Raw genomic sequence first — 72,089 nt, forward strand, 5'->3', positions numbered from 1 at the left:
TATCGGCAACTGGCAGGAGCCATATGGTTGTCGCTTTATTGTATGAAATGCAATCGCCATGTAATTGCTTTACTTTATCACTAAGCGGTAGCGATAGTCATGGAAGCAGTAGTTGGTGAGACGACAACAATGCTATGATGGAGATCAAGGTGTCAAGCCGGTGACGATGGTGATCATGACGGTGCTTTGGAGATGGAGATCAAAAGCACAAGATGATGATGGACATATCATATCACTTATATTGATTGCATGTGATGTTTATCCTATATGCATCTTATTTTGCTTAGTACGGCGGTAGCATTATAAGATGACCTCTCACTAAATTTCAAGGTATAAGTGTTCTCCCTGAGTATGCACCATTGCTACAGTTCATCATGTCGAGACACCACGTGATGATCGGGTGTGATAAGCTCTACGTTCACATACAACGGGTGCAAGCCAGTTTTGCACACGCAGAATACTCGGGTTAAACTTGACGAACCTAGCAGATATGGCCTCGGAACACTAAGACCAAAAGATCGAGCATGCATCATATAGTAGATATGATCAACATAGTGATGTTCACCATTGAAAACTACTCCATCTGACACTAGTACAACGAGCTCCTAAACAAACGGTTTAAAACCCCTTTCCGCGACAGCTTCTGGAACCGTCGCCCAGTGAGTGTGGGCGATAGGGGGGTCCTTCCCACACGACCCAGAAACCGTCGGGGATATGCCCTCCTGGCACACACATTCAGCAAAATGAGGTCGTGTGTGACTGACGAACGCTCAAATATGGAAATACGTACAATAGAGCTAAAAAATACAATTATACGGCGAAATTGTTTCCGGTCGCAAGTGCATCCCACACAGTCAGTCCCCGCTAAACGTTTATGTTCGTATGTACATCCCACACAGTCACTCGAAGGAAAAAGTTTCCGTTCACAGGTACATCACACACAAATTTTCCCGTTAAATCGCTTGCGTTATTGAATATATCACATACGGTCCATGGAAGAAACTGTGTGGCAAAGGCTGTCCATCACACACAGTTTTCATGTGGTAAACGTTTGCGCAAGGTGGCCTAATGCAAATAGTTTTCAAGAGAGTCGTGTGTGATTGTTCATTGATCCAACACGGTTTATTCCTAGAAACTGTGTGCGTTGCCTGAGGTCATCGCCCATGGTATTTTTTAACAACCGTTTGCAATAGCAAAACCCAATTAGCAGGCTAATTCGCCACTAGCAGGCTAATTATCTGATTATTCATAATCCATTTATTAATCTAATTGACAGTTCATATTAAGCACACAATATATTACATTTTCATAATCGAAATACATCAGAGTACAACATCATATAGCTTCATCACTCAGCTACCCCATTACACAACTACACCAAGACCAAGTTTCACATGCAACATCTATAACCTTTCGAAATTAGCATCATAGACAATACATAGACAGATGTATATCATCTGGAAAACTACTGAAGTAGAAGGCGAATATTGAGCCTTCATTGATGTTGAAGGTCTTTGTAACTTTAGGCCAGTGCCTGTGGATGATTGACCGTCCATCCTTCGTCCTCTTCAGGAACACTTCAATATTGAACTGTGGGTGTTGTATGAATACCTTCCTCGCCTCCTGACCATACAGGTGGTTTGAGAGGTAATCATCAGTGAACTGCTTTGGAAAGGCCTGAAAACAAGAATGTGCATAAATATCTTCTCTATATTGGAAATGGGTCAAAGGAATAAAAAGGCAAGGTATAATAGTTAGTACCATCCTGTAGTGAACTAATGTCTTCTTCATTGTACAGACATAGAACTTTTTGTTTTTTGTTGCTAATTTCTTTATCTTAGCAATCTTTCTAAGTTTCTTGACTTGACTGATATTTATGGACAACTCATTTCCCCATATGCAAAAAGGGTCGAACAATGGGTCAAAACCACTAACGGTAGGACCTACATGCGCAAGACCAAATTGTTAAGAACCTAAATATTAGAATGGTTCCTGCAATTTCACAACGATGTGCTATTAGACAACGGACCATGCACGTGCTAACCTCGATTGTAAACCTCAGTGCTTCCCATTGTTTCCCTGCAACACATATAAGGTAGTTATTGATCAGGTTAAGTAAGGGTTCGCATGCTATCAGTAAAATATGTTGATGAAAAATAATCACATTGCAGATTCATCAGATTAATTTAAGCCACAGTGAAAACCCATTTATCCAAACCAAGCATGATTAAGAACTAGGAAATATAGCACTTGTATATGTTTCTCATGTATTAAGTGCAGCCAAATTTGATTTATTCCTCACATGCACAACAATACAAAATTCTACCCATGACAATTGGACATCGCATTGCAGAATTGAACTAAGCAGTTAACTAAACAACACAACAAATGAACCAAACATTAACTGAGCACCACATTGCATAATATAACATACTCCTAATAGAAGATCAGACAATTAACCAAACTGTTAACTACAACCAATTGTAGCAATTGTATTTGTTTCTCATGTATTTACTACAGCCAAATTCAATTTATTCCTCACATGGTATACAATAACAGAATGCACCCACAATTTTGTAAAGATAAATTCGATTTATTTTTCACATGGAAGACAATACAAAATTGCATCCTAAAGAATTGAACATCACATTTGCAGATTTGAACCAAACAGTTAACTGAAGACGACAACTAATTAATAAAACAGTTACTAAGTGAGCACCACACTGCACGACATATAGAACATATACACTAGAGTAACAGATTGCATGGTAAAATTAGATAGCACAATTCACTAGAATTTGTGAAGGAAAGGCAGGAGCAACACACGCAATGGGTAAACCGAGCATGCATAACCGGCGTAGCTAGCAAATGGCAAGGTGCTTCTTCAAGATCTGGGGGTCGGCACGAATGGCAGCCATCACGACCTCATCCGCATGTGCCGCTGCGATTTGCTTCTCCGCTGCCAAATGCTCCTTGAGGTCCTGGCTATACTGCATGCACCATGGCTTAGGCGGACGCTTATTTGGTGGAGGGGTCGGTGATTTGGGTGGAAGGTGTCGCGCTCGTGCCGACGATCGGGCCATGTGGGATGTGGAAGGAGGAGGAGGAGGGGGGGTCAGGTGTGGATTACCTGCCCGGATAGGCGAGGCCGAGCAGCGTGAAGGAGGGTCGCCGGCAAGGAGGCGGCGCCGCTGCAAGCAAGGAGTGAAGGTTTCAACTTGGAAAGGAAGGCGGAAAGGGAGGGAAATGTGGCTTTTGGTAAGGGGGGCGGGGAGGTAGATATTTCCGCGGAAGCCGAAAATTTGGGATCGCTTTAGCCAAAAAACTGGCGCGCAAAGTGTCATCAGACACGGTCCCTTATTCAGACACGGTCCGAAGATATTTTGTGTTGCATCTCACATGGTTGGTTATAATAAACTGTGTGGGATCTACTTGATTTTTGGTCTTGATTTGAATTACATAATGTGGTCACATCGGCCATGGACGGTGTTTGAATTGCTAGACCTTTTATCTGCAGTGATCATAAAAGAATTGGAAATATTCAGGGTTCGTTTGGACATTTTTATACATTAACTGAGTTTTCAATGCATTTTATGTGCATAATTCAAATTTGAACTACATGCACATGCTCTAGTGCATATAAATTGGTTGAAAAATCAAATCTATGTCCTTGGGTGCATGCTTAGGTCCCATGCAAGAAATGGGAATGAATTTCAAACACCGGGGCACCGTTGATTGCCGGCAAAACATTGAGATGCCTGGTTTTTAAATTCTAGTAAATCCAAAATTTGTCTGAAATTCATGAAACTTGGCATGCTATCATGGAGCGGCATCAACATGTTGTGGTACAATTTTTGTCCCATATGGGGCAGGTTTGGGTATATGCTTCTCACAAACCGGAGCTTCTCACAACAAGCATGATGGTTTTCGGTAGGGAACGCCCCACCTTTGGGGACGAAACGATATCCATTGTCTCTTATTGCTTTCAAATTTTTTTCTTGTGTCAACATAGAACAACAGGAGTGTTGTGTGAATTTTTATGATTTTTCGGGGTTCGTTTGGACATTTTTATGCATTAACTGAGTTTTCAATGCATTTTATGTGCATAATTCAAATTTGAACAACATGCGCATGCTCTAGTGCATATAAATTGGTTGAAAAATCAAATATGTGTCCTTGGGTGCATGCTTAGGTCCCATGCAAGAAATGGGAATGAATTTCAAACACCGGGGCACCGTTGATTGCGGGCAAAACATTGAGATGCCTGGTTTTTAAATTCTAGTAAATTCAAAACTCGTCTGAAATTCATGAAACTTGGCATGCTATCATGGAGCGGCATCAACATGTCACGGTACACATTTTGTCCCATATGGGGCAGGTTTGGGTATATCCTTCTCACAAACCGGAGCTTCTCACAACAAGCATGATGGTTTTCGGTAGGGAATGTCCCACCTTTGGGGACAAAACGATATCCATTGCCTCTTATTGCTTTCAATTTTTTTTCTCATGTCAACATAGAACAACATGAGTGTTGTGTGAAATTTTGTGATTTTTCGGGGTTCGTTTGGACATTTTTATGCATTAACTGAGTTTTCCATACATTTTATGTGCATAATTCAAATTTGAACTACATGCACATGCTCCAGTGCATATCAATTGGTTGAAAAATCAAATATGTGTCCTTGGGTGCATGCTTAGGTCCCATGCAAGAAATGGGCATGAATTTCAAACACCGGGCACCGTTGATTGCCGGCAAAACATTGAGATGCATGGTTTTTAAATTCTAGTAAATCCAAAACTCATCTGAAATTCATGAAACTTGGCATGCTATCATGGAGCGGCATCAACATGCCGTGGTACAAATTTTGTCCCATATGGGGCAAGTTTGCGTATATGCTTCTCACAACAAGCATGATGGTTTTCGGTAGGGAACGTCCCACCTTTGGGGACGAAATGATATCCATTGCCTCTTATTGCTTACAATTTTTTTTCTCGTGTCAGCATAGAACAATAGGAGTGTTGTGTGATTTTTTTATTTTTCGGGGTTCGTTTGGACATTTTTATGCATTAACTGAGTTTTCAATGCATTTTATGTGCATAATTCAAATTTGAACTACATGCACATGCTCCAGTGCATATAAATTGGTTGAAAAATCAAATATGTGTCCTTGGGTGCATGCTTAGGTCCCATGCAATAAATGGGCATGAATTTCAAACACCGGGGCACCATTGATTGCCAGCAAAACATTGAGATGCCTAGTTTTTAAATTCTAGTAAATCCAAAACTCGTCTGAAATTCATGAAACTTGGCATGCTATCATGGAGCGGCATCAACATGTGGTGCTACAATTTTTGTCCAATATGGGGCTGGTTTGGGTATATGCTTCTCACAAACTGGAGCTTCTCACAACAAGCATGATGGTTTTCGGTAGGGAACGTCCCACCTTTGGGGATGAAACGGTATCCATTGCCTCTACTGCACATGCTCCAGTGCATATAAATTGGTTGAAAAATCAAATTTGTGTCCTTGGGTGCATGCTTAGGTCCCATGCCAGAAATGGGCATGAATTTCAAACACTAGGGCACCGTTGATTGCCGGCAAAACATTGAGATGCCTGGTTTTTAAATTCTAGTGAATCCAAAATTCTGTTAAGCATTCATGTGACGCCACGTGTCTTGGTTTTAATGGCTGTAGGAGGTGCCGTGCGGACAGCTGCTTGACCTTGACTGAACGGGAGGCATGCGAGCGCCGTCCGATGCGCAGGCTGACCGAGAGGCGTGCAAGATGTCCTCGAGTGCGCAGGTTCACCGGGAAACGTGCGAGCGATACACTGCGCAGGCTCACTGGGAAGTGAGCCCTTTGATTTCCATGGCCGCCCGCCCTTCTTGTGTCCTCTCCATTAATGGCGCCCAAGCCGCAGTTTAATTCACTTTTAAATATAAAACACTCATCACAAACGTTTTAGTTAGAAAACCCGTATGCAAACTGACAGCTTCTCCAGGAAGCCAAGAGAAAATGTGTCAAGCGGGATTTCTGCAGCTCTTGATCGGAAACGATTTAGATAGAACACCCGTATGCAAAGTGAGAGCAGCACAGGATTTGTGCATCCCTTAAACGCAAACGGTTGTTCTGAATGACCCGTGTGCAATCGCGTACAAACAATTTGGTAAGATTTGCATCTGTCATATTGGGTATGTTGCCATTTGTCAAACTGGAAAGATTTACACTTGTTGATCTAGTAACGTTGCCATTTGTCAATCCTTGTAACACTGCGATTTGTCAAAATATGCAGCTAGAAATCATTATCACTATGTAATTTTTGCAACTAAAATTCAGTAATTAAGCTAGAAATCATTCCCCAATTGTTGCCAACCATGTACCGAAATAGCTAGTTCAACTATATATACTAGCTAATTTTAAGTACGTTGTATAGTTCGACCACACATCTATAGTCAGATGAACTGAACAAAATAGCCCCTAAATACTACTACATACTACCATGGAGGGGCTTTGTGCTACTTCCGGCAGCCTCTCCTCTGTCGAGCGCGCTCAGTAAGAGGCAGAGGAGGAGGAGGAGCCTACCGACGAGCTGGACAAATACAATACGGTGCCTGCCGCTGCTGCACGTTCAACGACGCTCACCAGCTCAAACGCCCACTGCCGCTCCAGACGATCCCTCTCAAAGCGGTAGGACTGCTCATAGATCTCCTGATTCCTCGCCTCTGCGTCGGCGTGTGCTGTGGCCACGGCTGCGGCAAGGCTCTTTGCGTGCTTGATGAGGCGCTCCTCCTCTTCCCGCAGGAACTCGATGTAGCGCGTAAGGTCGCTGACGCATGTGCAGGCCTCCACCTCCGCCCCCTCCTTCGGGAGGCAGTGGCAGAGCGGGTGATGATCCCGGCAGTCGACGGTGGGCTGGCGGCCACGGCGGTCGATGATGGGGTGGCGGCCACGACCACCACCTCCCGCCTTTGGGCCGCGGTGGCGGAACGGGTGATGGCCACGGTGGCCGGCAGTGGGGTGGCGGCCATGACGGCCACCTCCTGCCTTCGGGCCGTGGCGGCAGAGCGGGAGATGACCCTGGCTTTCGATGATGGTGTGGCGGCAACGGCGGCCGGCAACAGCTGCCAACGGGCAGCGGCGGTGGAGCGTGTGATGGGTGTTCCGCGCACATCCAACATGGACGCCACGCGCACTACACTACATCGGGGACTGCGTCGCCACCGTGGTGTAGCCTCCCAGCTGGAGCTGTCCTCTGATGATGGCGGAGTGGCTGAGCGACGACTACAGACCGGTGCCATTGGCGATTGTGGAAGAAGCAGACGAGATAAACTACAGGGAGGAAGGGGAAAATGCGACGCAAGACTCGCCGGCCGTGAGGGTTTTTATAGCAGGCCGGTAAGCATTGGGATTTTGGGGGATTTCATGGAGTCGGGAGGGAAGCTTGCGTGGGAACCGACGAGTTTCCGTGGGAACGGTCTCACCGACGATTCATTGGCGCCACCGTTTAGCCAAAAGAACGCCCCCGCGCGCTGCGCAAGGTTGCGCTGTAAGCCGTCTGCGGCAGGGGGGTGACAAGACGTGCGAGAGGAGGACAAGAGGACACGTACACATACAGTTGATAAAAAAAAATGTTTGCGGTTTAATTACCTACTATATCCCCGTCCTGGTTTATAAGTAGGATTTATTAACTAATAAAATACGAATGCATGTCGCCATAGATTATATCGTTGGAGTCGTATTTGAACATAGTTTCTAGCTATACAATTTTTGTAACATGTATTAACACTTTTTTGGTTAAATTTAAGGTTATACACCAGCAAGCGTTTGCCCACAACACACACGGCTTATTCCATCACAAACAGCTCTGATGGATCAACTGTCTGCCACGTATCGCACACGCAACTCTGATCTGATTCGTGCTTGATGTCTCCGACATCGCTCGCACTGTTCGTCTTATTTGCCATGTATCATTGTGCCCTCCTCTGCTCACGTCCCTCGGCAAGCTCTGCTCGCCGTTAGGCGCCGCAGCGCGCTCGGTCGCGTCCGTTGGCGCGCTCGGCTTGTGGACAGCTTTTCCTTGCAGCGACCGCGGAGCGCTCTGCTCACGTCCCTCTACGCGCGCTCTGCCAGCGGTTGGGCATGCGCATGATCACGTCAGGAGGCCCATATGCATGTGGTTGCGCCGCGCGCATTGCCACATGATGCATTTACATGCGACACGATGGAGTTACGCGCTGCAAATTAGAACTGCCATCAGGGCCTGCCGATATTCCTGGCCATCCGGCTTCCCCTTTAATTACCGCGGCCATTATAACCTTAGTCTCTTCAACCTTTTGATCGCGCCCCACAACACAACAAGCACACCCACGACGACACATAGAGAGGGGATGTCCGGCGACGCTCCAATGGAGTTCAGCGAGCACAGAGTGGAGACCCACACGAGGGAGACAGATCTCTCGATGGTGTACACCATCAACCCGGCCGTGGTGGATGACTACATCAACAGCGTTGAGCAGTTGCTTGCTGGAGACAAGTACAAGGTGGTCGGCATCGACCTCCAGTACACTGCCGGTCGTCCTGGCATAGATCAGAAGGTTGTCGTCGCCCAATTGTGCGTGCATCATCATGTCCTCATCTACCACTACTGCATGGCCACAGGGCCTTGCGACCGTTTCAACAGGTTTGTCAACAGCACCAACTACAAGTTCGCCACGGTGGATACCAAAGACGATGTAAAAGCGCTCAGTGTTACGGGCTTGGCCTGCAAGAACCTTGTCGAAATCTGTGACCACTACAGGGTCTGGGGCAGCATGAAGCAGGACTCCCTGGTCGAACTCGCCTCAGCCATCATCGACCCCTACTACGAAAAGATGAATCAGGATGCCCAAAGAACAAGTCCCGTATCCTGGCATAAGGCCTAGATGCGGCAACTGGATGAACCTCACCTCAGGTTCGCGGCCAAGAGCGTGTACACATGCTACGAGATGCACAGGCGGATCGTTGACATGAGGAAGTGCCTCGTGACCCAAATCGATGAGCCCGGATCGAGCCACAAGAAGAGCAAGCGTCACAACAAGTAGATGATGATCTGATGATCATTTACGCTAGTTAATCATGCATGTAATATATAGTTTACTTTATTGGTGTGTGTGGAAATGTCATGTGTGTAGTAGCCACCTATGTAATTATGCATGTAATAGTTTACTTTGGTGTGTGCAAATGCCATGGTTGTAGTAGCTACCTATGTAAGTGGATGTTTAATTTGGTTATGCAAGCATGTCCTTATAAGTCTCTGTGTGTGTGTGTGTGTGGGTGGGTGTGTGTATGTGTTGTTGTTGTTGTTGTTCTGTATGCAATCCCATCGCACAACACACATGTCTTATTAGCAACAACCGTCTGTGTTCTTATCGGTCTTCAGACATAATTCTGATTACAGACCTGTTTGCCGCATATCACACACATCTTGTTAAGTTGAGCCGTTTATGTTCTCTTGTGTCAACGCAAACAGTTCATCCGAGTGAACCGCATGCCGTATATCGCACACACCTTTGATCTGGCTGACCATTTCTTTTGTGTTGCCTAATCACAAACAGTTCATCCGAGTGAACCGTATGATGTGTATCGCAGATGCCTCCATCCGGCTGCCCGTTTCTTTTGTTCCTCCTCATCGCAAATAGTTCACTGAACTGAACCGTATGCCCTTCATCACACACGCAACTAAAAATTGAATTGTGTTTGATGCATCCATCATCGCAAACGTTTTACACATTTTTGACGGTTTTCATACAGCACCGTTTGCGATTATGGTATCGCACGCAATTTCTCGAACGGTCTCTGATCGTAGTATCGCGTTAGCAGCATCCTGCAGTAGTGTCACGTGATGATCGGACATGGTTTAGTTGATATGGATCACGTGATCACTTAGATGATTAGAGGGATGTCTATCTAAGTGGGAGTTCTTAAGTAATATGATTAATTGAACTTTAATTTATCATGAACTTAGTACCTGATAGTATTTTGCATGTCTATGTTGTTGTAGATAAATGGTCCGTGTTGTTGTTCCGTTGAATTTTAATGCGTTCCTAGAGAAAGCTGAGTTGAAAGATGATGGTAGCAACTACACGGACTGGGTCCGTAACTTGAGGATTACCCTAATTCCTGCACAGAAGAATTACGTCCTGGAAGCACTGCTAGGTGCCAAACCCACTACAAGAGCAACTCCAGATGTTATAAACACCTGGCAAAGCAAAGCTGATGACTGCTCGATAGTTCAGTGTGCCATGCTTTACGGCTTAGAACCAGGACTTCAACGACGGCGTGCCAACGACGACGAGGTGACGATGCTCGGGATTAGTTCTAGACTTGAATAATTGTTATTTGGTGCCAGCGTTAAGCTTGAACATTATATCTGGATCTTGTTTGATGCGAGACGGCTATTCATTTAAATCAGAGAATAATGGTTGTTCTATTTATATGAGTAATATCTTTTATGGTCATGCATCCATGATGAGTGGTCTATTTTTACTAAATCTTGGTAGTAGTGATACACATATTCATAGTATTGAAGCCAAAATATATAAGATTAATAATGATAGTGCAACTTATTTGTGGCATTGCCGTTTAGGTCATATTGGTGTAAAGCGCGTGAAGAAACTCCAGGCTGATGGGATTTTGGAATCACTTGATTATGAATCACTTGATGTTTGCGAACCATGCCTCATGGGCAAGATGACTAAGACTCTGTTCTCCGGAACAATGGAGCGAGCAACAAACTTGTTGGAAATAATACATACTGATGTATCTGGATCTTGTTTGATGCGAGACGGTTATTCATTTAAATCAGAGAATAATGGTTGTTCTATTTATATGAGTAATATCTTTTATGGTCATGCATCCATGATGAGTGGTCTATTTTTATTTGGTGCCAGCGTTAAGCTTGAACATTATATCTGGATCTTGTTTGATGCGAGACGGTTATTCATTTAAATCAGAGAATAATGGTTGTTCTATTTATATGAGTAATATCTTTTATGGTCATGCATCCATGATGAGTGGTCTATTTTTACTAAATCTTGGTAGTAGTGATACACATGTTCATAGTATTGAAGCCAAAATATATAAGATTAATAATGATAGTGCAACTTATTTGTGGCATTGCCGTTTAGGTCATATTGGTGTAAAGCGCGTGAAGAAACTCCAGGCTGATGGGATTTTGGAATCACTTGATTATGAATCACTTGATGTTTGCGAACCATGCCTCATGGGCAAGATGACTAAGACTCTGTTCTCCGGAACAATGGAGCGAGCAACAAACTTGTTGGAAATAATACATACTGATGTATGTGGTCTGATGAGTGTTGATGCTCGCGGTGGGTATCGTTATTTTCTGACCTTCACGGATGATTTAAGCAGATATGGGTATGTCTACTTGATGAAACATAAGTCTGAAATATTTGAAAAGTTCAAAGAATTTTAGAGTGGAGTGGAAAATCGTCGTAACAAGAAAATAAAGTTTCTATGATCTGATCGTGGAGGAGAATATTTGAGTTACAAGTTTGGTCTTCATTTGAAACAATTCGGAATAGTTTGGCAACTCACGCCACCTGGAACACCACAGCGTAATGGTGTGTCCGAACGTCATAATCGTACTTTATTAGATATGGTGCGATCTATGATGTCTCTTACTGATTTATCGCTGTCATTTTGGGGTTATGCTTTAGAGACGGCTGCATTCACGTTAAATAGGGCACCATCTAAATCCGTTGAGACGACACCTTATGAATTGTGGTTTGGCAAGAAACCCAAGTTGTCATTTCTTAAAGTTTGGGGCTGCGATGCTTATGTGAAAAAGCTTCAACCTGGTAAGCTCGAACCCAAATCGGAGAAATGTGTCTTTATAGGATACCCAAAGGAGACTGTTGGGTACACCTTCTATCACAGATCCGAAGGCAAGATATTCGTTGCTAAGAATGGATCCTTTCTAGAGAAGGAATTTCTCTCGAAAGAAGTGAGTGGGAGGAAAGTAGAACTTGATGAGGTAACTATACCTGCTCTCTTATTGGAAAGTAGTTCATCACAGAAATCAGTTCTAGTGATTCCTACTCCAATTAGCGAGGAAGCTAATGATAATGATCATGAAACTTCTGATCAAGTTACTACTGAACCTCGTAGGTCAACCAGAGTAAGATCCGCACTAGAGTGGTACGGTAATCCTATTCTGGAGGTCATGTTACTTGAACATGACGAACCTATGAACTATGAGGAAGCGATGATGAGCCCAGATTCCGTGAAAATGGCTTGAGGCCATAAAATCTAAGATGGGATCCATGTATGAAAACAAAGTGTGGACTTTGATTGACTTGCCCGATGATCGGCAAGCCATAGAGAATAAATGGATCTTCAAGAAGAAGACTGACGCTGACAGTAATATTATTGTCTACAAAGCTCGACTTGTTGCGAAATGTTTTCGACAAGTTCAAGGAGTTGACTACGATGAGACCTTCTCACCCGTAGTGATGCTTAAGTCTGTCTGAATCATGTTAGCAATTGTCGCATTTTATGATTATGAAATTTGGCAAATGGATGTCAAAACTGCATTCCTTAATGGATATCTCAAAGAAGAGTTGTATATGATGCAACCAGAAGGTTTTATCGATCCAAAAGGTGCTAACAAAGTGTGCAAGCTCCAGCGATCCATTTATGGACTGGTTCAAGCCTCTCGGAGTTGGAATATACGCTTCGATAGTGTGATCAAAGCATATGGTTTTATACAGACTTTTGGAGAAGCCTATATTTACAAGAAAGTGAGTGGGAGCTCTATAGCATTTCTGATATTATATGTAGATGACATATTGTTGATCAGAAATGATACCTTCTAAATAGCATAAAAGGATACTTGAATAAGAATTTTTCAATGAAAGACCTCGGTGAAGCTGCTTATATATTGGGCATCAAGATCTATAGAGATAGATCAAGACGCTTAATTGGACTTTCACAAAGCACATACCTTGATAAAGTTTTGAAGAAGTTCAAAATGGATCAAGCAAAGAAAGGGTTCTTGCCTGTGTTACAAGGTGTGAAGTTGAGTCAGACTCAATGCCCGACCACTGCAGAAGATACAGAGAAAATGAAAGGCATTCCCTATGCTTCAGCCATTGGTTCTATCATGTATGCAATGATGTGTACTAGACCTGATGTGTGCCTTGCTATTAGTTTAGCAGGGAGGTACCAAAGTAATCCAGGAGTGGATCACTGGACAGCGGTCAAGAACATCCTGAAATACCTAAAAAAGACTAAGGATATGTTTCTCGTTTATGGAGGTGACAAAGAGCTCGTCATAAACGGTTACGTCGATGCAAGCTTTGACACTGATCCGGATGACTCTAAGTCACAAACCGGATACGTATTTTTATTGAATGGTGGAGTTGTCAGTTGGTACAATTCCAAGCAGAGCGTCATGGTGGGATCTACGTGTGAAGCGGAGTACATAGCTACTTCGGAAGCAGCAAATGAAGGAGTCTGGATGAAGGAGTTCATAACCGATCTAGGTGTCATACCTAGTGCATCGGGTCCAATGAAAATCTTTTGTGACAATACTGGTGCAATTGCCCTGGCAAAGGAATCCAGATTTCACAAGAGAACCAAGCACATCAAGAGACGCTTCAATTCCATCCGTGATCAAGTCAAGGAGGTAGACATAGAAATTTGCAAGATACATACGGATCTGAATGTTGCGGACCCGTTGACTAAGCCTCTCTCACGAGCAAAACATAATCAGCACCAAGACTCCATGGGTGTTAGAATCATTACCGTGTAATCTAGATTATTGACTCTAGTGCAAGTGGGAGACCGAAGGAAATATGCCCTAGAGGCAATAATAAAGTTGTTATTTATAGTTCCTTATATCATGATAACTGTTTATTATTCATGCTAGAATTGTATTAATCAGAAACTTAGTACATGTGTGAATACATAGACAAACAGAGTGTCACTAGTATGCCTCTACTTGACTAGCTCGTTAATCAAAGATGGTTATGTTTCCTAGCCATAGACATGAGTTGTCATTTGATGAACGGGATCACATCATTAGAGAATGATGTGATTTACTTGACCCATCCGTTAGCTTAGCACTATGATCGTTTAGTTTATTGCTATTGCTTTATTCGTAACTTATACATGTTCCTATGACTATGAGATTATGCAACTCCTGAATACCGGAGGAACACTTAGTGTGCTATCAAACGTCACAACATAACTGGGTGATTATAAAGATGCTCTACTGGTGTCTCAGATGGTGTTTGTTGAGTTGGCATAGATCGAGATTAGGATTTGTCACTCTGATTGTCGGAGAGGTATCTCTAGGCCCTCTCGGTAATGCACATCACTATAAGCCTTGCAAGCATTGTGACTAATGAGTTAGTTACGGGATGATACATTATGGAACGAGTAAATAGACTTGCTGGTAATGAGATTGAACTAGGTATAATGATACCGACGATCGAATCTCGAGCAAGTAACATACCGATGACAAAGGGAACAACGTATGTTGTTATGCGGTTTGACCGATAAAGATCTTCGTAGAATATGTAGGAACCAATATGAGCATCCAGGTTCTGCTATTGGTTATTGACTGGAGATGAGTCTCGGTCATGTCTACATAGTTCTCGAACCCGTAGGGTCTGCACACTCAATGTTCGATGACGATCGGTATTATAAGTTTATGTGTTTTGATGTATCGAAGGTAGTTCGGAGTCCCAGATGAGATCACGGACATGACGAGGAGTCTTGAAATGGACAAGACATAAATATTGATATATTGGATGACTATATTCGGACACCGGAATAGTTCCAAGGGTCACCAGATAAATATCAGAGTGGCGGAAGCGTTATCGGAACCAGCGGGAAAGTTATGGGCCTTATTGGGCCTTAAGGGAGAGAGAGGGAGCAGCCAAGGGCTGGCCGCCCCCCCCCCCATGGGCCTAGTACGAATTGGACTAGGGGGAGGGGCGGCGCCGGCGCCCCCTCCTTCCTTCTCCTTCCCCTCTCCTTCCTTCTTCTCCTAGTAGGACTAGGAAAAGGGGGAATCCAACTCCTACTGGGAGTAGGATTGCCCCCCTTGGGCGCGCCCTATAGGGCTGGCCGGCCTCCCCCTTGCTCCTTTATATACGGGGGCATGGGGGGCACCCTAGAACACACAAGTTGACAATTGTTTTAGCCATGTGCGGTGCCTCCCTCCATAGATTTCCACCTCGGTCATATTGTCATAGTGCTTAGGCGAAGCCCTGCGTCGGTAACTTCATCATCACCGTCAACACGCCGTCGTGCTGGCGAAACTCTCCCTCGGCCTCAGCTGGATCTAGAGTTCGAGGGACGTCACCGAGCTGAACGTGTGCAGATCGTGAAGGTGCCATGCATTCGGTACTTGATCGATTGGATCGCGAAGACGTTCGACTACATCAACCGCGTTAGTTAACGCTTCCGCTTTCGGTCTATGAGGGTACGTAGACACACTCTCCCCTGTCGTTGCTATGCATCTCCTAGATAGATCTTGCGTGATTGTAGGAATTTTTTTGAAATAATGTGTTCCCCAACATACTCTCCTTCAGGTTTGCCAAGAGTGGCGTCATAGCAACTCATGGTTTGAAACCATAAGACTGCTCTCACGCGCCACCTCTTATAGTGGATACCCTCAAACATAGGAGGTCTCATGGAAGCAGCAAAACCACTCGGGGTAAATTGTCTTTAATAAGGTTTTTGGATTGTTGGAAATATGAGCAATTTACCGAATAATTTTACTAACAGAAATACTAGAGAAAGTCTGACTAATATAGCAGAGATAAAGCAAGTCATGCGATCTGACAGAGAGAAGGTAAATAGCATCTTCATATATGAACTGTAGCTAACAATATCTAGAGCAGACAGTAGTGAAAGTTGCATATATGAAGTAGAACCTAACATATCTAGGGCAAACACTAGAACAAGAAACTGTGGCAGGGCCTCTAACAGAACGAGCAAGAACACATACGGGACAACAACAGCAGAAGCACTGGACTTGGGGTCGACATCCTCGCCAGCCATGTCGTTGAGGAGGTTGTCGATGTTGGGGAAGAAGTCGTCGTCGGGGAAGTAGTCGTCGGAGTACGGGGCGTCCGTGACGAAGAAGTCAGTAGTCGCGCAGAGCGCTCCCCAAAAACCTTATCACCCTTCTCCCGTACTAGACTCGAAGAGGTGCTGTTTTGAAGGCCTACTGTCCCGACCTGCAGTGCACGCCGTAAGCCGGGATGGGGAAGAACGTAGTAGCAGCGCGGTGCTCAGGAACTTGGTCGCGAGAGGGAGATGATCTTTCTGATGTGTCTCTCTGGGGAGGAGCGACCTCTCTTATATAGGCACAGGAGAGAGAGGCGAACAGGCTGCGACGGGAGGTGAAGCAACAGAGGAAGACAAAGCGAACAGGCAGCAGGCGAAGAGGTGTGCCGTTCGTATTCAATCTTCACTACAGTAAAAACGTTTCAGCTCCCGTGTGACCGTTTGCATACCCGTCGTGCGTGGCAAAAATTTAGACATCGGCTCATTCCCGCAACCCGCGCCGCGCCATGTCGGGCGGCGGAGGAGGAGCGCGCATGGATGTCCCTTTTATTCTCATACTCATACATGTGGGGAAAGGACCTCCCTTATAAAAAGGTCCAACTTTCTCTAAAATAGTAAGGTGGTGGACTAAACTTTACAAGTGCCCCTTGCCTTGCATGAATGGGCTAAGTGGGCCTCTAGGATTTATTAGGAATTTTTGAAATTATTATTAAGTTGGCCCATAAATAGATAAAATTCCAGCAGTTTCGTTGTTTAATTATTTTACCCGAGAGCCAGAGGAGGAAGGAATCTTGGTCATCGCTGCCGCTCACACTCATAGTGTTATATCCCTCAAACTCCTAGTGAAACCTTTGGAGCCCCTCACTTGAGGGGACTTACCCTTGTCCAGTTGTCCTTCACCTGGAGACTTGCGAACAAGGCATCAAAAAGCAAAAGTGTGTTTGGCCCATGTCAGTGTTGTTTAAGCTGCAGTCAAAGAACATGCTTGAGGATGGTAGCTAGCATGCGCTTCACTGTCTTTCCTCCGACAACACCCTTGTTGCTCCAACCATGCATTAATGTTGCTTATTAGAGGCTCCATTGCAAATGCAAAGAGGTAGTTATAAGGGATCATACAAATGTCTCCTTTCTCTCTGAACTTCATACCTGAATGTCCACACATTTATGTAGAAAAAATAAATAAAGTATCTGATCACCGGTTACTTCTCCTTGGTTTTTGGGAAGTATCTAGAACCTTCCCTGGACCCTTTTTTCTCTCAATACCCTTTTCCTTCGTTTTTCTTTCAGTTTCCTTATTTTTCTTTTTTCCCTTTTCTCATTTTCAAATTCATAAATATTTCTAAAATTTATAAAAAATCAAAACATTTGTTGTAATCTGGTAAGATTTTTGGAAATTCAAACATCTTTCCATACACATTATTTTTTGACATTTGGAACATCTTTTGCAACTCGGATTTTTAAAAAAAATAGTAAACATGTTTCTTTGGAATCCAGAACATTTTTCAAATTCGTAATTATCTTTGCAATTTGTAATATGATTTTAAATCTAAGAATATTTTTTAAGTGGTGAACATTTGTTTCCAAATTCAAAAGATTTTATTGAAATAAAGAATAATTTTCAAAATCACGAGCAATATTTGAGATACAAGAAAATTACCAAAACTCATGAACATTTTCTGAAGTTTGGAAATATTTCTGAATTCATGAACAATTTCTGAAATCCAAGATTATTTTGAAAATATTTTTAACATTTTCCCTTTTTCAATAACTAGGAATAATTTCCAATCCATGACATTTTTTAAAATCCAGAACATTTTTCAGTTTCATGAAAATCTTTTAAAATTCGAAATATTTCTAAAGTCCTAAACATTTATTAAATTTAAAGCATCTGGTTCAAATTGTAAAAAAACCCTCCAAATTATTGTTATTTTTTATTTCTTAAAAAGTAAATAAAAACCAAAAGATAAAACAAAAACAAAAGAGCCGCCTCGCCTCATCCCAGTCAGCCGAAAAGCAGATGTCAGGGATGTTATTTTCTATTTGTTGATTTACTTTTTTTGTTTGGTAACTTAAATTTAAAAAATATCATAGTTACTTTTATTTTCTCATTTTATTTTTAAATTTCCTGAACAATTTTTGACTTTGTAAACATTTTCTCAACTCATAAACATTCATGATATTCATGACATTATTTAATATTGTAAACAAATTTTAAATTCACAAAAACTTTTGTTTAATCAACAATTTCAATTTCGTGAACATGTTTTCAATTTTTGTTTAAAAAATATTGAACCCTTTTTGAATTCAGAAATATTTCCAAAGCCGAGAAAATTCTAAAATCCATATGCTTTTTTGGCATTCATGAACATTTTTTAAAACATTTGGAAAAAATTTCAAATTGATGAACATTTGTTGAAATCCTAGAATATTTTTAAAATTCATTGGTATTTTGAATATTTAGAGTTTTTTATGTTTGGGAATAATTGTCATCTTCATGAGCATTTTTTATCCAGAATGCTTTCTAATTTCATGAAGATCTTTTAAAATCCGGTGCATTTTCTAAATACGTGAATATTTTTTCAATATTAAGCTTTTTTCTAATTTTAAAACATTTTCCCCAATATTTTGTAAACATTGTTTATTCTGTTAAATTTCTGAACACCTAAAAATTAAACAAAAAAAAAGATGCTAACCTCATCCCCATACCGAGCCGGCCGAAAAGCAAGCGCCTGGGATGTTATTTTTTCTTTTACTTTACTTTTAAATTGATTTTTTTTCATAATTCTTTTTTTCCCTTTACTACATTATTCGTGATCAATTTTTGAATTTGTAAATTTTTGTGAACCCATGAACATTTTTTCAATTCATGACATTTTTATATTTTCCAAAAAAAATTAAATTTGCTAACACTTCTTTTTCATGAAAAATTGCAGATCAGCAAACATGTATTCAATTTTATGCATAGTTTTTAAAATTAAGGAACACTTATTTGAATTCACAAACATTTGTGGAAGTTGGGACATTTTTAAAATCCATAAAGGTCTTTCCAAAGTTCATGATTATTTCATTTCTTGATTTGTTTTCTAATCCACATATATTTTGGAATTGAAGAGCATTTTGAAATTCATGAATGCCTTTTAACTTCAGGAACAATTTGTCAAATTCATTCTGTTTTCATTTTCGAATTGGGAAGCGCGAGCGGGCATGGCCAGCCCGTCATTTTCAGTGAAGAGAAGCATCCATGTGACGGAGAGTTCGAAGTGGTTGATAAACACAACACGAATAGCATATACCGACATCCATCCATCGATATCTTCAAAGATATTGCAAACTGAACCTTTGAGAGAACAAATAACAAGTTTCTCAAAAAGAAACAAATCAGAATATAAGGAGACAGTAAAGAGAAGAGGAAATATCTTGCTAACACAGCGTTTCGGTGCCCAGGCTCATCTGCATCCGGTTAGAAAACAATTCGTAACAAATTCAAACAATTCTAAAAAAAACTATACGATAGAAAATTTGATGTGTGAGGCCCGCTCCAAATTTTAAAACATTTGAACACCTGAGCAGCTTTCAACAAAAAAGACAAATCAGGCAAAAACAGTACATGAATAGTAATCTTTTTACAAACCTCCAATTTGTCTTTTTTGTCAAGAGCTGCTCAGAGCCCCAGGGGCCCCACCAACTACCATGGGGGTGGCGCGCCCTGGTGTCTCGTGGGCAGATAGGGACCCCCCTCCGGTGGTTCTTAGTTCCAATATTTTTTATTTATCATGAAATAAATCTTCAAAAAGTTTCGTCCAATTATGAGAACTTTTATTTCATCACAAAAACAACACCATGGTAGTTCTGCTGAAAACAGCGTCGGTTCGGGTTAGTTTCATTCAAATCATGCAAATTAGAATCCAAAACAAAAGCAAAAAGCGTTGGAAAAGTGGATACGATGAAGATGTATCAAAGATCAAGAGAGAGAGAGAAAGAGAGAGAGATCTAGCTACTACTATGGACCCGTAGGTCATGTGGGGAACTACTCATGCATCATCATGGAGGCGACAAGGTTGATATAGAAGCCCTCCGTGATCGACTCCTCCCCCGGCAGAGTGCCGACGGAGGCCTCCATATGGGATCACGGAAGAATAGAGGCTTGCTTCGGCAGAATAATTGTTTCGGGTCTCGCTCTAGTGGTTTCTGAATTTTAGGAAATTTATAGTATTGGAATTAGGTCAATTGGAGTTACGAGGGGCCCACAAGCTCAGGTGGTATGAGCTTGTGTCTCTCTCGTACATCTTTTGGCTTCCCCCCTAGCTTCTAGGGTCTCTCCTAGTTCAGAAAAAACATCGTAAAGTTTGATCGTAGTTGGATTTTGTTTGGTATGGTTTTCTCGTGAAACAATAAAATAGGCAAAAACAGAAACTGACACTGGACACTGAGTTAATAGGTTAGTTTCCCAAAATAATATAAAATTGCATGTAAAGCATACATGATTGATAATATAATAGTATGAAACAATAAAAAATATAGATACGTTGGAGATGTATCAGGCCTCGGCTCGCGGCGGACCGGTGCACATTTGTTAGTGGTGGCGGCGGTCTAGCGCTAGATGTGGTGATGCGGTGGCGCCGAGGAGGTTCGCCGGATGAGCGCGCGATGGCGGTTTGGGCCAGCCAGATCTGGTTCGGGCGATGATGGGCCCGATCTGGGCACGATGTGTGACGAGTGCTGGGTTCTCTGGTGAGCAGCGGAGTCGTCGGTTGTCCTCTGGTCGGGATGGAAGGAGCATCAGTCTCCAGTTCGAAGGAGCAGCAGTCTCCAGTTCTTGTGGTGGGTGCGTCCAGGGCATGGTCTTTGGCGTAGCTGCGCATTTATGCGGACGAAAGTCTCGCTCTTAGCCGGTGATGGCAACACAAGCGTATGCTGCTTCCTTGTTGAAGGCTTCACCGAGGAGTTTTGCACCTATCCCGCTCTTGAGTTATAGTCTCGGGTGAAAGCCGAGATCCGCTTATCGGATCGGCGGTGGCGACGTTTCTTTGATGGAAGCATCGTTTTGGAGATTTGACCTTTTGGCAGGAGCACCTTGTCTGTGGTTGAGCAGTTGACCGGGAGCTTCCGGTGGCAAGATGTTTGCGGTGGTGCATTAGGTTGTGGCCAGTAGTTGGCTAGCGGTGTTGCACGATTGAAGCACTTTGGACAGACAAGTCAGGTTGGTCGTCCTCTCGAGACCGGAGCGGCACATGGCCACTCCTCTATCGGATATCTCTTCTCTCTCAAGTGTCGATGAGGCCGTCAAACATGCTTTGTGGCGGTCATGATCAGTACAACAAAATGGTCCTCTTGGGTGAAGTTTTGGCGAAGCCAAAGTCGTCGGGCCATGAGCGTGGATGGCGATGTATGATGACACCGACCTCCTCGGCAATGTGCCTTTGGGTTTGTGCTGTGTTGGCTCAGCCTTTTGGCGCCTTTGTATGTCTTGTGGTGCTTTATTAGACCTAGTTTAACTAACCGAACAGTTTCAGCCATCGGAATTCTTCTTCTTCAATGGAATCTTAGCAGCTCTTCTTCCAACTTAAAAAAAACGAAATAAAATCACGGGAAAGCAGTTCGAGCTCTGGACGGACAAAACCGTGTCATCAGCCAACAAGAAGATGAACACGGGACGCTTCAGAGGGGACCCTGTGCCTGACATCCTTGCGGTCCTCCACGCCACGGGAGGAACAGAGAAGTAGGGGACGGGCGACGGACGGGCTCGTGAGCTCGTCACAGAGGCGGGCAGGGCGCACAGTGCCTCGTCCCGCCCCATATGGCCCATACACCCCGCGCAACACGACACCGGTCCAGCATCTCGTGTCTGCCTACGTCCAAGTACTCCTCCTAGCACGGGCCACGGGCCAGGCACGCTCTTGGGTCCCTGCGATGCGATGCGATGCGATCGCCGTCCTTCCTTCTTCCCCCCTCTCCTTCCCCTCATCATAACCCCGAATCTCCGCTCCGCGCGGCGCGGGCGTCTCCCTGCTGCTTCCCCTCCCTCGCGTAAAAAATAGAGAGAGGCGACCGAAATCCTAACGGCCTGCCGCCTCATCCCCTCTAGAGTCCAGACTGCAGTCCACGCCGAGATAACCTCCCCGCCGAAGCAAGAGCTCCGCTCCCCTCGCCGCCGGCCCCTCTGGAGATCCGCACGGGCGTGGATTCTTCTTCCGCTGGTGAGGAAAGCGCTGGCACTAGCTTGCTGCTATACAATTCTGCTCCGTTTCTTCCCTTCGCAAACCGAATCTGAATCTTCCTCTCTCTACTAGCAGCTCCCTCCATCATGGTAGTTAGTTGCGGGTTCGTTTCCTGCGTGTGCGCCGCTACTAATCCTGTCCATCACTCATAGGCGATCTCTCAGATGACCTCGCCCACATAGGAAGTAGAGTCTTGGCTATCAATTATATAGAACTAATACTAGTGTCGATACCAGTTTAATCGGTAAAAGGAAACAGAATTTTGGGGCAAGTCTGAATCCCCAACGCCCTCCGTGGCTAATTGTGCCATTGACTCGAAACTTCATAACTGAGATCGCCATTAGCTGGGTAATTAGTTTCAGATGTCACACGGTGCTGCAACCTGTTCTTGGTAATTAATGGCTGGCTTTTCTCAAGCCTGACAGGCAGGCCACGACTTTCCCATGATCTCTGGTAAATGCACCGTCTAGAACTGCAAGCTGGGTCCCTTTTTGCCGCCCTTGTGTGAAATATTCAAGGCTGGAAATTCTCCTTGCCATATGGTAGTACTTTGCTGCCCTGGTCCACACACTCTGGCTTCTTAAAAAGAACCTTGGACGCAGTAAATGTGAATCAACCTACCAATTCTCTGCCTCCTCTTTTATGGTAACGTAACATGTAGCCAAAAGCGGCCACTTCTCATCCATAGACTCTCAGAGTTTCAGTTCCTGTTTCAGTAACGACTTGTGGTCGTCTTGAATAGCCAATCCGTTCTCTTGTTTTCAAGTTTCCCGTTCGTAACCAGCTGACTATGGAGTAGGGACCTGTTCCACCTAGCTTCTGAACTTGGGGAGCATCCCTGCTCTGAAACTGTGAACCATGGGGTGTCAGTTGAACTGCGCGAAGAACATCACTGAAAAATTAGGACGCCCTGAGACTCTGTGTAGTGTCTGATTACTACTGCTTAGACTGTGCATGCATTTTCTCATGTGGAAACGTGGGAGGTTAGCTGTTAGCACACACCCAGTTCTTACAGTGGTGGAACATACTGATTATCCGATCCTGAACAAAACTGGGATTATCCGATCTGCATTTTATTTAGCCTGGATCCATGTGAAATCTTTCTTTTTGGTAGCTGGAACTCAAAACATTTATCATCGTGCATGTGGGAATTCCATTTCTGCATATGGAATTGAATGCTTACTAATTGTATTTTAATTTTCTGCTACAAGTGGTAATATCGTGTAATGTTTGTTATGGTACTGCGAAGATAATTGTTTTTTAACAGCCCATTCTTTTTCAGGCGTTTCACTACATTTAAACACGCAGAATGCCTCGAGGGCGAGGTTCGTCTGTATCAACACATGAGAAGCCTAATGTTGATGCAGCAGTCGATTCTGATAAAGATAACAGCAGGCATAAGAGGAGCGCTTATTTGTTGCTGGGGTTGTTTATACTTTTCCTTCATGGATCCTGGTCTGTTTACCGTATGCAGTTTGCGAGTCTTCCTTTGCCCCTTGGTGCCGAGCAGGCTGGTAAGCGGGGCTTCTCAGAGGCTTCTGCCCTTAAGCATGTGAAGTACTTGACAAGCCTGGGTCCTCATCCAGTTGGTTCAGATGCCCTCGATCTTGCTGTGCAGGTTGTCCTTTCAAGCTTCTTTGCTTTTGCATTTTTAACAGGCTTTTACTTACAATTTCAGTCTCCAGACCAATTATAACATTGCCGTTAATGTTATTATGCATTGATATGTTCGAAACATGGGTGCTCGCTGACACTTTCCAGTTTGGATGGAACTAGCTGTTGGGTGTTGAATGTCGACACTGATTGCAGTGTCCTGTTTAATTAGTAGAGCTCTAGTAGGAAAGAGGCTTTTTAAGTCTGCATTTTATATTGTTGTGTTAGAAAGTATATTTTTTAAGTCATGATAATTAGCTATGTGGTTGGGGGAAGCTGGAGCACTTACTTTTGGGCTATATTTACTGATGAAAATCTGTGTCGTGTGAATGAATAATTCTACTAAGCTCATATTTCTTTATTATTATATAATTAAAAGGGCACGTAGAAACTTCCATGTGTTCAACCCAGGAATAAATTGCGTGGTGGGTCACTGAACATATGCACCGTGCAAGTGGTTCGTTTAGCCGCGATCTGTAGAAAAGGCACATCTAGGTAAGTATGGTGGGTCACTGAACTTATGCACCGTGCAAGTGGTTCGTTTAGCCGCGATCTGTAGAAAAGGCACATCTAGGTAAGTATGGTGGGTCACTGAACTTATGCAGCATGCGAATGCTTCGTTTAACCACGGTACGTAGAAAATGCAAATCTAGGTAAGCATGGTGTGTCACTGAACTTGTACACCGTGAGGGTGGTTCGTTAGCCACAGTGCGCAGAAAATGCACATTCAGAAAAAAAAAACTTGAACACCAGGCCACTTAAGTGCGTTAATGGGGCCATGCCAGGTCGAAGCTAGTGCAGTCAGACACTGCGAATACATTGGATGCCAATTCTTGCCAACATTGTATGAGTATGTGCATAACCCATTTTCTGCTCTTTCTTACCTATACCATAACCAAGATGCAAAAGGCAACACCTTTGTTGACTTCTCTCAGGCTCTCAGCCCTTCCACCTTGCAATCACCAACCTGATCCTGGCTGTTAGTTGCTAATCTCGCCCATGCTTCTACCTGGAAGTCAAGACAAGCTTAGCCGTTACTTTGACCACCAGAAGTGCACACCCACACCAGCCATGGAGGCACTGGGGGTTGAGAAAAAATTGAGGTCTGGGGTTTGGTCATAAGAACTAGAAAGGGGATTTAGTGGAGAATAATTATTACAGTATAAGTTAAAGTGAGGAGGCACTTAATTATTTCTTCCTCTTATCTTTCACTTTTACTGTTTTTCAACCTTTTCTCCCATCTGGATGGGTATGATACAGTCCCAATTTATTGTGTGCTATTGTTGTTTGGAACTTATCATTTTTCTACAGCTATTTTTAGTTGCACTATCCATCTTGACATGTCCATGCAATAGTATGTATATGCAGAAGCAGAGAAAATAAAGAAGACAGCTCATTGGGACGTTGATGTTCAAGTGGAGCTGTTCCACACGGATATTGGTGCAAATCGTCTAGCTGGTGGTCTTTTCAAGGGAAAAACACTCTTGTACTCAGACCTTAAGCACGTGATCCTCAGAATTGTTCCCAAGTATTTACCGGAAGCTGAAGAAAATTTGATTCTGGTCTCTTCTCATATTGACACAGTTTCCACAACGTAAGGCTCTGTCTTCTCCCTTATGAGGAAATTTTGCTTCTGCTTTGCATTATGTAATGTAATCGATATGCTTAATCATCAGCACGTTAATTGGTTACATCAGATACAAAGAGTTTCCACATGCCTTTTGGACACTTAGTGGTTTTATTTTTGTTGAATGTAATATGCAATAATCAACTTGAGTGCCATGTTATTATTCAATTGAGGAAGGGGTGAGTGCAGAGAGTGGATTAAATGAAATGTATGCGATATAAGTGAGGTTAAACAAATATGTGGGCTCAGTCGTGCACGGTTCTTTAACTATAAGCAGGAGATATCGAGATCTAAAATTTGCTAAGGATAGCTTGACAGCACATGAAGGTTGAACGAGAATATAGCTTTTGAGGCTTGTTTTTAAGGAACAATTCTGTGACGATGATTTTTACGAGTAATTTAGCAGGTTTTCAGACTGTTCAAGTGTATATCTAATGTTAATAGGATTTAAATTTATTGACACACTAATGCTTACATATTGCAAATATGTGTACTGTAGCAGACCAACTCTTGTAAAAACTTCCACTTTTTTCCTTCCCCGTTGTTAGTTTTTGAGAAAAAAGAACCTCTAACTTCTATTCTTATTCAGGGAAGGTGCCGGGGATTGCAGTTCATGTGTAGGAGTCATGCTAGAGCTGGCACGGGGAGTGGCTCAGTGGGCGCATGGGTTTAAGAGTGGCGTCCTGTTTCTGTTCAACACAGGGGAAGAAGAGGGTCTTGATGGGGCCCACAGTTTTATAACTCAGGTCACTATTTTCATATGTTACACATAAATCATCTTGTAACTGGTACATAGGTCATTGTCGTTATGCTCCATAATGTAATTTACTAATATTTGTGCAGCACCACTGGAGAAACTCAGTACGTTTTGCTGTTGATTTGGAAGCTATGGGTATCAGTGGGAAATCCACCCTTTTTCAGGTTGGGTTCACGATTTGTTTACAGAAATTATGCTTGCATTTGCAATTGTAACAATCATGTAGCTGTTCTAAATTTTAGTTTGTTGCTAATGCCTAATGATAGTAAATAAGGTTTCTGAACATTTTCAAACCCTGAGTTACTTTGTCGCCGATGCATCAGATTTTTTTTCTTTCTGTTTTTTAATTGCTGTACATTGTTCAATTTGTTACAAAAGAATTGATTTTGAACCTTTTCGTGTACCTTACTATTTTTTTTTTTCATGTACAGGGTACTCACCAATGGGCTTTGGAGAGCTTTGCTGCTGTAGCGAAATACCCATCTGCTCAGATAGCTACACAGGTAACACATTGTGTTTATTTGATTCTCGGTTTTTGCTGTCCTAGAGAGAACATTTTCCTCTTTTCATAGAGGTTCATTTACCCTGTCAGGTGCAGTCTGCATACATTATTGGCCAACTATAGAGGTTTGAATGATTTTCCTGTTCCAATTATTGTTAGGTAAAAAGTAAATTATATTTTGGCCAGAAGCGGGGAACATTGGATCATAGCAAATAACTATAGCAACTTTGTCATGTTTCCAGCAACTCTGAAATCAAGCAGCTCAGAGCAACATGGAGTGAAATGCCCTATTTAATTCACCTTTTTATAAGAAAAATGAGGGACATGGTTGTTTCTCATCCACCTCACACCCACTTGTTGATCCTAGCACAAAACTTATAGAAGAGGTTTCAAGTGATATCCTATTGCTAGAGTGAACGAAGACAGTTCGATGTGTCACTTTACTCAACCAGCATAGTTCAATCTTAGTTGTCTTCGTAGGAGGTTGCAAATATGACATGACGTAAACTTGTAATTGCAGGATGTTTTCCGTTCTGGAGCAATAAAATCTGCTACTGATTTCCAAATATATGAGGAGGTTGCTGGTCTTCCTGGCCTTGATTTTGCATATACAGATACGACATCTGTGTATCACACAAAGGTTTGCTTGATGACTTTATATGTGTATGTATGTACTACTTTTTAGATCACTAAAGTAGTGATCTAAAAAGTCTTATATTTCTTTACAGAGGGAGTATTTGTTATGAACATGATAACTAACATATCTATATCATCTACTCGGTGAAAGAGTCTACTGCTGGTACTGGTTTGAAGAGCTAGAGATTATGGACCTTGAGATTAAGCTATGTTGCTGTCATTCGCTTTTTTGATGCAAAAAGGAATATAACGAGTATACATGTTTCCGAACCAAAAGTAGCTTTTTGATAGATTACAAGGTGGAAACATCACATGTGAACTTCACGTCTTGAGGATCCAGCTGATTGTTCCACAGTTCCTCGTAGAGTATGAATGCAAGCTGTTTAATTCTTAAATGAATCCAGCCATATGTTTCCTAGTGAGATTTGATTACAATAATTTTATTGCCATGATATTGTATTTCTATCTTCCAAACAGAAATTAGAACAAGGTGATAGCTTCCCTAAAAAAAAGAATGAGGTGATAGATTTAGATGTAATGGTATTTGTAACTTTTGTTAATATTGTGAGTGTAGATCGAGGTCAACAGAATATGTGGTGGCAGCTTCAATCTATTTTTTGATGCCAAACATTGTACTAGTTGCTTACTCGATTTCATTGCCGTCTTCTGTGCAGAATGACAAAATGGAGCTCCTGAAACCAGGATCCCTTCAGCATAATGGAGAAAATATGCTTGCCTTCCTACTACATGCTGCTTCATCACCAAAATTTATGAAAGACGCACACCAGGCAAAGCAAGAGAGCACAGAGCAGAAGAAGGCTATTTTTTTCGACATTCTGGTACATCGTATTAAAATATTTTTGTTATCAAACATTATGACTGTACCATGCAATATCTGATTTTTTTTCATTAAGCTAAGCAAGCACATGTATAGATTTTGCTTTTCGTAAGTTCCTGTGGGAAATTTTTGATCTCTATAGGTCTTCATATGCTAATTTTTCAGATAATAAAGGACCGTAAGGATTTGACCAATTTTATAATTCAAAATTATTGCCATGTAAACTCAGGCAACAGTATGGCCAACGAATGATGTGTGAATTCTTTATCATCAGCATTTTTTTTATGAAACAAAGATGTATTCTTTGGAGAAAAATCTTTGTGAATTGTGATGCTTGGGCGAAGTTAAATTTGTCTGGATGGCAAGATATAATGGGGGTATGGGTATAACTGGGGCAAAGAAGAGAAAACAAATGGCTCATATTTTGTCCTAATAGAAATAACACTATATTTTACTCCCTCTGTAAAAACTGAATTTGTTTGCTTAGATGAGTTGTCTATCTTTGTTGAAAATAAATGGCAAGATATAATGGTTGGGAGTACATCATATATTACTTTGAAGTATGACCCAATTCTTAGATGAGTTGTCTATCTTTGATGGCATGGTATGTTCTTTGATTTTGTTTGCTTAGAGCAATGGAGTTTTTGCATGGCACTCCCCATGCCTTACCTCCTTTTAAGTATCATCTGGAGTGCCATTGTTCTGTCACCAGGTCATACCATGATTCAAACTAAACATCAGAATTAGATTTGAAGCTAGGATTATATATTTCTGTGCTCCCGGCACCATATGATTCCTCAAAAAAACTCTAGTGCTTTTGATGATTGGTGTTGTTTGGCTTTGCTGGCATAAATTTAGAGCAATGGATTCCCTCAAAAGTAAACTTAGACCATGATATGTGTTCATATCTGCAAAAAAAAAGTGCACCTGGGAAACAGGCAAGATATTTGTTCGTATCTGGAAAAGAATGCAGATTTAGTTAGTACGATTTCTTATTCAACTGAATTTTCTTTTGTTTCAGCTTATCACTTGTATGTTACTACTTTTGCAGGGCAAGTACATGGTGGTCTATCCACAGCGACTAGCAACCATGTTTCACAACTCAATAATATTTCAGTCACTTCTGATATGGGGAACATCACTGCTTATGGGCGGACGTCCTGGTCTTATGTCCTTTGGAATATCATGTTTGAGCATTATTTTGACGTTGATATTTTCTATCTTCTTACCGGTTGTCGTGGCATTTGCCCTGCCGCATATTTGTCCCTTTCCTGTTCCATTTGTTGGAAATCCATGGTTAGTTATTGGCTTATTTGGTTCACCTGCACTGCTTGGCGCATTCATTGGTCAGCATTTTGGATTTATTCTCCTAAAGAGGCACATTCAAGAAGTGTATTCAAGAACAAAGCCAGGTCTAACTGGTAACACAATGGATTACATTGTTGGCCTGGAAGCTGAGAGGTGGATTTTCAAATCTGGTTTTGTCCAATGGCTTATAGTTTTGATAGTCGGAACCTATTTGAAGGTCGGAGCATCGTATATAGCACTCATCTGGCTTGTTTCGCCTGCTTTTGCATGTAAGTTGGGGTGACTATCTGAGAGTTAATATGTTGATATTCAACTTTGAGTATTAACGGCTGTTGTTTCGTTGCAGATGGTCTTATGGAAGCAACACTAACTCCTGTAAGGTCACCTAAACAGCTTAAGGTCTTTACATTGGTCCTGGCTTTGGCTGTGCCAGTTATGTCATCTGCTGGTTTGTTTATTCGCTTGGTAGATGTGATGGTTGGCAGCATTGTACGTGCTGATAGGTAAATATCTAGAGCCTGCGGCGTCCAAACTTCTTCTTTATTTTCTCATTTGCTATGCCAGTTAGGGCCATGATTAAATTTTATACTTAAATGTTGTTATCAGAGAGTATTGCATCAGCTATTCTAAGCTAACCGAACTAATTTCAACCTTGTGCGCACTTATATATGCAGGAACCCTGGTGGACTACCAGACTGGCTTGGAAATGTAGTAGTTGCTGTTGCCATCGCTATAGTCGTGTCCTTCACGTTTGTGTATCTCCTTTCGTATGTCCATATTTCAGGTAAACCATATCATGCTTGATATATCATCACATTTTGCTTCCGTTACATGACTTGTGAGTTTCTGCTGTCTTGTTCATAATTTTTTTGATATTGCTTTGATTTGGGACATATAGTGTAAGGGGTGTGTTGGAATGGTCATTAAATTTTGGCCCTCAAACATGCATCATGCTTTGTCATTCTGTATTAGAGTAATGCCAAAATGGTGCTAAAATTTACAGGCCACCAAAGGTGATCACCCACACTAAGAAACTACTAAAAGACCAAAATTACCGGGCAGCTTCAAAGCTAAAGTAATCTGAGGAATGACTGTAAGTTTGTGATGATTGTGGTTTTCCCTGGGCAGAAGGCTAGACCCCCCCCCCCCCCCCCCTCCCCTCTCTAACATTGCTGTACTGTACTCAACATCTATCATTGCATCCAATTTCCGGACTTCTCCAATATGTACATACATCTGCCTTCTGTTTTAGACATAACACACCCAAATGAGCTTATATCCGAGATAATGTTTTATGCAGGTGCCAAAAAAACACTTCTTTCTGTGTTGTGTGCATTCTTTGGTCTTGCCCTTGTACTGGTATCAAGCGGCATTGTTCCAGCATTCACAGAGGATATTGCTCGTTCTGTAAATGTAAGCACCGCTATGAAAACTTTGACTGTCGATATTGCTTTAAATATTTAGATTGGGAACTTGAAGACCATGTGCATAAATTGGTCTCGAGAATTACTTTCAAAATACTACAATTTTGATGGTCGTTATACATATATTGAAATAGAAACTAGTGGTCAAAGTTATATTTTGAAGACCGTGTTAATATATGGAACATCACTTTGTCGCTTACGGGAGGGAGTATGAGTTTAACTTTGACAAATGGTATCCTAATATTTTGACTCGGTGTTTAACTGTTTTGACTCATCGGGTGTTGTCGTATGATTTCCATAATTTGTCATCATTTGCTATCTCTGTAACCTGAAAAGGATAATTTTTATGTTTAACAATCCAGTATCCTTTTAAGACAATCTCTTATGCATACCATGAAGGAGAGCCTGTTTCTTCAAAGAAAGAATTGGAAGTAAATGCTTACGCCTTCCGATTGAAATATATTTTTTTGTAGTTCTGTATTAGAATTAAGGAGTGCAAGAAGACTTTTGTGTCCTTCAAACGTTCCCAAACACAATGAATTATCTTGCATTGTCATTAACTGTGTACAGTTGCCTACTTAGAAATGCAATTGTTCGGCAAGGGGATAATAGGTACTTACTCTGTTCCAGTTTGACCAAAAATCATGACACTTATTTTGGAACAAAGGGAGTAGAAATCAAGAAAAAAATTAATTTGTCTCGAAATTTCAGGTATTTCAATTTTCATAGGCATAAAACAACTTATATTAGCAAATAATTTTCTGGGATGTTCTTGAAAATTCGTTTGCCTGCAATTGTCATAATGTTCCCATATTTGTATTAAAAAGCTCATACTAGCAATGAATACTCCTACTTATTAAATGATAACTGATTCACTATTTCCTCAGGTTGTGCATGTTGTTGATACTACAAGAACGAACGATGGAAACACGGAACCATTATCCTATGTTTCCCTGTTCTCGAACATGCCTGGAAAGTTGACACAGGAATTGATGGACCTAAGAGGGGAAGAGTTTTCTTGCGGAAAGAATATGACAACTGATTTTGTGACATTTACCGTGAAGTATGGCTGCAGGAGTTACAAAGGGAGCAGTACTGGATGGAGCAAATCAGAAGTTCCAGTGCTCCATGTTGAAAGCGATTCTGCTACCGATGATGCCCGCAGAACAGTAGTATCAGTTGATACCAAGTCATCTACACGGTGGTCACTCGCAATCAATATGCAAGAAATCGATGACTTCACTGTTCAAGGTGAGTTACAATCGAATAGGTCGACAGATCTAGGTGAAGTAGATTGTTGTTATTTGCCATCTAACTGATCTCTATATGCGTTATTTTACTCAGTGGAGTCAGATAAGTTGGTTCAACTGGGTGGCAAGAGCGAGGTGGACGGATGGCATACAATCCAGTTTGCAGGCGGCAAGAACGCACCAACAAAATTCCAGTTAACCCTTTTCTGGTCAAGTAAAGCGACACAGGCATCTCCAAAGGAAGCTAACGCAGAGGACCCTCCTCTCCTGGTAAAACTAAGAACAGACGTGAACAGGGTCACGCCAATGGTCGAGACGGTTCTCGAGAAGCTTCCACGCTGGTGTGCAGCTTTTGGCAAGTCGACATCTCCTTACACGCTGGCGTTCTTGACCGCTCTTCCTGTCAATATTTAGGCGACGCACGTTGCGTGCCCCAACATTGTAGGGTATTAACAGTTTGACATAGTGTTGATTTACGCTGTATCTAGTTATTCGTATTAGATTCAATTGCATTCGTAGCTTCAGAACGTACACCAAAACTGCTGCATCAGCAGCTTTGAGTTCAACGGGACCCTGACGAAGGGTCAAACTTAGAGGGCGGCCCTATGTCAAAAATGTGTCTGGTGAATGAATGGTCGGTTTGTTTGATGTCGAAAAACTTGAGGTTAGAGTGGTGGTTGCAATAAAGACAGGTGTTGTTTCATGTTATTTATGGAGACAATTGAATGGACATGGCCAGATCTGAGACATTCTGCATTGTCGATTTTCTGATTGGTGTGTATAGTGATAGTTTGGTCCCGTGTCTGAATCGTGGACAAAGTTGGCTGTTCCAGTCCAAACTTGAGGAAAGTGTCGGCTCGATCATGGGACGATGAACATGGATACAGTTGGGTGTTGAGTGTGTTACTTTTTTGGAGTCTCCAATGCCAGTGCCAGCAGTAGACCATCCAGACAGGCACAGTAGGTCCTCACAAGCTATTAGTGCCTCAAGCATGCTTCTCACAGGAGTGCTATACCTGAAGTTGTGAAGAAACAAGAAAGCCAAGAACTAGGGACGAAGTAGTCACTCCGTCCTAAAATATGTGTCTCGATTTTATACTGACTTTAGTATAAAGTTTTACTAAGCAGTAGGCCGCGTGCTCATAGACAAGTCTGAAGACCTTCATCTGGAACACCGAATTAGCAGCACTCCCTCCTATCCAATATTACTCGCCTTAAATTTGTTTAGATAATGCCACGGTGGATGATGCTCCGAGGAAACAACTCAAAGTCCAAAAGGACGAATAATGCAGTAGCAATAGTAGTAGTACTAACAAATTATACATGTCCATAATCCAGAGATTGACCGAAGCGAGCAGACCAACCGTAGAGGGAACCGAGGATACGTTGCCATCATCATTCATCAATCCGATTGATTAATGCGCGCTGCTCCCGGCGCACAAAAGACGGTGAGAGAGGGCGGCAGTGCCCGAGGCCGTTCGTGCGCATGGAGTCTTCCATTCCGCGCCCAACCGAGGGAGGCCTTGACAAACAAGAGCGCACGCTCTCCTCCACCAGCTTCTCCCCGGGAACACCGCACCGAGCCCCGGCACCGGAGCAAGTCCCGCCGGTTTTCCGTGGCCGAAGCTCGTCGTCACGTACGTGCCCGGCCCGGTCAAACCAGCATTTTTTTTCTACAGGAAAGTTTATTAACAGGGCGTGCGTGCAGGCGTCGGGATCGGCGAGGCCGTGCATGCGGTGTCCGTCGATCGACCCCCCTGCATCGATCGCGATGTTTCCATGTCTCCCTGCTGTTGCTGTGCGGGCGCTGAAAGCAAGGCGTGCTACTAGCTAGCTGGCTTTTCTATTTGGCTGGCTAGATTTCATTTTTTTTACTGGCTATAGATGCGTTGCGTTGCGGTGCGTATGGGCTGTGGAGTGGTGCTGGGCTCAAAATCGGCACCCCACGTTATCGTGTTGCGTCCATAGGCTGCATGGTTTAGGATCGCTAGGTATGGGATGCTACGAGGATTGTTGGATGCGCACGCACGTGAGGTGAGGTGAGGGTGGACGCGCTGGAGACAGAGTTGCGTGGAGTAACTTGCCGGAGAGGAGGACTGCTGCTTCCGTCCTGGTTTATTGGTCCGCATAGAATTTTGTACGAGCATCGTTATTGCACTTAATTTAGTTAATATAGTGTATGAGAATCTTCAATAGATGATGTAGATGCAGAAATAATTAACTTTTACATCTCTGAGGTTAAAAACCCCTTCTTCGGCAGATGGTGTAAATGCTTTTTTTAACATTTACGTCTCCCAAAGATGTAAAATACAACACCTCACGGTGTAAATCTGCGTACCAATCGCCTTCATTTCACTTGCGTCCGTCCGCCCGCCCACAATTTTCACCCTGAAACGCGCCGCCGCCCGCCGACCCGCCCGCGTTGGGTGACTTCGTGGGGAGGAGGACAGCACCACTAGTACTGCACTTAATAGTGCATTTATACGCTTATTAATCATGATCATCACAGAACACAAGCACTCTCTTGCGCGTACGGTAGTTCAGGATTCGCGGGAGCACTGGTAATCTTGAAGCTGCACCGCCTGGTTCAGGTTTGGGTCTAGTAGTACTAGTGCTTCAGGTTTGGGTCTAGTGGTGGTGGTTCAGGTTTGGGTTTAGTAGTATGTTCTTCTAAGAGAAAAAAATCGGTTGCTTGCCATATGGCGAACGTACACACCACCGCCTTCTCTTCTCCCAGAGATAAAGACTGTCTGTTTGGTTTGCAGTCTAAGCTTGCCACGTCTAACCTTAGTCGTGCTACAATAGCTTAGGCATGTGTTTGATTTATTGCCACACTTGTGGCTTGTCACACTTTTCTAGCCACTTGATCCATATGTCATAGGCTCAACTTTTTGCCAAATTTTATCATACTTGTGGTGGTCATTTTATGAGCCACACTTTTTGTGACAGTCACATTTTGCCTAAGCTTAGTTGTGGCAAAGTTAGCCATGAACAAAAAAGGTCCGGACGTCACCTTTTTGGCACCTCGCCGGTGAGACGCGGGCGGGAAAAGAGTGAGCCTTGCCCGTGCGACGGTAGAGGCAGAGAGAGAGAGAGCGCGCTACAGGGTCAACGTGGGGGGACAGGCGTCAGATGGCGCCCCACACGAAGCGGCGGAACATTCGCTCGCCCAGTCTGCCCTGCCTGCCTGCCTGCCGCTCCCGCTCTCGTCACCGCCGCATCACCCACCTGCTACACCCTCGTCGGCGGGACGCCAATTAATTAGTGCTCCAGGCGAGGCAGCGAGCCCGGCCCGGCATGGCGCAGTGTGCCACGCCGCCCCCACCGCGCCCTCGCCCTCGCTGACTTCTTGACTCTCTCTCCCGTGCCTGCTGACTTCCCTCCCGTCATGTGGTGCGGCGCGCTAGCTAGCTAGCTGTCCGCGTGCGTGCGTGTGTCGCTCGGCTCAGCCCGACACGCCGGGCCGCGCGCTCCGCGATCGCACCTGCGCACCGCACCGCACCCCACCGACGCCGCTACCTTTCTTTATCTCTCAGTGTCATCTCATCTCTCTGCTCCTGCTCGATCGATATCCTGTGCCTTCATTTTGGATGGAGGGGGTGTGGATGTGAATTATATGATTCGACCGACCGACGTCAATCTGCGAGCATCACCCATCCGCCCCTCGTTTCAAGGGAAAGCAACCGGCCGGCAGCAGACAGGAACGGGTGCACGCACCGGCGCCGGCGCGAGAGAGAGAGAGAGATACTAGAAAGAAACATTACCGTCAGCAGACAGACCGCGGCCAACCGGGGCATACGGCGGGCACCAGCACCGCCAACAAAATCCGTGGTTATTCCAAGTGACAAGGACCCTTCAACCGTGCGGTAGAGCTGCTTTGTTTTCGCTTTGCCATTTGCAGCGGTGGCTTGGACGCATCGCTCACCCACCCACGGTGCCACGACGCAGCAGAGGTGAATCAAAGTTTTCCCCAAGGATTATCTGTGTCGATCACGTACAGAGACTACCGAAGCTTTCACGTCCCGTGCCGGCCTCTGTATGTGGTTTGGAACGGAGAAGCGTACGTACATGGCCTCTCTAGCTCATCGGAACAGGCTGGCTGTTAGCAGTAGTACTATGGTTTGGGTCCCCGTACCATTGACAGGGATTGTTTTGCAATCCCGATGGACAAGCCAAGCAGTTAAGTCCACGATTAATTAGTAGTCCTGGCACGTACTACAAGCCCGACACTTGCGGCAGCAAGCGTGGCAACTTGTTGCGCCGGGTCCTAAACTTGGCTACCAAACCCGCCCCTTGACCCACCATCATGTCCATCCCGAAATGCTCTGCGTACCATCAAACTACACACGGTCTTCTACTCTTCTTAGAGCATCTACAACCGGACCTCTTAAACCCGCCTCATACGTTTAGATGGACCGACCGGTCACCATATTTTGACCCCGGACGGCCCCTCAAACGCCCGGATTGACCGGCACCCCCCATATCCAGCTCAAATATGGGACGGATATGGGGCGTCCGGGCAAGCCCGTCATGTCGGACCCGACAACCTGACCCCATCCTAAATTGCATCAGATCCACCTCCCCACCCCCCGAGCCACTGGATCCATTTGCTCTCTCCTCTTCTCTTCCTCCTCTGCACCGTCCGGCTCGCAGCTCCGCCGCCGCGCCCGGTCCGCAACCGTTCTCAGGCTCCCCGCCGCCAGCTCCGGAAGAGCGCTCCCGTCCTCGCCGCGTGGGACGTTGTCTCCGGCCCGGACGCCACCGTGGTACGTCCGGCAAATCTCCGGCTTCGCCTTGCTATGTTCGAGACATTGACCAACCAGAATTATTGTGATATTATTAGGTAAATGATGGATTCCAATACTTCATCGGACGAGGAGTATGGAACGACGGAGCTTGACCAAATGAATCGACAAATAATTTTTATGTAAATGCTATGTATGCTTGATACCAACAATTGCTATTTACGCGTGACATTGTGTTGCATGAATTTGATAGTCCGAATTTGAGATATGTGGATGCACGAAAGGAAATATGAGGGCCCATCCGAATACGCCCGCGAACGTGACCGGACATGTCCACGGGCATATGAGGGGCCGAATTTGCCATGTCAAATGGTCTTACGAACAGGAGTATGCACATCGTACGGGTAGCAGAGCAGCCCTCTTTCCATCCATTTCCCTCGGCGCCGAGCTCTCTCTCGTCCCAGCTGATTAAACATTTTTGTAATCGGCGACGTCCGGTCGTCCGCCCATGGCTCCTCTGTTCCAGACTCCAACTGTTCCAGACTCCAGCCCACCACCCCGACCAGCCCCGCCCGTCGGCGTCAGATCCAACGTGAACCGCCGGACAGCGGCTCGCCCCCTGCAAAAGCGCCTGTCCGAGTGATGGCGCGCACCTATCGCGCGCGGTGCAACATTCTCTCGCCTTCCCCTGCGACTTGCCCGCCCGACCGACCTCACGCCTCTTCCTCCTCCCCTCCCCTCGCTCCTGCTGTCGTCTTCGTGGCGTGGTGACAGGGACGTGGTCAAGAACACTTGCCGGACAAGCAAGACCGGCCGGGCGAGCGAGCCCGAAGCAATCCACCCCCTTGTCTCTTCCGGCGAGCGGTCGACGTCCAGCCCCCGGCCGAGCACGTATTGTGCCTGTACAGGGTGCAGTCGGCAACCGCCGCTGACGGCAGTGCTGATGGATTTCCAGGTAGGCGACGACGCGCTGATAAGAGCTACGGCGGATGCAAAACACCAAAAAGTTAGGCGCAGGCAAACAGGATCGCGGATGCGTGCACCGGTGGGCGGCTCCGCGCCTCCGTTTTCTGCAGTGCAAACAGAGATACTGCAACATGAGGAGAGGAGAGGAGCAGTATATGCGCACGGAATAATGGGCTGATGGGAGGTCAGGGTCCCGGACGGCCGGCCGGTCACTGGCGCGGTGGCGCACTGTTCTTTTGGTCGATCCGGTTAGATGAAACGTCCATCTCAGATAGGATCGTCTCCCCGCGCCAAAATGGGCAGGCAGTGGAGTTATGTTCGCCACTGCGAGCAGAGGACATGGCAATGGCATGGAGGACCCGGACCTGGAGGAGTTAATGCACTGCCCCATGCATGCCCAGCCCGGAGCAGAGGCCGGAGAGAGATACGTACGCGGCCAGTATGAGACGCCCGGAGGCAAGAGCCGGAGCCAGTGATTCAGAACCGGCAGGGAGGACGAGCAGTAGTAGTAAATGTTCTCGAGGCAACATCGCACAAATTTCATTTAAGCCTGCTGCCTGCATGCATGATGAGCTTGTCCCTCTGGCCAGGCGCCAAAGAGAGCATTCAATTCTCTGACGGGCCCAGCGAAATAATAAAAAGATCCGCGGCAAGTACGTTACATTCGATGATGATCATGAAAGGTGTCCAGAGGGGAGTGGTGCTGCTGCCACATTGATTTGGTTTGCTTTGCAGCTCCTACGGCTACGACGACGAGAAAGAAAATGGAAGGGAAATGAGCTACTAACTCGGGAAGAAACCAACCACAGCTTGCAGTTCAGCTGTACACGCAGGGGGCACTTGGTCCGGCTTATTTGCTCGCTGACGACGACTTGGAATGGCCGGCAGACCTAAGTTATTCGGCTAATGACGATTCTGCGGCTTCATTCTCAGCCCCCGATGTTGTCGCTGCCGGCGTCCGTCAGGATCGTCAGCCTCCGGGCCGACTTCACGAACGCGCTGCAAATTCAACGTTAAGAATTTATTCGTAACGAGTGATCAATGATTTCAAGTGGAGTTGACATTGTGCATGCTGCTCACCTGAAAGGCTCATCGCCGATGTGCTTCACCTCGCCGGCGGCGCTGCGGTAGAGCACGTGGTTCCTCAGTTCAGCGCACTCCATGCCGAACATCTCCGCCATGCGGCCGTACAGCTCCTCGAAGGAGCTCAGCGCCGACAGGTCCAGGTTGCGCCCCACGGCGTCCGACTCCACGAACACCTTGCACTGCCCGGCCTCCAGCCCCAGCAGCTCCGGCGCCGCCTGGCTGCTGCTGTCCCCGAACCACTGCAGCCTCCAGGAGGACGTGTTGTTGTTGTTGCTTGGGCTGCCCTGGATCACGCCGGAGCCCGACCCGGAGCCCTCCGAGAGGTTGGGCGCCTTCTCCGCGTCCCAGTTGGGCGAGCCGCATCCGCCGGCCACCGGCGAGGTTGCGGCGTCGCCGCCGGTGCTGCTGGATTTCATCTGCTCCTCGGTCAGTATCGCCTGCCCGAAGAGCAGCAGGGTCGGCGCCGGCTTGACGACGTCGCCGCCGGCCTTCTTTGTCGGGGCGCGCGTGGTGGTGGTGTCGTCTTCGCGGGCGGGCGAGGTGCCGATCGTCAGGTCGGTGCTGATGGTTCTTGGTGCGCGAGGAGCGACGTGGTCGGCGGCGGGGCGGCGGACGGCGCCACCCGCGTAGAGCAGGCTCGACTGCAGGTTGCTGAGGTGGAGATCCGAAAAGGACGGACCGAATTGCGCATGCCTGGCTCCCTGTATCCCTGCGAGAGGAGCACCATTGCTGTCCGGGAAGGGGAAGAATGGGAAGCTGTGGTGCAGGAGCTGGTCCTGCTGGTGGTGGTGGCCGGGCGGGAACGGCGGCGGCGGCGGGTGGAAGAGCTGCCCCTCGAAGGGGAAGTCGGCGTAGGACGGGATCCGCGGCTTCTTGCGCGGCGGCGAGAAGGACGGCAGGTGCAGGTTGGGCATGCTCGACACGAGCTCCACCAGCCACGGGCACACGCGCTTCACGTTCTGGAGCAGCTCCGGCTCGTCCCAGGTCACCTGCGAGTTCATTCATGGAGGAATCCGATTATCAATCATCGATTTGGTACCATATGCCATAGCATATGGTCCCATGGCATTGAGATATGGTTGCCATGTGGTTGATGGTCTGGAAGCTAGTCCGTTCGTTCAAGAGAATCTCCAGATGGTTTGTGGCGTGCGTACCTGGAGGAGGCGCCAGGGCGACTGCGGCCAGCGGCTGGGGTCGGCGGCGTGGATGCCGGCGACGGTGCCCATGAACCAGCTGATCCGCGACGAGTCCTCGGTCTCGAACGCCATCTTGAAGCGCATGCCGGGGCACCACTGCACCTGCATGGCCGCCCTGACCGCGCCCGCGCGCACGCAGAACTCCGGGGTGCTCGCCCGCGGGTAGTACACCACCTCGAACGGCTGCCCGGCGGCGGCCAGCCTCGCCGCCGCGACCACGTCCTCCGCGGGGACCTTCCCCTTGGCAGCGGCCGCGCCGCCGTCGCCGGAGCTGGCATTGCCGCGCATCAGGCCCCGGTAGTGGTCCCACCCGGAGTGGCCCTCGTCGCAGAAGACGCGCTTGGCGCGGCGGATGCCGACGTGGACGTCGCCGCCCTCGCTGCGCAGGAAGACGATGGAGTCGCCGGCGAGGAGCTTCTTCTGGTTGACGAAGTTGCTCCAGCCGGTGGTGAGCAGGTGGCGGCGCGGGGTGCCCCGGTAGATGTGGCGGAACTTGAACTCGTCCCCGTGCACGTCCTTGACGAAGATGTTCTGCACGGGCGGCTCGGAGCTGTAGTCGAGCGGCGGGAAGATGGTCTCGGCGCAGAAGCGGGGCACCGAGAAGCCGCCGCCGTTGTTGGCGTCGGACTGCGTGAGCGTCTTGGCGAAGGAGGCCGGCTTGGGGCGGTCGTCCTGAAGCGCCCGCCCTTGGGCGGCGGCGTCGCCGACGTCGACCGCCGGGTCGCCCTGGCGGAGCGGGGCGAGGCGGATCTTGGCGAAGACCTCGTCGGTCTGCGGGTCGGCCATGAAGCGCACGGCGGAGACGCGGCAGGGGAGGAGCGCCGGCACGCGCGCGGCGGACAGGTCGACGGCGGCGGCGGCCTGCTCGGCGTGGCCCTGCGGGAAGTAGTAGACGGCGGCGCCGACGGGCGGCACGGTGCACATGCTCCCCGCGCAGGCCAGCCAGAGCTGCGGGTCGACGAACCGCGGCGCGCCCTCGCCGCCCGCCGGGCACGACAGCTCGGTGAAGGTGAGCATCCTCCCTCGCGACGACGGTGGTGCTGCTGCAGCGGTGGACGGCGAGGCGAGACCAAGTAAAAGAGGAGGACTGGGTGGAGTGAGTGGGGGTTGCGGTTGCAGGGGCGCGTGCGGTTCGGGGCGGAGTTAGCGGGAGGAAGGAGGGAGAGGGGGACGGGGCTCCCGCGGTAAACAGGGGGAGTAACAAACCTCCACGGGCCCCGTGGCTTCTTATAAGTGTGCCGTTGCATCCATCAACTCGCTCGGGAGGGGGAAGCGGGACATGGCCGCCGGCCGGGTTTGCCGTGCGACGCTCTCAACTCGCTCGCCACGGGACATGCGGGTCGGGGGGCAACGGCAACGGGAAGGCTTCCTCTCCTCGCCGGCACGCGCCGTACATGCAACACGATATTTTGGACTCAGCTGACTAGGGCCTTCTACAAAACCGCTTGCTGATGGTTGTAGAGATAAGACGACCATGGCCGGCCTTAGATTCAGGCCCTTAACTAGCGGTGTTTTCTTCTTTTTTCCTTCAGAATAATAACGGTCCATCTGTTTGTTCAAGGAATTCAGGAATTTCAGTTTTTCTTGTTGAAAAAACTCTGAAGTTTTATTCATTGGAAATAAGCAATGCATCGTTTATGACGATCGGTATGATTTCAACGAGTAAAAGTGCACTGGCTGTCACTGAACTTGCGAAGAATGCTCGCTTTGGTCATCATATGGCTAATACAGTCACCGTATACGGCAAGACATGATTCCATTGTCACTGTTCTGCGCATGCCACTCGTCGCCGCTCGGTTTGACCAGTCAGAGGAGTCCACGTCCGCATAAGTTACGTGGGTCATTTTGCTTAGGGTTATTTTTGTAAATTGGTCGTCGCATGTAATTCCCATCGACCCCCTCAATCCCGAAGCTGCGGAATCCAGTCGCACCCATCAAATCCCTAATTCCCCATTGCTTGTCGTCACCGCTTTTGGAGCTTGCTTGTCGCCGCCCTTCTCCGTCGTGTTGGAGGTTGCTTGTTGCCGCCATGTCCACAAGCTCGATGGTTGTGTGGTGGTGGTGCCGCTCATTAGATGCCCTAAGTGCCACACTCGCATTAAGTTCCATCTCTTGAACACGGAGAAGCATGAAGGGTGGGTCTTCTACAAGTGTCCAGACAGTGTATGCGGAGTGCAACCCTAGTTCTTCATTTTGGTCGATTTTTGTGGAACTTGTCATGGTGATTTGGCATGGTGTAGCGACCAGACCTTAAACAGTCTGATCTCTGTGTTCCGCTGTCATCCCTGAATCAGTAATGCTGACACCACACAGTACTCGAAGGATTTATAGCAGAGTAGCAATCACACGCTTATTACATCGAGTGTCTCAAAAGAGAACTTATTACAATAAATATGGCTTAATGCCATCTAATAACGATAACAGCGGAAGGCTTGGAAGATAAGTGAGTCCATCAACTCCAACGGCATCACTGAGTATAGAACCACGACCTAAAAACTCCTTAATCGTCGTCTAAAAAGTCTGCAACATTAACATTGCAGCCCGAAACGGGTCAGCACATGGAATATGCTGGCAAGGTAACACATAGAGAGTAATGGAATGAAACAACTATACTATATGCATATTTGGCTGGTGGAAAGCTTTATGGTTACAGTTTTGCGTAAAATCAATTTTTCCCTACTATAAAGGAATAAATTTAATTACTATCATGATGATTGTTAAACATTGAGAATGGTTGACAGCATTCTCAATCCCAATTAAGCATCATCATTAAACATAACCCAACAAAATTAATTTAGAGTAACATGTTGAGATTCACATGATAATCCAGGTACTAGATACTCAAGATCGTCCATAACCGGGGACATGGCTAACCATGATTAGTTTATTACACTCTGCAGAGGTTTGCACACTTTTCCCCACAAAACTCGATCGCCTCTGTTTGGTTTCTCGTACTACATGGTGTTTGAGAAGACGGATGACCGAGACATAGTCTTTCAGAAGCGCTAGCACCTTATGACCGGGTAGACCGTACCACCTACATCCCCTACATCTGCTAGTCTACCACTGTAAGAGTTCGCACGACTTAGTCAACTATGCTAGAGCTCATAATAGCTTGTGGCTGCACACGGGAGTCTCTAGTATGAATAGTCTCATGATCCCTTTGAGTTTGGGTGGCGGTCCAAAAGAAAACAGGCAAGTCCTGGAATACCCAGGTGCCTCAATCCACCCAGATGTGTGTTTAAGTTGCCACCTTAGATAAACCATTAATTAACAAACTCACATCTGTCATGGATATCACTCACCCAATCCACGTCTACTAGCATAGCATGGCATAATAAGCAAACATAGAAGTAACTCCCAAAGGTTTGATAATAAACAGGTAATAGGTACTACCTCAACTACTTCCCATCCCATAACTTAATTAGATCCTAATCATGCAATGTGTGAGGATTGATCTAATGCAATAAAACTGGGTAGTAGAAAAGGTATGATCAAAGTGTTACTTGCCTTGCTGATGATCCGCGAAACCTAGCGATTCGAAGTAACAAGCGGCGCACTCCGGGTATTCTATCGCAGACAAACAAACAAGCATACAATAAGAACTCATCTAATGCACGGGTGAGGGAGTCTTGGATTAGGGGGTGTTTGGGTAGCCGGACTATACCTTCAGCCGGACTCCAGGACTATGAAGATACAAGATTGAAGACTTCGTCCCGTGTCCGGATGGGACTTTCCTTGGCATGGAAGGCAAGCTTGGCGATGCGGATATTCAAGATCTCCTACCATTGTAACCGACTCTGTGTAACCCTAACCCTATCCGGTGTCTATATAAACTGGAGGGTTGTATTCCGTAGGACATCAACTCCATATACGACAATCATACCATAGGCTAGCTTCTAGGGTTTAGCCTCCTTGATCTCGTGGTAGATCTACTCTTGTACTACCCATATCATCAATATTAACCAAGCAGGAGTAGGGTATTACCTCCATCGAGAGGGCCCGAACCTGGGTAAAAGCATCGCGTCCCTTATCTCCTGTTACCATCCGGCCTTGACGCACAGTTCGGGACCCCCTACCCGAGATCCGCCAGTTTTGACACCGACATTGGTGCTTTCATTGAGAGTTCCTCTGTGTCGTCACCTTTAGGCCCGATGGCTCCTTTGATCATCAACAACGATGCGGTCCAGGGTGAGACTTTTCTCCCCGGACAGATCTTCGTCTTCGGCGGCTTCGCACTGCGGGCCAATTCGCTTGGCCACCTGGAGCAGATTGAAAGCTACGCCCCTGTCCATCAAGTCAGGTTTGGAAGCCTAAATTACATGGCAGACATCCGCGGAGATTTGATCTTCGACGGATTCGAGCCACAACCAAGCGCGCCGCACTGTCTCGCGGGGCATGATCTAGCTCTGTCACCGAACAGTATCCCGGAGGCCGCAAACGCACCAGCTCTGACCCTTAATTCGGAGCCAGTTGTGTCAATCGAGGATGAGCGGTTGCATGTCACCTCGGGGGCTGCAATCTCAAAGGCGATCGAGCCGAACGCCGGCCCCACACTCCACGTGACTCACGACTCCGAGGATCCGGACTCCTCTCCGGACTCCGAACCCCCCGCGCCCCTGCCGATCGAATCTGATTGGGCGCCAATAATGGAGTTCACCGCCGCGGACATCTTTCAGCACTCGCCTTTTGGTGATATCCTGAATTCTCTCAAGTCTCTCTCTTTATCAGGAGAGCCCTGGCCGAACTGCGGTCAGCGAGGATGGGATACGGATGATGAAGAAATTCAAAGCCCACCCACCACCCACTTGGTAGCCACTGTCGACAATTTAAACAACGTGCTCAACTTCGACTCCGGAGACATCGACAGCATGGATGACGATGCAGGAGATACCGATGAACCAACGCCCATAGGGCATTGGACAGCCACCTCATCTCACGATGTGTACCTGGTGGATACCCCTAAAGGAAGCGACAACGAGGAAAAAGGGGATGGAACGGGAGATCGACCCCCCGAAAAGCAATCAAAGCGTCGGCGTAAACGCCGACCCAAGCCCCGCCTTGATAAAAACCCAGCCATAGAGCAGGACGAGTCGGTAGACGACGAGCAGGCCTTAGAGCAACCGTCCGAACAGGGCAACACGGATAGAGAAACCGAACATCCCTCCTCCGGCGAAAACGACATTCCGGACGACCTCACGCCGGATAAACCCATGGAGCAGAAGAATCTCCACGAGAGGCTCGTTGCAACTGCACGCAGCCTGAAAAAGCAGAAGCGGAAGCTAAAAACAGCGGAAGATGCACTCCGGATTAGATGGAGCAAAGTAATCAATACCGCAGATAAATACGGCGACGGTAGCCGCACTAAAAGCTATCCAAAAAGAAAGCTACTGCCTGAATTCGACGAAGAGGCCCTAGAGCCCTCGCATTCAAAAAATGAGAAAGCCACACGGTCGGATAGATGACCCCATAAAGCGGCAAGCGGCGCCGCACTTAAATCGGCATGCGACCCACCTAAGGATTCGCATCATGGCCCAGTTAGGTCCATTTATGGGCCAAGAAAGCAAGCTCTCGTAAGCAATGCAATAAAGCCATCATCAGAATCCGGCACACCCAAATACAGAGGCGCCGCACACCCCCTATGTTTCACCGATGATGTCCTGGACTATGAATTTCCAGAGGGATTCAAACCCATAAACATAGAGGCATATGATGGAACAACAGACCCTGGAGTCTGGATCGAGGATTATATCCTCCACATACACATGGCTAGAGAAGACAATCTCCACGCCATAAAATATTTACCCCTTAAGCTTAAAGGGCCAGCCCGGTATTGGCTTAAAAGCCTTCCTGAAAACACAACTGGAAGTTGGGAAGAGCTCGAGGATGCTTTCCGAGCAAATTTTCAAGGGACCTATGTCCGCCCTCCGGATGCAGACGATCTTAGTCACATAACTCAACAGTCCGGAGAATCAGCTCGACAGTTCTGGAATAGATTCCTCACTAAGAAGAATCAGATAGTCGACTGTCTGGACACCGAAGCCTTAGCAGCTTTCAGGCATAACGTCCGAGACGAATGGCTCGCCAGACACCTCGGCCAAGAAAAGCCAAGAACAATGGCCGCACTAACAAGCCTCATGACCCGCTTTTGTGCAGGAGAGGACAACTGGTTGGCAAGGTGCAGCCCCAGCGACCCAAGTACATCCGAAACTAGGGATGGAAACGGAAAACCGCGACGCAACAAGGACCGTCGCCGGACTAAGGAAAAAAGTCCGAAGAGCACGGCAATCAATGCCGGATTCAAAGGTTCACGACAAAATCAGACAAAACCACCCCTCCAGGATGACAGGGACGATCCATCCAACTTAAATAAAATCCTGGACAGGATATGTCAGATACACAGTACTCCCGGGAAGCCTGCTAACCATGCCCACAGAGATTGTTGGGTTTTCAAACAATCCGGCAGACTCAATGCCGAACACAAGGGGCTCGACACACCAAGCGAAGACGAGGACGGACCCCAAAAGCAGAGCACCAGGAAACAAAAGAACTTTCCACAAGAAGTAAAAACAGTGAACTTACTTCACATAACAAAACGTGCGGCACCCATAAAGGTACACACCACACGACCTATCCCCAAAGGGTCCCGCCACTGGTTGTCAAAACCAATCATCTTCGACCAGCTAGATTATTCCAGAAATATCAAGAATGCAGGCTGGACTGCCTTGATACTCGATCCAATAATTGGCGGACTCCGGTTTTCAAATGTCCTTATGGACGGCGGCAGTGGACTAAACCTGATATATCAGGATACAATCCATCACATGGGGATAAACCCAGCAAGAATCCGCCGCAGCAAAACCTCCTTTCAAGGGGTAACACCTGGTCCGGACACCCATTGTATGGGTTTTCTCCGGCTCAAAGTTATATTCGGCTCTGCCGATAACTTCCGCCGCGAAAAGTTGACCTTCCACATCGTCCCGTTCTCAAGTTGCTATCAAGCACTACTGGGACGCGAAGCTTTCGCCCGCTTTAACGCAATACTGCATTATGCATCTCTCACGCTTAAGATGCCCGGTCCACGAGGCATCATCTCTTTGAAGGGGAAGCACTAAAGTGTGCCTCCCCAAGCGGAGGACTGTGCGGCCGCTTTGACAGCCCCACAGTAAAATGGCCTCACCGGCCAAAAAACTTCGAAATAGGTCATTAAAGACCACGAACGCGGATAGACGAGTTCAGGACAAAATCATCATTGATGCAGGCTTAGTGGCCATATACCCCCACTAGGGGCTCCATGCATAAACAATAAGAGACAATAAAGCTCAATTTTATATATTTTACTTTATACTTTGTTTATTTTAAACTTTTGTTCGGCATGACCCGTTTTCAACTTAGTTCCTCTCTTTTACAGATGAACGTCGTGCGGCGCCCGTCCAGGATACGGCACAACGGAGACACAGGCGCAGACGTGCAGTAGGGACCCGTCCTAAAGGATTCTTTTTAGATTAAGACCCTGCGTAAACCTTTTTACTGTCTCTTGTTGCTACACATCCCCTGGTTCTTTCTGACATAACCAAGGAGGAGGCTGGCTTCTTGGCATGTGGCCACGTCAGAATTTTTTGCATGTACCTGGACACTAGGGGCTTTTTTAATAAAGAGTGTTGTTTCGCTCGCACTCATAAAGACCGAACACCTTAGGGAGTGTTCGGCGTCGCGAGTTTTGGCATTATATGCATCAGCTCCGAATCATGTCTTTGGTCAAATGTTGGGTTGCCCGGCTCCTGAGTTCGGCTACCTTACGTTCCGCTCTATCGGCTAAGGTAGCACCAGGAGAACTACTGCGATTGTGCCCCGGTTCGGCCGGGCGAGCACCTCAGTAGAGAAAGCCGAAAACTGACTGTCATGATGTAGCGTGAGACTGGTCAGCCACTCGATGACCTATCGGAATCTATCGGATTCCTCCGCTTTAACAAAGAGCCGCTTCCCGGTCAGGCACATACGCGCCCCGAACTCGGGCGAGCGCAGTCGCCACCAAGGGGCTACCTAAATAGTCTCACTGTCAAGCTCCTATGGCTAAGTGAAAGTGTTAAAGCATTATAGTCCGGTTGCCTGGTCCGCTGCGCTATCACCTCCTTTGTAGGACCAAGACGTTGGGTTAAGTGTGAAAATGCGTCTTCTGCGAGCACCCCCGCACTATGTGCGTGGGGGCTGAAGCCAACGACTGCCATCTTTCAGATTTTGTATATATATATATATATATATCTTAAAACGGCCGCACATGAGGTGTTCCCAATACTTGAAGGCACAAGTATAAAAAGGCCACTACTGTTTATCAAAATATTACTTTATAATTACATATGCTATCATAACATAGCATCTTTCGAGCACTGCGTCTCTATTACACGGGCGCCTTCAAGGACTTCCTGAAAATAGTGCTCGGAGGATACTCGGCTTTTGTCCGAATCTCGGGACGCAAAAACGGTGGTCTCCATCTCTGCCCAGTATGTCTTGACACGAGCAAGAGCCATCCTTGCGCCCTCTATGCATGGTGACCTCTTCATTGCATTAATACGCGGCACCGCGTCAAGGAATTGCTGCACCAAGCTGAAATAACTCTTCGGCTCCGATCTCCCCGGCCACAGATGACCCATGACGTACTTCATGGCGAGTCCGGACAACCTATTCAGTACGGCCCATTGAGCCAAACGATCGTCCACTGCCAGTGGACGCTCTGGATTGTGAAACTGCGACCAGAAAACCTTTTCCACTTCGTGATCTTTCTGATCCCGAAAGTGTTCGATCGCATCAGCAGCACTCGCTGCCAAATCCAGATAGGTATCCTCCACACTCCACATCCGGTCCAACGGAGAAAACTTCGGATCACAAAATTTCCTTCGCAGCATAAAGGGCTTCCCAGCCGCAATCTGTTCGGCCTGACGCAGCTCCTCCTTCGCAGCTCTCATCGCAGAGCGCGCATCCTTGGCATTGGCAACAGCCTTCTCTAAGTCCGTCTGTTTTGCCTGGTCTTCTTTCTCAAGAAGTCTGCAACGGTCTGCAGCACTCTTTAACTTTTCGGCCATCTCTTCCTTGCTTCGGCAATGAGCAGCCTGTTCGGCTCTCAGCTCTTCAAGGGCTTTCTTGGCAGCCGCAACACTTTCTCTGGCTTGTTCTTTAGCTCGGGCAAGTTCTGCCCTAAGACTCTCCACGGCGGCCGCACCATCTGCGTCAAGCACACACATCGTAAGACACTGGCATAAAACTCTTCTTACCTGATGCCGCCCGAGGAATTACATACCTTGAGCCTCATCAAGCCGCTTATTGACAAGAGCGATGTCGGCATCTGCCACATCCAGTTGCCGCTTTAGTTCGGCAAAATCATCAGTTCCGCTCGATTCCGGACACCCTGCCGCCTACATTCAAAGGCGACATCTTAGTCCCGGGATTATGATCCTCCACGTGCCGTCATTTCTTGACGACGCGCAGAGTCTCAGGGGCTACTATCTACATAGGGCGCATCTTATTCATGCGCAACTGACAAAAGTGTACATTATCTAATGTACCTCAAAACCCGTCAGTAAACTTTTGACGGCCTCATGCAATCCGCTCTCTGCGGATGAGACCCTTTCAATCACCGTGCCCATCAATGCACGGTGCTCCTCCGAGATAGAAGCTCGCCCCAGCAGAATCTTTAGCTCCTCCGGCCGAACACCAGACGGTGCCGGACTTGTCCCACGACCTCTTTCGAAGGCCGGACGCGGAGAACCTCGGGGGGCCACATAGCTATCTTCCGCCCCCACCGGATTTGGAGAAACCCTCCGCGACGACACCTCAGGGTCGCCCGCCTCGCTAGGCGGCACGGCAGGGGGAGGCGTCCCGCTCTCCATCATCTCCGGAAGGAGATCCCCCGAAGACGAGCTCTGCTGAGAAGGGCTGAGGTCCGAGCTACAAGGTAAAAATTCGGTTAATCTTCTCAGATATAAATCAAGGATTTCCCTCATCCCTCAAAAGGAAAATCTTTCTCTACTTACGACTCGCTGGAGGGCTGATCCCCTTGAGGGCGTAGTCCGGCCGAGGAACTCCCCGGCGTCGGACCCTCTGACGAGGATTTTTTCCCCCCGCTTCGAGGCCATGGTTTCCGGGTCGTCAGAGGCGGCTCTCTTCTTCCCCTTAGGAGAGGAATTGTCAGTTCCTCCCTTCGAAGCAGCCTCCTTCGAGGAGGCCATAGTTTCCTTGTCCTCCCCCTTGCTTCCCTCCAAAGGCATTATCTCCAGCATCCTGACCAGCATGGGATCCGGCCTGGTTTCGGGAAGGGGAGCCGGACACCTGATCAGCTTTGCCTTCGCTATCCACTCCTGTTTAAAAGGACGGCTCTTTTAGGGGCAAGTTTATGACAATTATACGGATGGAAGGTCCGGGCACAAGGTTGCTTACTTGAGTATTCGGGCGATTGCAGCTTAGGCCTGCGTCCTCGGTTAAATCCGGACACATCTCTTGTGATCCGAAGAACAATTTATACATCTCCGCGGGCGTTGCGCCCATGAAATTCTGGAGAGCTCGCGGTCCCTCTGGATTAAACTCTCACAGGCGAAGGGAGCGACGTTTGCCGGGCAATATTCGGCGAATCAGCATGACCTGAGTCACCTTGACCAGGCTGAGGTCTCCTTCCAAGAGATCCTTAATGCGGCCCTGTAGCAAGGGCACGTCTTTGGGCAAACCCCAATCTAACCCTCTATTGACCCATGACGCTAGCCGTGGTGGGGGACCCGAGCGAAAGGCAGGAGGCGCCACCCACTTGGTGCTCCGGGGAGCGGTGATATAAAACCACTCTCGTTGCCACAAGCCTAGCTCCTCTTGAAAAGAGCCCTCGGGCCACGGAGCATCAACATTTTTGCTTATAACAGCGCCTCCGCACTCTGCGTGCCGTCCCTTGATCATCTTCAGCTCCACTTTGAAGGTCTTGAGCCATAATCCGAAGTGAGGGGTAACACGGAGGAACGCTTCACACACGACAATAAACGAGGAGATATGGAGGATGGACTCCGGAGCTAAGTCATGGAATTCCAGCCCGTAATAAAACAGCAGTCCCCTCACAAAGGGATCCATTGGGAAAGCCCAACCCCTGAAGGAAGTGAGACATGAACACCACGCTCTCACCGGGCTGGGGACTGGGAATGACCTGCCCTTGAGCAGGAAACCTATGCGAAATTTCGCCGGTCAGAAACTTAGCCTCCCTCAACTTTAGTACGTCCTCCTCCGTGACGGAAGAGGGCGTCCATCAGCCTTGAAGGTCAGAACCGGACATCGTCGAAGGTCCGAAGCGCCTGGAATCTGGAGCCTAGGGTGTTGGAACTCGAGGCGACGGGCGAACTCTCTTGAGATCGAAAAAAGGAGTAAGGCCTTGGTCTCTTTATAAGAGGTTGAATACCAAGAGCCCTCCCCGTAACCGTTCGGGACTCATCTTTAATCGAGGAAACGTGCTAACGGGCACGGTTGGGTTACCCACGTCCGTATTGATGAGAATCCCGTAAAGGGGGTACACGATCTCTGCTTTGACAAGACGTGCCAAGGAAACCGCCTCGCAAAACGTGCTGAGGTGGAAAAGTAAAAACGATTCGAGTAAAGGACTTGGCCGTAGTGTGATGACGCACTGCGGAATACGTGAGCAGATTTGATTTGTGTTTATATCATTCTCTCTATGGCAATATGTGGAAACTTATTTTGCAGAGCCGGACACTACTCTTGGTGTCTACAATCTTCTATGAAGGACTTGGAGGAGGAACCCGCCTTGCAATGCCGAAGACAATCTGCGCGCCGGACTCGTCGTCATTGAAGCCTGGTTCAGGGGCTACTGAGGGAGTCCTGGATTAGGGGGTGTTCGGGTAGCCGGACTATACCTTCAGCCGGACTCCAGGACTATGAAGATACAAGATTGAAGACTTCGTCCCGTGTCCGGATGGGACTTTCCTTGGCGTGGAAGGCAAGCTTGGCGATGCGGATATTCAAGATCTCCTACCATTGTAACCGACTCTGTGTAACCCTAACCCTATCCGGTGTCTATATAAACCGGAGGGTTGTATTCCGTAGGACATCAACTCCATATACGACAATCATACCATAGGCTAGCTTCTAGGGTTTAGCCTCCTTGATCTCGTGGTAGATCTACTCTTGTACTACCCATATCATCAATATTAATCAAGCAGGAGTACGGTATTACCTCCATCAAGAGGGCCCGAACCTGGGTAAAAACATCGCGTCCCTTGTCTCCTGTTACCATCCGGCCTTGACGCACAGTTCGGGACCCCCTACCCGAGATCCGCCGGTTTTGACACCGACAATGGGTAAAACTCAAATAAGAGATCTAATCAGAAGGTTCAACTTAAGAACTCCGGTTAGCAAAAAGAATCAAAACGAACGAAGCAACGAAAGTCAAACGGCGAAAGAAAACAACTTCGTTCTACTAATCTGGATCTAGGGCAAATTTTATAGTAGCAAAATCTTGTTTAAGTTGGTTAAACGGATAGAGGGTTTCGAGCCGAAACTCTAGGCGCTTGAATCGCCTGATTCCGATAAACGAGCGAAAAGTTATACTAAATCGAAAATCGGATCAGGAATCGCGATCAGAAAAATCGCGGATTTAATTCGAGAAAAAGAAAAACGACGAAGGTTCGTTAGAACGAACGAACGGACGAATGCTCGCTATTTAAATAAACCGGAAAAACCGATCTATTTTAAAAAAACTGAAACTAATAAAAAAATAAACCGACGAAAACCGATTGGTTTAAAAAAAACCAACGGCACGGATTTCAAGGCGCCGCGAACCTCGGGCGGCGGGATCGACGATGGCGGCGTCCGGCGGGGCGGCGCGGCGCGGCGGCGGCGGTGGCGGGGTCGGGCGGTTGGGGCGGGGTCGGGCGGCTGGGGCTAGGGTTTGTCTCGGGGCTGGGCCGGCTTATAAACGGGTCGGAGTCCTAGCCGGACACGGCCCGTAGGTCGGTTCGCTTTTTTAAATATTACGCGTAGAAGAAAAAAATAAAAAGAAATACTAAACGGACTCCAAAAATTTCGGAATAAGTTTTGACGGGCTTCTAAAACCAAGCCACACAAGGTGAACATTTATTTGGGACCTAAATGCAATTTTGAAAAACACACATTTTTCCTAAATTCAAATAAAACACCGAAAAACTCCGAAATAAAATCTTATTTGATTTTATTATTTGATCCTCAATATTTCTTTATTTTGGGAAAGTCATTTTATTCCCTCTCTCATATTTTTTGTAATAGAAATAATTGATGATAAAATAAATAAAATCAAACGATCCTATTCTCAAAATTTGAGAAAACTCAAATATGAAAATAACGAAATCCCCAACTCTCTCCGTGGGTCATTGAGTTGCGTAGAATTTCTAGGATCAACCAAAATGCAAAATAAAATATGATATGCAATGATGATCTAATGTATAACATTCCAAATTGAAAATTTGGGATGTTACAAACCTACCCCCCTTAAGATGAATCTCGCCCTCGAGATTCGGGTTGGCTAGAAAATAGGTGAGGGTGGTCCTTGAGCAAATCTTCCTCTCGTTCCCAGGTGGTTTCATCCTCCGTGTGGTGGCTCCACTGAACTTTGCAAAACTTGATAACCTTGCTGCGAGTGACTCGACTGGCAAACTCGAGAATCTTAATTGGTTTCTCCTCGTACGTCAAATCGTTATCCAACTGAATAGTTTCCAAAGGCACTGTGTCTCTCAATGGTATGTCAACCATCTCCGCGTGACATTTGTTTAACTGAGAAACGTGGAACACATCATGAACTCCAGACAATCCTTCGGGCAATTCCAACTTACAGGCCACTTCTCCCATACGCTCCAAAACTTGATATGGTCCTACAAATCGTGGCGCTAACTTCCCTTTAACTCCAAAACGCTTTGTTCCCCGAAGTGGAGATACTCGAAGATAAGCTCTATCTCTGACTTCGTAAACTATCTCCTTGCGTTTAGAATCTGCATAACTTTTCTGTCTGGACTGGGCTACTTTGAGCCTATCGCGAATCAACTTCACCTTCTGTTCAGACTCTTTAATCAAGTCAGGTCCAAACAACTGGCGGTCTCCAACTTCGTCCCATGATAACGGTGTCCTGCACCTCCTTCCGTACAAGGCTTCGAAAGGGGCCATCTTTAAACTAGTTTGGTAACTGTTGTTGTAAGAGAACTATGCATATGGCAAATTATCGTCCCAACTAGATCCATAATCTAGCGCACAAGCTCTCAGCATATTCTCCAAAATCTGATTTACTCTCTCGGTCTGTCCATCTGTCTGTGGATGAAAAGCTGTACTGAATTCTAGCCTGGTACCCAAAGTTTCGTGCAACTGCTTCCAGAACTTTGAGGTAAACTGGGTTCCTCTATCTGATACGATACTCCTTGGAACTCCATGCAAACATACGATCCTGGTCATGTATATCTTTGCCAACTTAGCACTAGTGTAAGTGGTCTTTACCGGGATGAAATGAGCTACTTTCGTCAATCGATCGACTACAACCCAAATCGAGTCATAGCCTGAATGAGTCCTGGGTAATCCCGTGATAAAATCCATGCCTATCTTATCCCACTTCCATTCGGATATCGGCAATGGTTGTAACAATCCGGCTGGCTTCTGATGCTCTGCCTTTACTCTCTGACATACATCACAAACTGCTACATACTCCGCAATATCCTTCTTCATTCCGGTCCACCAGAAAATATCCGTCAGATCCAAGTACATCTTGGTATTTCCTGTGTGAATTGAATACGGTGAGTCGTGTGCCTCTTGCAGTATCAACTTCCTGATCTCTGGGTCATTGGGCACGTAAACGCGGTCTTCAAACCATAGGGTATCGTGCTCATCCTCACGAAATCCTTTAGCTTTTCCTTTGCCCAGTTTCTCCTTTATAGCAGCAATCTCTTTGTCAGTTCTTTGAGCTTCTCTGATTCTATCCGTCAAGGTTGACTGAATCTCCAATGCTGCTACATAGCCTCTCGGAACTATTTCCAAACATAGTTCACGAAGATTTTCTGCTAACTCCTTGGGTATTTCTCCTATCATTAATGTATTGACGTGACTCTTACGGCTTAATGCGTCAGCTACTACATTAGCCTTTCCGGGATGGTAATGCAATCTCATATCATAATCCTTGATGAGCTCCAACCATCTCCTTTGTCTAAGGTTTAACTCCTTCTGTGTGAAGATGTATTTCAAACTCTTATGATCCGTGTACACCTCACAATGATTTTCAATCAGAAAATGTCTCCATGTTTTCAATGCATGCACTACGGCTGCTAACTCCAAATCATGCGTGGCATAATTCAACTCATGAGGCTTTAGTTGTCTTGAGGCATATGAAACAACTCTCCCTTCCTGCATAAGCACTGCTCCAAGTCCTCGACATGAAGCGTCGCAATACACCTCATAATCTTTGGTCTGGTCTGGCAAAATCAACACTGGTGAGGTAACCAAACGTTTCTTCAACTCCTGGAAACTAGCCTCACATTCCTCCGTCCATATGAACTTGGTATCTTTCTTCAACAACTCATTCATAGGCTTCGCAATCTTTGAGAAATTCTCAATAAATCTCCGGTAGTATCCTGTGAGTCCAAGAAAACTCCGGATCTCTCCAACTGTTGTTGGGGCTTCCCACTTGGTCACGGTATCAACTTTAGTGGGATCAACTGCTATACCTTCTCCAGATATAACGTGTCCGAGGAATCCTACTTCCTTCAACCAAAACTCACATTTGCTGAACTTGGCATATAATTGATGTTCTCTAAGCTTTCCAAGTACCAAACGCAAATGCTCCTTGTGTTCCTCTTCATTCTTCGAATAAACCAGGATATCATCAATGAACACTACGACGAACTTATCCAAAAATTCCATAAACACTTTGTTCATCATGTTCATAAAAATAGGCAGGTGCGTTAGTCAGACCAAATGACATAACGGTATACTCGTACAGCCCATACCTGGTGGTAAAAGCTGTCTTCGGAATATCCTGTTCTCGAATCTTCAATTGGTGGTATCCTGATCGCAAATCGATCTTGGAAAATACCTTAGCTCTTTGCAATCGATCAAACAGATCGTTGATCATTGGTAGTGGGTACTTGTTTTTGATCGTTACTTCATTCAATCCTCGATAATCAACAACCATCCTTAACGATCCATCTTTCTTCTCCACTAGTAGTACTGGCGATCCCCAAGGCGAAGAACTTGGGCGAATATATCCCTTATCCAGTAACTCCCTAATTTGCTTCTTAATTTCCACCAAATCCTTTGCTGGCATCCTATATGGTCTCTTTGATATTGGCCCTGTGCCTGGCAATAGCTCAATCAAAAACTCAATATCTCTATCCGGCGGCATGCCTGGCAACTCCTCTGGAAATACTTCAGGGAAATCCCTTACCACTGGTACTTCCTCCTGCACAACTCCTGTTAGGCAATTTACTTGAGTCCTCTTTGGCACATGTCGGGATACATACTTGATCCTTCTCCCTTCTGGGGTGGTAAGCAAAATTGACTTACTAGCACATTCAATATTCCCTTCATACTTTGATAACCAATCCATGCCTAATATCACATCCAATCCTTGGGATTCCAATACTATTAGGTCTGAGGGAAAAACATAGTTACCAATCCTTAATGGTAACCGATCACACCATAGACTAGCCACATACTCTGCTCCAGGCAAGGTTACTAACATGGGTGACCTAAGGGCTTGGGTTGATAGGTTATACTTATCCACAAATCCCCTTGAGATGTATGAATGCGATGCACCAGTATCAAAAAGAACGAGTGCAGTAAATGACTTAACCAAAAACTTACCTATTACTGCATCGGGCTGAGCTTCAACCTCCTCCACGCTAACGTGGTTCACCTGTCCCCTATTGAAAGGGTTCGGCTTCTTTCCAGAACTTCCATTGCCATTTTGGCCTTCAGGACATTCATTAGCATAATGTCCGGTCTTTTGACACTTAAAGCAAGTGACTTGGCTTAGGTCCTTCTTGGCTGGGGTTGATGGGTTGGTGCGATTCTGGCCGTTGCTTCCTCCATTGCCATTACCATTCTTGGTGCCATTGTGATTGTGCGAGCTACCTCCTCCATGGGTATGCTGAAAATGTCCTCCTGGTCTAGGGGTAAAACGTGGCTTCTGCTGAGCTCCTGAATTGTACTTTCCTTGTCCATACTTCCTCTTGCGATTCTCAATTTGCTGCTGCTTCCCTTCAATCACAAGAGCACGATCTACCAACTCCTGGTAGTTGTTGAAAGTTGCTACCATCAACTGCATGCTCAACTCATCATTCAGTCCTTCCAGAAACTTCTCCTGCTTAGCTGCATCCGTAGCGACGTCATCTGGCGCATAACGTGCTAACTTACTAAAGTCCTCCACATACTGGCGAACAGTCCGTCCTCCTTGGTGCAAGTTGTGAAACTCACGCTTCTTCATGGCCATAGCTCCTGCTGAAACATGGGAAGTACGAAAAGCCTGCTGAAACTGGTCCCATGTGACAGTGTCGACTGGGAAAGTGGCTGTGAAATTCTCCCACCATGATGCTGCGGGTCCTTCTAGCTGATGTGCGGCAAACTTCACCTTCTCCGCATCTATGCATCCTGCTGTGGTCAACTCCCTAGCTGTCTTGCGGAGCCAATCATCTGCTACTATCGGCTCGGTGCTACTGGAAAACACCGACGGATTCAGCCTAAGAAAACGGGCTAAGTGATCAACAGGTGGTGGTGGTGGTGGTGGGTTGTTGTTATTGTTCCCTTGGTTCTGATTCTGGACTAGCAACTGCATCAATGTGTTCTGCTGCTGGATCAACTGGGTGAGCTCCGGTGGAAAGGCAAATCCGGGGTCATGTCTCAGAGGCATCTGAGGGTTTAGAAAAGATGAGATGTAAGAATAGAGGGGGTCTAAAGAGAAAACACTACCCATATGCACATGAGGCAAAAGCAAACAATTCACTTCATTCAATCAAACAAGGGCATACAATCGATCTATCTATTGCAAAAGTGCTCAGACTACTATATTTACATGGTGGACTACTACTACTGATGAGGTGGTCTACTAGAAATATTCTTCGGTGGCAGACTCCATGATATCTGCTCCAACTTCATCAACATAGTCATCATTGCTACTATCTAGATCCGAGTCGGTGTCGTCGATGATGATGTAGTCTTCCGGGCTAATCTCCTTGGGTTCTTCGTCTTCATCTATTGGCGTAGGGCCTCCCATAAATATCCCAATCTTCTTGATCAGGTCGTCATTCTTCTCCACCAATACTTCAATTTCCTCTTCATAATCTTCACGTGTAGTCTTGAGTTCTTCCTCCAGTTCCTTGATTCTAGTCTTAGCTTTCTTCAGATCTATCATGTCGGCGCACATCTGGTTCTCCTGTCGTTGAATGTGCTGGTTTAACTCCTGGATAAAAGCTGCGATTGATCTATCCTTCCTGGTGCTGATCATCTCCCAGTGTTCATCTCGGCGCCCACAAATCTGGTAGATAGTATCCTTGAGATAATTAGGGTAGACTTCTCCAATGCGTCCCATGGCGATGTGAGCTGCCATGCTCTTTCCTAGACTCCAAGTTGGTGCATCAAAAGAAAACTCTATGGGCTCAGTGACTGGCATGAACGTCCTTCCTGAAACTTGAACTTGAATCATCTAGTGCTCTTCTTCAGGTAAAGTGGCGTTGTAGGTTCTAGTGAAGCTTGGTACTCCTATATTCAGGTATCTAGTGACTTCCTTCAAGTGACGTCCAAAGGGTGTAACTTTATTTGGTTGCGTGAACTTGTTCCTTCCATCTGCCATCCTAAAAGAGTAGAAAAGATAAGAAGTCAGAAGAGAAGAGAGTGAGTAGTGATCTAGGTCTTTAGCTTAGTGGTCGTGTCCTACAGTCAGCGTGTGCTCTGATACCATCTCTATAGTGACCAGACCTCAAACAGTCTGATCTCTGTGCTCCGGTGTCATCCCTGGATCAGTAATGCTGACACCACACAGTACTCGGAGGATTTATAGCAGAGTAGCAATCACACACTTATTACACGAGTGTCTCAAAAAAGAACTTATTACAATAAATATGGCTTAATGCCATCTAATAACGATAACAGCGAAAGGCTTGGAAGATAAGTGAGTCCATCAACTCCAACGGCATCACTGAGTATAGAACCACGACCTAAAAACTCCTTAATCGTCGTCTGAAAAGTCTGCAACATTAACGTTGCAGCCCGAAACGGGTCAGCACATGGAATATGCTGGCAAGGTAACACATAGAGAGTAATGGAATGAAACAACTATACTATATGCATATTTGGCTGGTGGAAAGCTCTATGGTTACAGTTTTGTGAAAAGCCAATTTTTCCCTACTACAAAGGAATAAATTTAATTACTATCATGGTGGTTGTTAAACATTGAGAATGGTTGACAACATTCTCAATCCCAATTAAGCATCATCATTAAACATAACCCAACAAAATTAATTTAGAGTAACATGTTGAGATTCACATGATAATCCAGGTACTAGATACTCAAGATCGTCCATAACCGGGGACACGGCTAACCATGATTAGTTTATTACACTCTGCAGAGGTTTGCGCACTTTTCCCCACAAGACTCGATCACCTCCGTTTGGTTTCTCGTACTACATGGTGTTTGAGAAGACGGATGACCGAGACATAGTCTTTCAGAAGCGCTAGCACCTTACGGTCGGGTAGACCGTACCACCTACATCCCCTACATCTGCTAGTCTACCACTTTAAGAGTTCGCACGACTTAGTCAACTATGCTAGAGCCCATAATAGCTTGTGGCTGCACACGGAAGTCTCTAGTATGAATAGTCTCATGATCCCTTTGAGCCTGGGTGGCGGTCCAAAAGAAAAAAGGCAAGTCCTGGAATACCCAGGTGCCTCAATCCACCCAGATGTGTGTTTAAGTTGCCACCTTAGATAAACCATTAATTAACAAACTCACATCTGTCATGGATATCACTCACCCAATCCACGTCTACTAGCATAGCATGGCATAATAAGCAAACGTAGAAGTAACTCCCAAAGGTTTGATAATAAACAGGTAATAGGTACTACCTCAACTATTTCCCATCCCACAACTTAATTAGATCCTAATCATGCAATGTGTGAGGATTGATCTAATGCAATAAAACTGGGTAGTAGAAAAGGTATGATCAAAGTGTTACTTGCCTTGCTGATGATCCGCGAAACCTAGCGATTCGAAGTAACAAGCGGCGCACTCCGGGTATTCTATCGCAGACAAACAAACAAGCATACAATAAGAACTCATCTAATGCACGGGTGAGGGAGTCTTGGATTAGGGGGTGTTTGGGGCGCGGCGAACCTCGGGCGGCGGGATCGATGGCGGCGGCGTCCGGCGGGGCGGCGGGCGGCGCGCGGCGGCGGCACGCGGCGGGGTCGGGCGGCTGGGGCGGGGTCGGGCGGCTGGGGCTAGGGTTTGTCCCGGGGCTGGGCCGGCTTATAAAGCCACCTCGGGCCGGAGTCCTAGCCGGACACGGCCCGTAGGTCGGTTTGTTTTTTTTAAATATTACGCGCAGAAGCAAAAATAAAAAGAAATACTAACGGACTCCAAAAATTCTGAAATAAATTTTCACGGGCTTCTAAAATCGAGCCACACAAGGTGAACATTTATTTGGGACCTAAATGCAATTTTGAAAAACACACATTTTTCCTAAATTCAAATAAAACACCGAAAAACTCCGAAATAAAATCTTATTTGATTTTATTATTTGATCCTCAATATTTCTTTATTTTGGGAAAGTCATTTTATTCCCTCTCTCATATTTTTTAATAGAAATAATTGATGATAAAATAAATAAAATCAAACGATCCTATTCTCAAAATTTGAGAAAACTCAAATATGAAAATAACGAAATCCCCAACTCTCTCCGTGGGTCATTGAGTTGCGTAGAATTTCTAGGATCAACCAAAATGCAAAATAAAATACGATATGCAATGATGATCTAATGTATAACATTCCAAATTGAAAATTTGGGATGTTACACATGGTGTTTGTTGGTCTGTTTTGTTATTAGGACACTTTTGATTTCAGGAATTATAAGTAGGTCCTCATTGGCAACGATGCAGTAGATGCATTAGGCGCTGTAGAGGATAGGAGGGAAGAGATGATTCGAGCAAGAAATGAAACAACAAGGAACAAAAGGTTTGCAGGTGCAATGGATGGAAGGCCTATGCTTCTAGACATTGAAGATGGACTTAATGGAAGGGTTGCATGTAGCATGAGCAAGCAACAAGAAGAAGCACTCCTAGGTTTAGGTAATGAAATGTTGATGATGTTGAAGGCACTAATGGCAACAGTCATTCTGCTTTCTATGTTGGTAGCTATTTCACTAGTGAAGAACTGATGGACATGATGGAATTGGTGTGCTTTGTGTTGTTAGCTATGTCAGTGTTAATGCCTAGTTTGTTTAGGAGATGAACAAATGGCCCTGCGTGGTTGACATTGCAGTGCTGGTAGTTTGTTTAGGTGTTTGAAGTGTCAATCTTTTGCTTTGTATATGCTGCTGTTGCACTATGTACTGCAATTTGATCATCTTGTTGGTCTCTAAACTGATGCTTGTACTGCAATTTAAAGTTTGATGGATCATCTTTTGGTATCTGAAGTGATCATCTTTGTGATGCTTGTATGATAAGATCAACCATATGTGATGGATGGGTATGGCTACTCTGCATCTTTTGGTCTGTGAAGTGATCATCTTTGTGATGCTTTTATGATAAGATCAACCATATGCTATATTTTGTAGTCGATGGATATGGCTACTCTGCATATCTGTGATGATGCATGTACCTTGTGTGTGTACATTGGGAATCAAGATGATGTTATAAATCTGGGCAGAGGCGAGAATTGAGCTAATCTTAGAGACGAGACTAGGAACCTTTATTTTATCTGTTTATCATTTCACACGTGCATATGAGTTTTCCTCTTAATCGCACATTCCAGTATCATAGCAGTTATAACATGAAATATAAACACTTAATTATGAATATGAAAATATAACAATACAATATTATTGCCTCTAGGGCATATTTCCGACATCGGGGGCTACTGGCTTCGCGCTCTTTATTAAAAAGTCTCTTCTGTCGACCAACAATATTCAACTTAGGATAAGGTCGACATAACATTTGTTTTCGTTGAACGCAGACACAAAGCATACACTCACCTTGAGGGCTACTGGGTTAGTTAGAACACTCTATGTTACCAAATTTAAGATTAAAGTAACCTGCAAACCCGATGCTAGTACGTCAGCGACCTCTTTAGGCCCCATCCGAGCAACCCCGAGGTAGTTCGGAGTCCCGGATGTGATCACAGAGATAACGAGGAGTCTCAAAATGGTCGAGACATAAAGATCGATATATTGGATGACTATGTTTGGACATCGGAAAGGTTTCGAGAGAGTTTGGGCATATACCGGAGTACCGGGGGATAACCAGAACCCCCCGGGGAGTCAATGGGCCTTAATGGGACATAGTGGAAAGGAGGAGGAGGCGGCCAAGGTGGGGGCGCCCCCCCAAGATCAATCCGAATTGGGAAGGGGGGGGGACCGCCCCCCCTTTCCTTCTCTCCTTCTCCCCCTTCCTTCCCTCTCCTACTCCAACTAGGGAAGGGGGGATCCTATTCCCACCGGGAGTAGGACTCCCCCCTTGGGCGCGCCTAGGAGGCCGACCCTCTCCCCCTCCTCCACTCCTTTATATATGGGGGAGGGGGCACCCCATAGACACACAAGTTGATCATTGAGCTCTTAGCCGTGTGTGGTGCCCCCCTCCACCATAATCCACCTCGGTCATATTGTTGCAGTGCTTAGGCGAAGCCCTGCGCCGGTAGTTTCATCATCACCATCATCACGCTATCGTGTTGAGGAAGCTCTCCCTCGACACTCTGCTGGATCGTGAGTTCATGGGACGTCACCGAGCCGAACGTGTGCAGATCACGGAGGTGTCGTACTTTCGGTACTAGGATCGGTTGATCGTGAAGACGTACAACTACATCAACCGCGTTGTCATAACGCTTCCGCTTACGATCTATGAGGGTACGTAGACAACACTCTCCCCTCTCGTTGCTATGCATCACCATGATCTTGCGTGTGCATAGGAAAATTTTGAAATTACTATGTTCCCCAACAGTGGCATCCGAGCCAGGTCTATGCGTAGATGTTATATGCACGAGTAGAACACAAATGAGTTATGGGCGTGGGTATATACATATTGCTTGCCGTCACTAGTTGATTCTTGATTCAGCGGTATTGTTGGATGAAGCGGCCCAGACCGACATTACGCGTATGCTTACGCGAGACTGGTTCTACCGACGTGCTTTGCACACAGGTGGCTGGTGGGTGTCAGTTTCTCCAACTTTATTTGAATCGGATTCAATGAACAGGGTTCTTTCTGAAGATCAAAAAGCAATCACTATACCACGTTGTGGTTTTTGATGCATAGGTAAGAACAGTTCGTGCTCAGCTCGTAGCAGCCACGTAAAACTTGCAACAACAAAGTAGAGGACGTCTAACTTGTTTTTGCAGGGAATGTTGTGATGTGATATGGTCAAGACATGATGCTAAATTTTATTGTATGAGATGATCATGTTTTGTAGCACAGTTATCGGCAACTGGCAGGAGCCATATGGTTGTCGCTTTATTGTATGAAATGCAATCGCCATGTAATTTCTTTACTTTATCACTAAGCGGTAGCGATAGACGTAGAAGAAATAGTTGGCGAGACGACAACGATGCTTCGATGGAGATCAAGGTGTCAAGCCTATGACGATGATGATCATGACAGTGCTTTGGAGATGGAGATCAAAGGCACAAGATGATGATGGCCATATCATATCACTTATATTAATTGCATGTGATGCTTATCCTTTATGCATCTTATTTTGCTTAGTTCGGCGGTAGCATTATAAGATGATCTCTCACTAAATTTCAAGGTATTAGTGTTCCCCCTGAGTATGCACCGCTGCTATAGTTCGTCATGCCGAGACACCATGTGATGATCGGGTGTGATAAGCTCTACGTTCACATACAACGGGTGCAAGCCAGTTTTGCACACGCAGAATACTCGGGTTAAACTTGACGAGCCTAGCATATGCAGATATGGCCTCGGAACACTGAGACTGAAAGGTCGAGCGTGAATCATATAGTAGATATGATCAACATAGTGATGTTCACCATTTAAAACTACTCCATCTCACGTGATGATCGGACATGGTTTAGTTGATATGGATCACGTGATCACTTAGATGATTAGAGAGATGTCTATCTAAGTGGGAATTCTTAAGTAATTTGGTTAATTGAACTTTAATTTATCATGAACTTAGTACCTGATAGTATTTTGCATGTCTATGTTGTTGTAGATAGATGGCCCGTGCCGTTGTTCCGTTGAATTTTAATGTGTTCCTAGAGAAAGCTAAGTTGAAAGATGATGGTAGCAACTACACGGACTGGGTCCGTAACTTGAGGATGAAGGAAATATGCCCTAGAGGCAATAATAAAGTTGTTATTTATATTTCCTTATATCATGATAAATGTTTATTATTCATGCTAGAATTGTATTAATCGGAAACTTAGTACATGTGTGAATACATAGACAAAAAGTGTGTCACTAGTTTGCCTCTACTTGACTAGATCGTTGAATCAATGATGGTTATGTTTCCTAACCATAGACATGAGTTATCATTTGATTAACGGGATCACATCATTAGAGAATGAAGTGATTGACTTGACCCATCCGTTAGCTTAGCACGATGATCGTTTAGTTTGTTGCTTTTGCTTTCTCCATAACTATACATGTTCCTATGACTATGAGATCATGCAACTCCCGAATACCGGAGGAACACTTTGTGTGCTACCAAACATCACAACGTAACTGGGTGGTTATAAAAGTACTCTACAGGTGTCTCCGATGGTGTTTGTTGAGTTGGCATGGATCGAGATTAGGATTTGTCACTCTGATTGTCGGAGAGGTATCTCTGGGCCCTCTCGGTAATGCACATCACTATAAGCCTTGCAAGCAATGTGACTAATGAGTTAGTTACGGGATGTAGCATTACGGAACGAGTAAAGATACTTGCCGGTAACGAGATTGAACTAGGTATTGAGATACCAACAATCGAATCTCGGACAAGTAACATACCGATGACAAAGGGAACAATGTATACCGTTATGCGGTTTGATCGATAAAGATCTTTGTAGAATATGTAGGAATCAATATGAGCGTCCAGGTTCCGCTATTGGTTATTGACCGGAGATGAATCTCGGTCATGTCTACATAGTTCTCGAACCCGTAGGGTCCGCACGCTTAACGTTCGGTGACGATCGGTATTAAGAGTTTATGTGTTTTGATGTACCAAAGGTAGTTTGGAGTCCCGAATATATTCACGGACATGACGAGGAGTCTCGAAATGGTAGAGACGTAAAGATTGATATATTGGAAGCCTATATTTGGACATCGGAATGGTTCTGAGTGGTTCGGGCATTTTTCCGGAGTACCGGGAGGTTACCGGAACCCCCCCGGGAGTATATGGGCCTTATTGGGCCTTAGTGGAATAGAGGAGAGGGAAGGGAAAAGAGGGAGGCGCTCCCACCAAGCCCAATCCGAATTGGGAGGGGGGCCGGGCCCCCTTTCCTTCATCCCTCTCTCCTCCTTCCTTCCTCTCCTCCTACTTGGAAGGGCTCCTACTTCTACTAGGAAAGGGGGGAATCCTACTCCCGAAGGGAGTAGGACTCCCCCAGGGCGCGCCATAGAGAGGGCCGGCCTCCCCCCTCCACTCCTTTATATACAGGGGAGGGGGCACCCCATGGACACACAAGTTGATCAGTTGATCTTTTAGCCGTGTGTGGTGCCCCCCTCCACCATAATCCACCTCGGTTATATCGTAGCGGTGCTTAGGCGAAGCCCTGTTCCGGTAGCATCATCATCACTGTCATCACGCCATCGTGCTGACGAAACTCTTCCTCGAAGCTCTACTGGATCGTGAGTTCGCGGGACGTCACCGAGCTGAACGTGTGCAGATCGCGGAGGTGTCGTACGTTCGGTACTAGGGATCGGTCGATCGTGAAGATGTACGACTACATCAACCGCGTTGTCATAACGCTTCCTCTTATGGTCTACGAGGGTAGGTGGACGACACTCTTCCCTCTCGGTGCTATGCATCACCATGATCTTGCGCATGCGTAGGATTTTTTTTTGAAATTACTGCGTTCCCCAACAGTGGCATCTGAGCCAGGTTTATGCGTAGATGTTATATGCACGAGTAGAGCACAAAGGAGTTGTTGGCATGGGTATATACATATTGCTTGCCGTCACTAGGTGATTCTTGATTCAGCGGCATTGTTGGATGAAGCGGCCCAGACCGACATTACGTGTATGTTTACGCGAGACTGGTTCTACCGACGTGCTTCGCACATAGGTGGCTAGTGGGTGTCTGTTTCTCTAGCTTTAGTTGAATCGGATTCAATGAATAGGGTTCTTTGTGAAGATCAAAAAGCAATCACTATACTGCGTTGTGGTTTTTGATGCGTAGGTAAGAACGGTTCTTGCTCAGCCCGTAGCAGCCACGTAAAACTTGCAACAATAAAGTAGAGGACGTCTAACTTGTTTTTGCAGGGCATGTTGTGATGTGATATGGTCAAGACATGATGCTAAATTTTATTGTATGAGATGATCATGTTTTGTAACACAGTTATCAGCAACTGGCAGGAGCCATATGGTTGTCGCTTTATTGTATGAAATACAATCGCCATGTAATTGCTTTACTTTATCACTAAGCGGTAGCGATAGTCGTACAGGAAATAGTTGGCGAGACGACAACGATGCTTCGATGGAGATCAAGGTGTCAAGCCAGTGATGATGGTGATCATAACGGTGCTTTGGAGATGGAGATCAAAGGCACAAGATGATGATGGCCATATCATATCACTTATATTGATTGCATGTGATGTTTATCCTTTATGCATCGTATTTTGCTTAGTTCAGCGGTAGCATTATAAGATGATCTCTCACTAATTTCAAGGTATAAGTGTTCTCCCTGAGTATGCACCGTTGCTACAGTTCGTTGTGCCGAGACACCACGTGATGATAGGGTGTGATAAGCTCTACGTTCACATACAACGGGTGCAAGCCAGTTTTGCACACGCAGAATACTCGGGTTAAACTTGACGAACCTAGCATATGCAGATATGGCCTCGGAACACTGAGACCGAAAGGTCGAGCATGAATCATATAGTAGATATGATCAACATAGTGATGTTCACCATTGAAAACTACTCCATCTCACGTGATGATCAGACATGGTTTAGTTGATATGGATCACATGATCACTTAGATGATTAGAGAGATGTCTATCTAAGTGGGAGTTCTTAAGTAATTTGATTAATTGAACTTTAATTTATCATGAACTTAGTACCTGATAGTATTTTGCATGTCTATGTTGTTGTATATAGATGGCGCGTGCTATTGTTCCATTTAATTTTAATTTGTTCCTAGAGAAAGCTAAGTTGAAAGATGATGGTAGAAATTACACGGACTGGGTCCATAACTTGAGGATTATCCTCATTGCTGCATAGAAGAATTATGTCCTGGAAGCACCGCTAAGTGATAAACCCGCTGCAGAAGCAACGTCAGATGTTATGAACACCTGGCAGAGCAAAGCTGATGACTACTCGATAGTTTAGTGTGCCATGCTTTACGGCTAAGAACCGGGACTTGAACGATGTTTTGAACGTCATGGAGCATATGAGATGTTCCTGGAGTTGAAGTTAATATTTCAAGAAAATGCCCAGATTGAGAGATATGAAATCTCCAATAAGTTCTACAGCTGTAAGATGGAGGAGAATAGTTCTATCAGTGAACATATACTTAGAATGTCTGGGTACCACAACAACTTGACTCAACTGGGAGTTAATCTTCTTGATGATAGTGTCATTGACAGAGTTCTTCAATCACTGCCACCAAGCTACAAGAGCTTCGTGATGAACTATAATATGCAAGGGATGGATAAGACGATTCTCGAGCTCTTCGCAATGCTAAAGGCTGTGGAGGTAGGAATCAAGAAGGAGCATTAAGTGTTGATGGTCAACAAGACCACCAGTTTCAAGGAAAAGGGTAAAGGGAAGAAGGGGAACTTCAAGAAGAAAAACAAGCCAGTTGCTGCTCAAGTGAAGAAACCCAAGTCTGGACCTAAGCCCGAGACTGAGTGCTTCTACTGGAAAGGAACTGGTCACTGGAAGCGGAAATGCCCCAAGTATTTGGCAGAGAAGAAGGACGGCAAAGTGAAAGGTATATTTTATATACATGTTATTGTGGTGTACCTTACTAATGCTCGCACTAGTGCCTGGGTATTTGATACTGGTTCAGTTGCTAACATTTGCAACTCGAAACAGGGGCTATGGATTAAGCGAAGATTGGCTAAGGAGGAGGTGACGATGCACATGGGAAATGGTTCCAAAGTCGATGTGATCGCGGTCGGCACGCCACCTCTACATCTACCTTCGGGATTAGTATTAGACCTAAATAATTGTTATTTGGTGCCAGCGTTGAGCATGAACATTATATCTGGATCTTGTTTGATGCGATACGGTTATTCATTTAAAACAGAGAATAATGGTTGTTCTATTTATGTGAGTAATATCTTTTATGGTCATGCACCCCTATTGAGTGGTCTATTTTTACTAAATCATGATAGTAGTGATACACATGTTCATAGTATTGAAGCCAAAAGATGCAGAGTTGATAATGATAGTGCAACTTATTTGTGGCACTTCCGTTTAGGTCATATTGGTGTAAAACGCATGAAGAAAATCCATTTTGATGGACTTCTGGAATCACTTGATTATGAATCACTTGGTACTTGCGAACCATGCCTCATGGGCAAGATGACTAAAACGCCGTTCTCCAGAACAATGGAGCGAGCAATAGATTTGTTGGAAATAATACATACTGATGTATGTGGTCCGATGAATGTTGAGGCTCCCCGCGATAAAATAGTGGGATTTTCAATGCAATTCACCGCACATTACATAAAAATTTCTTCTAGATCAATATCAAGGTATTTCTCAAGGTTATATTCTGGAATATGCTTTGTTATACGTTTCATTTCTTCATAACCCAAAAGCAAACTAAGTTCATTATGATGTGCAAGGGAGATCAAATCATCACAATTTTTGGACACGATACGATCATGAAACAATTTGCATTTGAGATTTAAATGACCATGTTCATTGCAAAGTTCACAAGTATGGTGAAGAAATTTAAATTTTCAGCACAAACATCTAGTCTTTCTTGCAACCATTTAGTTTCCAAATACTTATGCCTCTTGCAAAATCTATCTTCCCTATTTGGTGTGTACTTGCAAATTCTATGCACTCCACAAAAATTGACATGCTTATAAGAGACATTTTCATTATTACTAGTGCAATCATCATTAGTACTATGGATATTCAAGGAGTTCATACTAACAACATTGCAATCATGCTCATCATTCAAAGATTTAGTGCCAAACATTTTAGAGACTTCTTCTAGCATTTGAGCACAATTTTCCTTTCCATCATTCTCACGAAAGATATTAAAAAGATGAAGCGTATGAGGCAAACTCAATTCCATTTTTTTGTAATTTTATTTTATAAACTAAACTAGTGATAAAACAAGAAATTAAAAGGTTCGATTGCAAGATCTAAAGATGTACCTTCAAGCACTCACCTCCCCGGCAATGGCGCCAGAAAAGAGCTTGATGTCTACTACACAACCTTCTTCTTGTAGACGTTGTTGGGCCTCCAAGTGCAGTGGTCTGTAGGACAGTAGCAAATTTCCCTCAAGTGGATGACCTAAGGTTTATCAATCCATGGGAGGCGTAGGATGAAGATGGTCTCTGTCGGTGTCAAAACCGGCGGATCTCGGGTAGGGGGTCCCGAACTGTGCGTCTAGGCTGGATGGTAACAGGAGGCAGGGGACACGATGTTTTACCCAGGTTCGGGCCCTCTTGATGGAGGTAAAACCCTACGTCCTGCTTGATTAATATTGATGATATGGGTAGTACAAGAGTAGATCTACCACAAGATCAGAGAGGCTAAACCCTAGAAGCTAGCCTATGGTATGATTGTATGTTGTGATTGTTGTCCTACGGAATAAAAACCCTTTGGTTTATATAGACACCGGAGAGGGTTAGGGTTACACAAGGTCGGTTACAAAGGAGGAGATATCCATATACGTATTGCCTAGCTTGCCTTCCACGCCAAGTAGAGTCCCATCCGGACACGAGACGAAGTCTTCAATCTTGTATCTTCATAGTCCAACAGTCCGGCCAAAGGATATAGTCCGGCTATCCGGAGACCCCCTAATCCAGGACTCCCTCAGTATCCCCCGAACCAGGCTTCAATGACGATGAGTCCGGCGCGCAGTATTGTCTTCGGCATTGCAAGGCGGGTTCCTCTCCGAATTCGGTGTACCTATCGAAATAATGTCCGGTTTCTTGTGAATGTTGCACTCCTTGGCTTCCACGCCCAATAATGGCCACTTTCCACATGTCGAGCGAATGTGAAGAGCCAGGGTGTTTTCACATTTACCCCCCTAGCTGTGTGAATGAGCCGCCTATTTAAAAAGACGAGGATTCAGATCCAAATCACACCATCCTCCCTTGGCTAGCCTTCATAGGAGCGCACCCGACAGAGATCCACTCCATCATGGCCGGTCGACGCAGCTCCTCCTCTTGTACCCCTAGCTCCAAGCCTGGAGATTGGGAGAGATGTTCCGTCCCGCACAGCAAATTAGTGATGCTTCGGTCCAAGGGATTTCTTCCCCCAGCGTACCTGGTCCCGGTTCGAGCCGGGCTTGCCACCTATAATGGCGGAGAGCCTTCCCAATCCCTCCAAGGGAGAGCGGGTTTGCCTTGTCCCTTATTTGGTAAGAGGGCTCAGATTTCCAATTCATCCATTTCTCTAGGGGCTCCTAAGTTCTACGGCCTCCAGTTGCACAATCTTACGCCTGCCTCCCTGCTGCATATCGCGGGATTCGTAGCCCTTTGCGAGTTGTTTTTGGGTTGTGAAGCTCATTTCGCTCTGTGGAAGAAGTTGTTCTGCCTTGTGCCCCGTTCTCAAAAGGGGTCAATATATCAAGTGGGCGGAGCCGAAGTGTGGCGTATTGCCGGGACCGGATACCCGTCCGGGACCCCAAAGAAGACGTCCGAAGACTGGCCTTCAGAATGGTTTTATATAGAAGACGTCCCCCTCCCGGATCCTATTCGGATCGGCCTTCCTGAGTTCGATAACGCCCCTTTGAAGAAGCACCGGAGCTGGCGTCCACGGAGCTCCATGGAGGAAGATGACAGGGACATTCTTTACCTGATGAGCCGGATAAGTTTTTTAGCTCGATCCGGATTGACCATGATCGAGGTCATGGCCACATGTATCATGCGGGATTTCAACGGGGAGGATGACGCCACCCGCCACGGCCGCAAAGGGCCGGGATCGGCTGTTGATCTAATAAAGATCTTATCCACTTTGTACAAGGGAGAAGAGGAGGAATTCCTTTGTGTCAACCCGCAGGGCGGATTTTCTATGTACAACCCTTCGAGCTGGGTAAGCGGAGACTTTTTATCGCCCATCCATTTCGTATTCCCGTAGTTAAGTATTCATTTTAGCGATTTCATCGCAGGAGCTGCGCCAGGCTGTAAAGGAGATAAACAGCCCTCCTCCACAACCCGTGCACCCTAGACGGTCCCTTGATCTGGCCTCCCA

At 45.9% G+C, this 72,089-nt stretch overlaps 2 protein-coding genes across 2 annotated transcripts; one reads left to right on the top strand and one right to left on the bottom strand.

Moving 5' to 3' along the window:
• Window positions 1–21,981: 21,981 nt before the first annotated feature.
• Window positions 21,982–33,008, top strand: LOC125539129 (uncharacterized). The gene is made up of 14 exons (XM_048702498.2): window positions 21,982–22,284; window positions 23,588–23,923; window positions 25,314–25,552; window positions 26,175–26,331; window positions 26,429–26,506; window positions 26,774–26,845; window positions 27,365–27,484; window positions 28,155–28,319; window positions 29,370–29,895; window positions 29,973–30,129; window positions 30,301–30,410; window positions 30,927–31,039; window positions 31,938–32,301; window positions 32,395–33,008. Exons 2-14 carry the CDS (start codon window positions 23,615–23,617, stop codon window positions 32,712–32,714), a joined length of 2,730 nt encoding a protein of 909 aa, XP_048558455.1. The 5' UTR covers window positions 21,982–22,284; window positions 23,588–23,614; the 3' UTR covers window positions 32,715–33,008.
• Window positions 33,009–38,514: 5,506 nt separating this feature from the next.
• On the bottom strand, window positions 38,515–41,726 carry LOC125539130 (auxin response factor 8). Its single transcript, XM_048702499.2, has 3 exons — window positions 40,252–41,726; window positions 39,092–40,086; window positions 38,515–39,010 (listed from the first exon to the last, which is right to left on the bottom strand). Exons 1-3 carry the CDS (start codon window positions 41,308–41,310, stop codon window positions 38,941–38,943), a joined length of 2,124 nt encoding a protein of 707 aa, XP_048558456.1. The 5' UTR covers window positions 41,311–41,726; the 3' UTR covers window positions 38,515–38,940.
• Window positions 41,727–72,089: the final 30,363 nt, after the last annotated feature.

The sequence above is a fragment of the Triticum urartu genome, chromosome 2A, assembly GCF_056163025.1.
Source record: "Triticum urartu cultivar PI428250 chromosome 2A, HENAU_Tu73, whole genome shotgun sequence".
Taxonomy (NCBI): Eukaryota; Viridiplantae; Streptophyta; class Magnoliopsida; order Poales; family Poaceae; genus Triticum; species Triticum urartu.

Excerpts from the sequence above, each read along its gene's own strand:
- LOC125539129 (XM_048702498.2), top strand. The coding sequence starts at position 23,615 with ATGCCTCGAGGGCGAGGTTCGTCTGTATCAACACATGAGAAGCCTAAT. Across the intron at positions 28,320-29,369 it reads CTATTTTTTTCGACATTCTG|GGCAAGTACATGGTGGTCTA; the intron begins GTACATCGTATT and ends CTACTTTTGCAG. Across the intron at positions 30,411-30,926 it reads TTCGTATGTCCATATTTCAG|GTGCCAAAAAAACACTTCTT; the intron begins GTAAACCATATC and ends TGTTTTATGCAG.
- LOC125539130 (XM_048702499.2), bottom strand. The coding sequence starts at position 41,310 with ATGCTCACCTTCACCGAGCTGTCGTGCCCGGCGGGCGGCGAGGGCGCG. Across the intron at positions 40,087-40,251 it reads CGCCCTGGCGCCTCCTCCAG|GTGACCTGGGACGAGCCGGA; the intron begins GTACGCACGCCA and ends ATGAACTCGCAG. Across the intron at positions 39,011-39,091 it reads ATCGGCGATGAGCCTTTCAG|CGCGTTCGTGAAGTCGGCCC; the intron begins GTGAGCAGCATG and ends TTGAATTTGCAG.